Source organism: Neopelma chrysocephalum, unplaced genomic scaffold (assembly GCF_003984885.1).
Source record: "Neopelma chrysocephalum unplaced genomic scaffold, ASM398488v2 Primary Assembly neopelma1_101, whole genome shotgun sequence".
In the NCBI taxonomy this organism is placed as follows: domain Eukaryota; kingdom Metazoa; phylum Chordata; class Aves; order Passeriformes; family Pipridae; genus Neopelma; species Neopelma chrysocephalum.
This window is the reverse complement of record NW_020897764.1, coordinates 2,589,652-2,645,488: the sequence shown is the minus strand read 5'-3', so window position 1 is coordinate 2,645,488 and position 55,837 is coordinate 2,589,652. Positions and strand designations below refer to the sequence as shown.

The 55,837-nt window shown below is 49.6% G+C and overlaps 1 protein-coding gene and 1 long non-coding RNA gene across 4 annotated transcripts; one reads left to right on the top strand and one right to left on the bottom strand.

The window, feature by feature from the left end:
- Window positions 1–24,690: 24,690 nt before the first annotated feature.
- Window positions 24,691–40,544, bottom strand: LOC113973430. Its single transcript, XM_027695514.1, has 5 exons — window positions 40,530–40,544; window positions 39,529–39,801; window positions 34,125–34,256; window positions 29,212–29,425; window positions 24,691–26,762 (listed from the first exon to the last, which is right to left on the bottom strand). Exons 1-5 carry the CDS (start codon window positions 40,542–40,544, stop codon window positions 26,566–26,568), a joined length of 831 nt encoding a protein of 276 aa, XP_027551315.1. The 3' UTR covers window positions 24,691–26,565.
- Window positions 40,545–42,916: 2,372 nt separating this feature from the next.
- LOC113973448 lies at window positions 42,917–46,177 on the top strand. Of its 3 annotated transcripts, XR_003536218.1 has the most exons (4): window positions 42,917–43,181; window positions 44,937–45,029; window positions 45,523–45,602; window positions 45,967–46,177. It is a non-coding gene; the product is annotated as an uncharacterized LOC113973448 (long non-coding RNA). The 3 variants fall into 3 exon arrangements; XR_003536217.1 differs by lacking the exon at window positions 45,967–46,177 and having other exon boundaries at window positions 45,523–45,669; XR_003536219.1 differs by lacking the exons at window positions 45,523–45,602; window positions 45,967–46,177 and adding an exon at window positions 45,106–45,297.
- The last annotated feature ends 9,660 nt before the right edge of the window (window positions 46,178–55,837 follow it).

Genomic DNA, 55,837 nt, shown 5'->3' with positions numbered 1-55,837 from the left:
TACTAAGCCTTAGCTATTCTACTACTAATTTAAATTGCTCTGCAACAAAAGCACAAAAGAGGACAGGTAGAAGAGGAAATGAGCAGCCAGCTCTATCCAATATTAACAGCTCTGCAACTCAGGAGACATGTTCAAGCGAGTTTATCTCCCCTCCAAAAAAACTGGCAGGTCGAGTAAAAGCACTTGGTAGAAGAGTGACCCCAGGGAGGATGAGATACCTCCTGCATAATTATCTCCAGTCAGGATTTGGCTCTGCTGTTGCAGATGTTAATCTTTCACACCCACTGCAGAGTGGCCACAGAACAGCCCTTGTGGTGAAATCCATGAATGGAAGGCAAAGGAATGCAATGTTCCTCTTGTTTTCCATGGTTCAGGATCAAATGCACCGAACACCGGCAGCACCTATCGCATCACAGGGAGCTGTGCCTTATCACAAGGTGTATCCTGTTGGCACCACAACACCCCCAGCCTCACAGCTGAAAGTCCTATCAGGCCATCTCTGCCCTCAGGATCTCGTAACTAAAAGGTGAAGGGGGAAAAAAAAAAAAAAAAAAGAGAAAAAAAGAAAAAGCATGATTTGCTGGGAGAGATCTGAGCTTTGATTCAGCAAAGGCTTTGAGGACGTGTTTCATTTAAATGAGCCCTGAAATTCACTCCCATCAATAAGCCTTAAGAGCATTCTTATGAAAATAAACCATGAATATTTCTCTCCTAAGAAAAAAAAAAAAAAAGACAACAAACTAGAGCCAAGTCCAAAGTTGTGAAAATAATCACCATTAATTTACAGCCTAATCAAGTGTGGGAGATACTCTTGGTTTCTTCAGGATGTTCCTAAGGATGTTATCTGCCGGGATCAATAACCACCTTGTAGTAAAACCCCAATGTGCTGGCAGAGGCAACCACAATATTCCCTGCAATTGTTGCTCAGCTGATATTTATGGGAGCGTGGTCACAAAAGCCAGCTGCAGGACCAGACTCAGACCTGGCCTAACCTGACACACTGTCTTTGGGAGAGGCACAAACTCCTGCTGAACCTGAATTCTCAGGTAATAAAAACACACTTAGGAGAACACTTTTCCCCCTCCAAACTGCTGAATTACGGGGCAATTGGGTGATCCTGGGTTTAGCACAAGTTTGGGATTCACTATCCATGGCATCATTCCAACTTTTATTTCTCTGGGCTCTAGTCCAGCAGCACCTTATGCTGGCAGATCCCCTTTCATGTGACCCTTAGCCTTGGTCTTCATCCTTGGCCTTAAAGAGATAAAGGATGGGCATCTGTAGCTGTAATGAAAAAAAATAGGGTGAACATGTTACCTCACATTTGTGAGGAACACTTAGCACTGGAAAAGATAGTAACCATGGCTCAGCTGGCACTCTGTAGCTCTTTACACTGTGCTAATTGTATCCTTGAACCTGAGACAACAGCTGTGAAATGGAAGGGAGAGTGGCACTGATCCAAGCCTGGATTTCATAGAGCACTGCCTGTTTGGAGTCTTGTAAATCCAGCAAGGATTCAGTGTGAGGTGATTGTCCCCCTCTACTCTGCCCTTGTCAGACCCCACCTGCAGTGCTGTGTCCAGCCCTGGGGCCCCCAGCACAACAAGGATGTGGGGCTGTGGGATCACAGAATATGATGAGTTGGAAGGGACCCACAAGGATCAACAAATCCAGAGGAGGCCATGGAAGGGCTGAAGCACCTCTGCTCTGGAAACAATCTGGGAGAGATGGGGGTGTTCAGCCTGGAGAAGAGAAGGCCCTGGGGAGACCTCAGAGCCCCTTCCAGTGCCTAAAGAGGCTCCAAGAGAGCTGGAGAGGGACTTTGGACAAGGGCCTGGAGGGACAAGACAAGGGGGAATTTCTTCAAACTGAAAGAAGGCAGGTTTAGGTTAGATGTCAGAAAGAAATTCTTCTCTTTGAGGGCACTGGAATGGGTTGCCCAGAGAAGTTGTGGCTGCCCCATCCCTGAAAGTGTTCAAAGACAGGCTGGATGGGGCTTGGAACAAACTGGTTTAGTAGAAGGTGTCCTTGCCCATGGGAGGGGTTTGGAATTGAATGATCTTTACAGTCCCTTCGAACCCAAACCATCCCATGATTCTATGACTCTGAGAGGTGGAGCAGGCAATCACAGCTCTTGGATGGGTCTGCAGGGTGGACATCAGTGCTCGATGCCCTTCTGGAGGGCAGGGCCTGGTGGATGAGTTGGCAAGTGCAATTCTATGACCTGCAGCAAACCTTCACCCAGACAAGGTTCCTCCTTCTCTTCGGGCTGGTGACCCAACATTTTTGCTTCCCAGAGCACTGGCTGTGACTGTTTGTTGGTGGCCAGCCCATTTCCCTGCTCCCTGCCAGATCTGTCTCTTGTTTTCAGGCTTCCTGCAGGCAGAGGAGGGAGGGAGCTTTTCCTCCCCCTCCTTTCCCTTTTCCTACAGTATCAAGCTCTTGCACAGACACACAGGGGATCTCAGGAGGCTCATCCCTCTCTTGCAGAGGAGGGAATGGCCCTGTGCTGTCCCCGTGCCCTCTGGTGCTGTTTTGCTTTATGCCCCTGCTAAATCTGTCCCCAGGGCTCAGGGTGGCTGTGACAGCTCTGGGGCTTGGCACCGGGGTCTGTTTCAAGGTTGCTGTGGTGACTGTCATGGCAGCATTTAAAAATGGCACGGGCTGTTATTTAATGCCAGCTGGGCAGGGATTGAAGGGGAGGTCGGTCAGCGACCCAGTGTGACCCCTCACAGACTGACAGCCCTTTACAGCAGGGTCCTCCTGTGGGGGTGACAGGGAAGGGGGATTCACCTCTGCCTGCACCCACAGGGAGCCCAGTATTTTGGCTGGGGTTTGGAGGAGTTTCCGTGAGAGGGACTGAAAGTTCAGGCCAAGCACCGGCGTAACCGAAACTGGTCTGGAAGAACAAGGTGTTTTATCTCACAGCAGAAAAACCTGCTTTAATTACACATATGTAGTAAGGAGGGGAGTAAGAACTGATGATAAGAGAGATGCAGCAGCCCCAACAGAATTAGCTTAATTTCTCCTTTGCCCTTAATTATCTTAGAGGAGGAAGGGCTTGAGGGATATAAATGCTTGGGGAGGTGAGGGGGAAGGGAAGGCATCACGGCAGGCTTGCAAGGCTCTCCCAGACTCTCCCAGTTCCCTGGCTCCTGCAGCCACAATCCCAGCATTCCCCAGGGATGGTGTTGTAATTGCCAGGGACCATCCTCCATAACATGGGATGGCTACAACCTGCAAGGTCACCCCTGGGGTACCCAAGTGGGATGCACTGTGCTCAGAGGGGGTTTTGCACCTCTGCAAAAGCAAAGGGAGCCAGCCAGCAATGGACATAATTTTGACAGTGCCACAACCAGCAAAGGAGTGACATTGCCCAGTGTCAAACTGAATGACAGTGGGGAGGCCCTGGCACAGGTTGCCCAGAGAAGCTGTGGCTGCCCCATCCCTGGAAGTGTCCAAGGCCAAGTTGGAGGGGGCTTGGAGCAACCCGGTCTATGGAAGGTGTCCCTGCCTGTGGCAGGGGGGTTGAAACTATGTGATTTTTGAGGTCCAACCCAAACCACTTGGTGATGCTACGATGAATCCATGAATAATAAATCATCAGCTTGGTGGGATTTGTAGATCTGCATATGCTGGCAAATCACTCATTATGAGGGTGCATTAATTAGCACCCTCCCAGGCTGTGGCTGTGAGCAGAGGGCAGAGGACACAGCTGCCATGGGATGGGAAGGATGGGTTTTGCGGCTCTTTCCTCCTGAGTCAGCCAGGCCATGCACATGGTGGTTGTGCCACCAGCCCCTTTGTCTTCTCCTGAGACTGCCCTGATGTCCAGGAATGAGGAATCTGGCCCCGTTTTTATCATGCAAGGTCAAGTTTAGTCCTACCTCTCTCTTCTCTTACAAATCTTTCTCTCCCTGTGGCAGGGGCCAAATCCCCATTCATCTTTTCCACAGTCCATTAGAGCTTTCCCAGGAGAGTAAAAACCACTGGGTTTTGCTGTAATTGCACAAGGGTGAGGCCGTTTCTCCAGGCAGCACCAAGACGGGAGGCTCTGGGTGTCACAAAGCTCAGTGTGGCCCTACCTGGGGTTTTTTGATGACTCTTCCAGGCAGGAGAAAGACCACATTATGCAAGTGGCCTCTTAAATACTCTTTCTAAGATCAGTCATCCTCCACTAGGCAGATGCTGAGGCAGTGGGCATGCTCATAATTAAGCAGTGACAGACACTCAGTCTTGTGTCTGCATCATCCAGCCCATTATTAGTTGGTAATAAACTCCTTCCCAGATGGAGGTGCCAGCTTTACCCTCCCAATTAGCCCACACCATGCATCTGAGTGGGCCACAAAATCATAGAATCATGGAATGGTTTGTGTTGAAGGGACCTTAGAGATCATTTAATTCCAACCCCCTGCCATGGGCAGGGACACCTTCCACTATCCCAGGTTGCTCCAAGCTCTGTCCAACCTGGCCTTGGACACTTCCAGGGATGGGGCAGCCACAGCTTCTCTTGGCAACCTGTGCCAGGGCCTCACCATAAAACATTCCATAGGACAAGGGGTAGGGGTTTTAAACTGAAGGAGTTTCAATTTAGATTAGATATACCGAAGAAGTTTTTTAGAATGAGGGTGGTGAGCCACTGGCACAGGCTCTGCAGAGAGGTGGTGGATGCCCCATCCCTGGAAACATTCAAATTCAGGTTGGACTGGGCTCTGAGCAACCTGATCTAGTAGAAGATGTCCGTGCTCATTGCAGAGGGGTTGGACTAGATGACCTTTAAAGGTTCCTTGCAACCCAAACTATCCTATGGTTCTATGATTCTCGGATTCTCTGATTCTGTGACTCCAGACCCGGAGCTCCCCAGCCCCACAGGCTGCTCCCACCCCTGTAGCTGCTCTGCTCAGCGCCCTGTGGGATGGGAATGCTCAGGAGGGGAGCATCCAGTCATCAAGACAAGAAATTCAAGACAGTTTTCTTCAAGACCACCCAGGAAATACATGGCACTGCAATCTGGGCTCCCAGCTCCAGCGTCCAGCCCCAGGCTTACACCATGAAACCAAAAATAAAAAACACCAACCAAAAACATCTGCAAACCACACAGTCTCCTACTAAAAGATTTGAGGAGATTAAATTATGTTAAACTCTTAATCCTTCAGCCCTTTCTAAGGCCCAGCTCCAGTTAAAATCAAATATGCAAAGACCTTAACATTGGGCTATAAGACAAACAAACTACAGTGTTCGTTTATTTTAACCCACAGAACTGCAAGAACAAGTAATTACCCTAAATCTACAGCATTCTTTAGAGGAGAGCTGTATATAAAATAGGTTCCTTATGACTTTCTGGGCGAGCTTTGTAATTTTCCTTTTGGAATTTCTGACACGCTTAAAGGAAAAAGGAATTTTTAAACTATATCTGCGAGAAGATGGTATGACTTTCAATTTCCAGAGTAGAAGTGGGAAAATAAAAACTTCCATGTGAGCTGATAAAGCTTTAACTTTGCATATCTATCCTGATTCTCTCTCTGAGTACACCCATAAAATTCTTACAGCTGGGGAAGGATAGGCCTTTAAATAAAAATGCTGAAAAAATGTCTTAGTGAAGGAAAGAGTACAGCCTCTTTAATCACTGAATTTTGTTTATCAGAACAGATTATGGATTTGAGAGGCGAAAAAATTGAGAAATAATTATGGCTTTAAGATATAACAGGACAGCCATTATGAAAAACATAAAAGTCTGCTGTTTACAAGGGAAGCTGCCTTAAAATTGCTATCCTCAGGTTTTCGGAGATGGGAACTCAGCCCTGTGAAATACGATGTAGCTCATTGTAGGAGCAGAGGCAGCCACTTGCAGCAGAGAGGGAGATGTGAAACATGATGGGGCAGTTTGTTATAGCATTTTTATGGAGACAGACTGTTTTAGGACCTTAGCTGAGGCAAAAGTCCAAGTCAACATCCCGCAGAAGCCTAAATTCTCCTGTGGAGGGAACAAAACCTGCTGGTGCTCAAGGTGATGAGCCATAAAGAGGGAAGGCAGGTTTCTTTCTTTGTTGGCACCAACATAAATCAGGAGCAGCTCTGTTATGTCCAGGATGTTAAGGCTTCCTCCAGAAGCAAAGGATCAGACCCAGCCACAGACCGTGGTGGTGCTCTCGGCTCTATGGGAATGTTTTAAAAGATGTGCTTTATTGTACTGCAGCAGAACATCCGATAAAAGGCCTTGAATGAAAAGAATCATTTTAATAATGGGGAAAAAAGATCCGAGTTTGAGTCAAGAAAGAGACAGGCTGTACTGGGACTGTCAAGGAAAAGTGACTATTCAGACTTACTCTTCACCCACACAACTGAAATAAAGGGGGAGTTGCTCAGGTGATAGTGGGACTAAATCATTGTAAGAAAGTATCAGGCCTGAGATTTCATTCCTCCCAGCCTCAAAACCCACTTTTTCCCACGGGCCAGATTTTGCCTGTATAAGGCTTTCCTTCTTGGCTTTTTGTGGTGATTTATGTTTCCTTGCAGCGCATTATTTAGCCATAAGTTATACCTTTGTGCCATAGCACATCCCCTGGTAAGCAACGAGACAAAGCAGGAACTTGAGAGGTGTAGAAATCTGTTTTGTCTGTAGTGACTGGAATAAGGATTTTTTCTGTATTTCCCAGAATTTACTGGGGGCTAGTAAAAGGCAGATTTCCAAGTCCTCATGCTCAGCTGGAAAGAGAAACAGAAACTCCAGGTCCTGGGAACAAGGACTCCTCTGTACACAGAGGCCACTATCCAGGCACTAGAGTAACCTACTTACTGTTTTCCAGAATGAACCTTAACAAAAAAAATTGAAATATTCTGGTTTTTTATTGGTACGTTGCACCCTGCTTCTTCACACTTGATTGTTGCACTTGTTCATCACCGGGGTCTCCAAACCAGATCCTGATCCTTCAGCACCCAACAGCTGAGTTCACAATACAAGGAGTAGCGTAGAGTTGTAGAATCAGAGAATGGTTAGGGGTGGAAGACACCTTAAAAATCATCTACCATCTTGTTCCAACCCCCCTTCCATGGGCACGGACACCTTCCACTAGCCCAGGTTGCTCAGAGCTCCATCCAACCTGGCCTTGGACAATTCCAGGGATGGGGCAGCCACAGCTTCTCTGGGCAACCCGTTCCAGTGTCTCACCACCCTCACAGGGAAGAATTTCTTCCTAATATCTGATCTAAATCCGCCTTCTCTCAGTTTCAAGCCATTCCCTGTTGTCCTATCACTACGTGCCCTTGATTTGAGTTGGAGGACATCTCTGAGGGTCACCTTGTCCAACCCACTGCTCAAACCAGGGCTGTATCAATGGACAACTCAGAAATTACACTGGGTTGCTCAGGCCCTCAACTATGAAACTGCTCAGACACTGAGAAGGGTGACTGTGATTCCCACACTTTAATTTTTTTTTTTGTTTAAATCATCTGAGGATTAAAAAAAAAATCTTATCTTTTAATTAAGAATCAGTTTAGTTTCAGATTGCAGCGTAATTTAATTTATTCAGTACCGTTCCTAGAGTTAATTGACACCAACCCATACACAATGGCACTCTCTGTCTTGGGGCACTTCCCAGTCTCCACCACACTGTGGTCTCTGCAGTCCAGATAGCACAGATACATGAAAGAGGAGATCAGTCCTGCCTTGAGGTTGCTTCTTGCACCCTGAAGTCACATTGACTTCAAAGGAACGGGATGGGTTGGTGCAAGCTGAGATACTTCACCAAAGGACACCTGTTGAAGTCAGTGGAGAGTGAAGAACATCCACATGTTGGCCTCATGGCCCATCTCGCTCTGGTCCTGTCTCCACCAAGGGACCAAGAGCCAAGGAATCAAGATCAAAGGATCAAGAGCTTGGAGAAGAGTTTGAGAGCAGGGCAAACATTCAGTGCTATTGCCTTGGACACCAGTCTCATTCTGTGGCTCTCAGACTTCCAGAAGTGCTGTTCTCAACATTAAATAGCCCTTCAGGAATTTCTCTGCCACGAATTAGCTGAGCATTGTTTTCAACCCGTGTAAACTTTTTGCATTCCCTCCATGATAAAAATGTGCTGCCATCTGACAGAGGCAGCAGGAGTGGCAGGGCAAGAGATATTAAGGCATTTTATTGAATGTGCATATGTGGGAGCTGAGGTCAGTGCAGGCTGGAGAGTTACATCTGTCAGCACAGGGTAGCAAGCAGGTCATTCCATTTCACTGAAAAACGCTGAACAGAAATTGCTACAGAGATCAGTGAGTACAGAAACCAACACCGAGCAGCTCAGGAAGGCAGGGACCCAGGAGACAGCACAAACACTCAAGAATTTATAAGATGTGACCCCAGATTTATGCTGGCAGTGGGGAATTCCAGCACTGAAGAGGTACAAAGAGGGTCAGGCAGTCAGTTCTCATTTTTCAGCCGGAGCTGGATGATTCACTTCTGTCCTGAGTGAACCAAGTTCCCAAGTAATGTGAAGATAGTGACCTGGTGAGCACTGGAACAGGTTTCCCAGAGAAACTGTTGACACCACATCCCTGGAAGTGCTCAAGGTCAGGCTGGATGGGACTCTGAGCAACGTCGTCTAGAGGAAGGTGTCCCTGCCCTTGCAGGGGGGTTGGAACAAGATGATCTTTAAGTTCCATTCCAATCCAAACCATTCCATGACTCTGTGACAGAGTGGCTGGATACATTCCTACCTGCTTCTAGTCCCTTTTGCAGTGGGTTCAAGTCAGGTTTCAGCTCCAGAGTTGGGATCATGCATGGGGGCAGTGGCTCACACAAAAACACAGATCTCTCATTGCTGTGATGCCCTGGAGTATCTCTCCTGCCCTCCCACCACAATTCCAGGATGCTGGAGATGTCCTGTAGCTCTTGCATTGTGCTGACATGGATATTGCAGATCCCTGGTGGCATCTCAACCGCACCACTGAGCGTAAGCAGCAAATTCAAGCCCCCAAATCTGGGGAGAGGATTTTCACATGAGCTGAAGACAAAGTCAGCAGGATTTGATCTCACATCTTTGGTGACTGCTGGTTGCATTGGATCTTCTGCCTAACTTAGGGCATGTCCTGGCTTACCCAGGTGTGAGGCAAAAGGAGCCTGTTCCAGGTCACTTGGTCAGTTTGACGATGGAGTGAATTCCTTTGTTCACAATAACCTTGTGGAAGCACTGCCTGTGCAGTATCCTGAGCGTGCCCACTCCCCACTGGATGCACACAGGCTGGGGGGATGCTGCACTGCCTCCAGCTGTGCACCCTGAACATCTGTCTCAACATATTTGTCTATCTCACCTTTTTTCTTTTTCTTTTTTTTTTTTTTCAATTTGCATGGCTTCACACATCAAGACAGAGGGATGAGATGATGCTGTGGTGAGTCTAACACACTGGTTTTAACCCAAATAGTTTCTCTGATTCTGTTCCTGGTGTGGCCACATCAATGCCTGGACTGGTACAATTCAAGAGGCAGGATCAGGCCTCTTGAATGGACAAGGCCTTGGTGGGAATGAGGATGACTTTCAGTGCTGGCAGAGTTTCATATAAGCTGTAAGTGCTTTGATGACCTGATTTAAACCATTAACATCGTTAAGTATTTAATTAAGAAAGTGAATAATTAATTATATATGTCCATACAATTGTAGTCATGATAATACTACTGCTAATGAACAATAATTAACAATGGGTTGCATTTGGAGAGGCAGGAACAGCGCTGGCACCACTGAGATTAGGAATATGCTCTGGGAATGGTCACAGGCACTCATCAGTCCTGGCTGTCCCTGAGGAGGGTTGGGGCACCTTCCCAGGGAAACTTTCCTGACACCACATGCAGCCTCTCTTTGCCTTCCCTGCCTTGGCATCATCTTCAAGGACTGTGGACTTGTGAAGGCTCTGTTTTGGGCAGAGCATGTGTTGAGAGCAGGAGGTGGTATCACATCTTAGGAGCAATGGAGACCGGAATATTCCAGGTTTCCTGCGCCTTGTCCTGGGGGCTGACTCCCTTTGCTCCATCCCACCATCCCCAAAACCACATCTCCTGTGCTGGTTAGAAAAACAAGTGCTGGAAAACCACCCTTATCCATTGTTGTGCCACTTGAGTCGGGCACTGCAATAACAGAAAAAGATGCCAGTCTCTTCTCCCAAATTCAGGAGTGGTGAGTCTTGCCAGAGACTTTTAATTTGCTGGTTGTCACCAGTCACTTATAGCTCTGTGTGTGTGCTAATGCAAGCTGCTCCTCTCTGAGCTGAAGCCCATAAATAAGAATTAAATAATGGTAGCTGCAGCAGGGAAGATGATGGCGATGTTATTGTGATAGATATTCATGCTGGACCCTTTGTGGGCTGTGGGATGAAATGTGAGCTTCCTACACAGTCAGGAACAGCCCAGAGAGTGTTTGGAAAATTCAGGGGGAAAAACTGAATTGATTTTTGGCCTTCCTAAGGGAGGAAACTCGCAGGACATATTTTCCTGGCTGTGGGAGTAGCCTGTGCGATGGGTAACATGTTCTCCATACATACGTCCCCGTCTCACTTTGCATCCTCAGGAATGCAAGGTTAGCAGGAAAATGCAGCTGGGGATCTGTAATGAGAGATTCTGCCGACTCTTCAAAGAGCATCTCTGAGCACTTTCACAGGCACGTTCAGCTTTCAAAGACACGCTGCTGACGTGAGGGGCTTCGGCTCCGAAAGCTGCAGGACCACCCTGGGAATGGAGGGGCAGTGCTGGGCACGGGGGAAGAGGCTGTTGGGAGGGGGCAAATATGCAGCTGTAAGGTGCCAGTGGGACAGGGCATTGTGGCTTCTGGGGGATGGTCATTTTGGGGTGTTACACCCGAATAGGTTCTTCCCTGTCCAGGTGTGCTGTGACACCCATCCCTTCCCCATCCATCCATCCATCCATCCATCCATCCATCCATCCATCCATGCAACCCCCAGCACTGCACAGAAACCCCCTCCCCAGGGGATGCTGAAGCTCTCAACGGCTTGTGCTGTCCTTTTTAACCTCTGCAGCCTGCTCTCCTCAATTCCTCCGGGGTTTTCTCCCTCTTCCATTACTCAGTGGCCAAGGCCGCTGCTCCGTGCAGGAAGCAGTAAGAACAGGAGAGGAGGAGGCAGGGCCAGCTGGCAGGATAAAAGTGTTGGCAAGAACTCCTCCTGCCTCCTGCTCCCCACACAGCTCAGCACCCGGACACCCACGGACACAAACCCAGTCCCAAGTGCCACTGTGGGACATGGCTCCCTCTGCAAGGGCCCAGGGACATCAGGAGGGACAGCAAAGCAGCACTGAACTCACCAACCTCCAGATGAGCCAGCAAGGGAAAAACAAAGGGCTGGGGGGCTGGAAGGGACTTGCAGAGACATCCAGGCTCCCTGTTAAATCAGCAAAGGTATTTTGGCCCCTTTCTCCTTTGCCCAGAGGCTGTCCCATAACAGCACTGCCCTGGTAGTCAGAAACCTTCTTGTAACCACTTGGTTTCATTGACTCACTTTCAGGCCATTTGCCCTTAATTTTGCTCTTCCTGATCTTTCATGTTTACCCCTGAGATAAATGTGCAGACAGCAGCTGTATCCCATCCTGGCTCCCATTTTGGTAGACTAAGCAAGCTTGGGGGGCTATTCCCGTGGGGCAGAAGGTTCCTGGATCAAAGGCTTCTCTTTCACTTGCATTGGGCACTTTCCCCTAAGAGCAGATTTGTCTTGACCTCATTTACACAGCACATGAGAAGGAAAAATAATGGAATGTCCTTAGTCCTGGTGATGCCAACCACATACACATAAATACATGGGGTTATTTTTTTTTAAATTAATTGAAAAGAAAGATCCATCACAACATCAAGGCTTGTGGAAAAATCTCATGTATTCTTTTTTTTTTTTGCGTGAGCAATCCCATTTGTGGACTGGTGCTAAAAGAGCTGCTGGAGGATGAGTGCTTTCAGAAGTGAATTGATTAGAGGAAAATCCCACCTCCTTAATAGTTATTCAGACTCATTTCATATTTTACAGCTATTACGTAGTTATAAAGTAGCTGATAGAAATGGCCCTGGATTACAGATGGGAAAACTATTTCTCATGAAAAGATCAAAGTCCCAGTTTCCATATTTGAGCACCTTTACCAATAAATCACATGCCAGGATATGAAATTTCTGCTTTCTGCTTTCAGACCAACAAGACTGAATGATTACTCAAAAGCAGAGAGTTTAATTTTGATTAGATTATCAAGTGTTTTCGAAATCTCATATATATAAAGATACATGTTCAGCTCTGTCACTTAACCAACCTTTCCAAAGAGATAACCCATGGCTTGGGATCAGCCATGGATTGTCACTCTTTGAAGCATTTTTTCACTAAATAGTGGTTTATTTCACTGAGAAGTTATGCTCTTGTGGTGACAATCCATCATTGCTCACAGGACTGGTGTTGTCAGTAAAACCTTATTTACTGCTCCTCTGACCAACTAAAAGCTTTCCAAATGGGCAGGAATACACATGTCTCCAGAGAAAACGAGAGACCTTGGCTTCTGGGAGCAACTCAGCCGATCCTCCAAAAGCCTGAAAACACTTTTTACAGGCTTCTGCTACTGCACAAAATAAATCCAACCCAGAGAACCCTTGATCTGCCAACAGGACCAAAAAAGTGCCAACACAGTTGGACTCAATGATCTTAGAGGTCTTTTCCAAACTTAATGATATTATGATTCTAAGAAAGTCAATGAAAACTAAGCCGGGGTGACCTTATCTGGAAGGAGAAAATAAGGGAATTTTTTCATCTCCAAGACTCCTAAAGGGAGAGCTTTGGGTCTCAGCTCTGGGTCAAGGCTAGATAAGATGCCGCAACTTAACTATTGCATTTCTCATGATTTTGTCTAGAGTCTCAGGCTTCTGTGGGTGGGAAGACAACAAAAGGACCCTGGAAGGCAATGGAAATTTTACCATTGACTTTCATGAAGATCCCATTTTTTCCTTTTATGTCATTACAAAACTCCAGTCATGGGTTTCCATTTTCAGAGAAAAGCCTCTAAATGCGACTTTTAGACATGCAAGCATAGATACAAAGAAGAAGTCACAATTACTAATTTAATATCTCAGACTGAAGACTGGCCCTTGCTGGGGACTGGACCTTGAATTTTGCCTGCTCAAGGTCAGCAAAGCTGCCCAGGGAAGTTAATTTTTAACCTCCCTGTGGAGTGCTCTGGTAGTCAGGAGATGTGAGGTGGTTCAATTATCGTGTAGCTGTATGTCTGGGATAGAAATGCTTGTGTGTGAGATGGGGTCACAACCCTCCCCTATTTTTCTGGTGCCATTTGAGGTGGCCCAGGGTGTCCCACCTGGTGTCTCACCTGGCTTCCAACTGGGCCAGAATGGCTCAGGTCTTCTGCAAGTCCTCTGCCAGACTTGTCAGCTCCCTCTCCTGAATAATCTGGAGGTTCTCAAAAGCATTGTTTATGTTAAGCACTGAATCATATTCCTGTGCCAGCTCAACCTGTTCTTGACGTGCTGCCTGCAGCGAATAGGGACAATCCTCTGTCCTGTGTCTTGCTGTGCCCATCCAGCCTCCCAAGACTGAGCATGAACAACTAATGAACCTCTGCATCTTTCCTCTTTGATCCATAATTCACTGCCTGTGAGCAATGAAGGACACCCCTGGCTTTCCTCGATGGTCAGATGTGAGAGGGGAAATGAAGAGCTCAGCACTGGCCTCGGTGGGGTCCTGTGAGCCAAATGGTGGTGGTCTCCCACGGACAGCGGGCATTTCATCCCAAGTGCTGTCATCCCACACATCAAGAGCTGCATCCTCACCCTCCTGTGCTCTCCAGGGGGAATTCGGGGAGGTCCTCAGTACATGTGCAACCTCAGCTACGAGGGCAACTTGAGGGGGAGGAAGCACATGGCACCAGGGCAGTGCTGGAAAGCAGATGGGGCTGAGCACAGAGAGAAATGAGCTCTGACTTACCCAACACGCGTGTCTGACACAGCTGCTGCTCTCCCCAGGTTTGGAGAACTCTGATCGTGGGGGCAAAGCCCCTTTCAGCACTCAGGCCATGAGGGAGATGTGAAAAGCTGACAAAAGGGAGCTAAACTCTCCATCCTTTTCATGAGGTTCTGCTCAGCCTTTTCATTTTTCTGACAGCTATAAAGCCCTCTCTTCCCTTCTCCATCACATTTTCCCGCTCATAATTATTTCATCAAATCAACCTCTTCTCCTTTCTGTTTTCCCCTGCAAGTTTCAAACTACCCAACCCCACTCTGTGATAAATCTGCCTAAAACCACAGCTGCTTCTGCCTCCCTCATGCCCAGGGTTGCCTGTTTTTACTGAGCGCTTTTTATTGGGTGCTTTCTATTAGACACATATATATGTATATATAAATATATATTTTTATGTGCCTCTTATTTTCCTCCCAGTGCTATTTTCTTTCCAGTGTCTTGGTTTTGCTCCCTCTCTGGCCTCATATGGCCATTTGTCACTCTTTGGATGTTTTTTCTTTTATCAAGATGTTTTCTCCGGGAACGCTTCCCGCCAACGCAGGCTGCCTGGCCCATTAACTTCCCCAGTTCAGCTGACAGCCTGGACTCCAAGTCCCATTGCCTTGTGATACTGAGTGCTTCTGAGATGCAGGAATTAGCTGGTAAAATGACCCAGTCACATGCATAATAAGAAGAAATACAGTTTCAGGGTAAAAAAAAGATAATAAATTTTGCAGCTGTACTTAGATCCTTCTCTCTTTCTCTCTCTCTCTCCTTTCCCTCCCTTTCTCTTGTGTGATAATCTGATAAATGGTTGTGGAAGCTTGACTGTTTCTTAACTAGAGCTTTATTGAAGCATTTTGCTGCTGCAGACAAATTGTGTTAAATTTCTCACAAACACGCCAAAGAGTCCAACCCATTGTCATTCATGAAGATCGATCAGGCTTGTGTCCATATTATTGACACACAGAGAGGCCTTTGAAAATGTTTAAGCACTCAACCGGTGCCATGAATTATCTGTATTTAAATTAGCAAGCTTGCATTTGAGGATTCATTAAGCTTCCCTGCTAATTGGGTCTTGCTAATGATCATTAAACCAACGTCCCCACCATCTTGTTAGCTGACAATTTAAAGGATCGTAAAAGGCAGCCAGCAGGGAGGCTGCATGATTCCAGAGGTTGTTAATGGCTCTGGAGCTCGTTCAGCTCCAGAGTCGGTGGTTTGATGCCAGCTCAACATGTGCCTGTGTCACAAAAACAACTGTCGTGGCAGACACCATGCTAAAGGGCAGAGGACACGTGCAGGGCATGAGGTGATGGCTTCCCAACCCCGTGGAGCAGAGGAATGCTGCTGTGGATGCCTGGATGTCCTTGTGCATGGTTTATACTCAGGCAAACCTGAAGCCTTCCTGGACCGAGAAGATTCAGGCTAAAAGGCCTTGGTTAAGGGGATCTTTGTTAGTTGTCCACCACCCAGCTCACAGCAAAGTTAATTATTTATCTCCTCTGCCTCGCCCCCAGGGTGGGGGACACTGCCATTAATGTGCACAGTGTGTGGGGGTTGCAGGTCCAAGCCCCATGGAGAGCCCAGATGGGAGCAGTTACGTGCAGGTGATGGATGACCCTGTCTGCTCTGGAGGAGCATTTTCCTACAGCAAATGCAGCCCCGGGGGGAATCTGACCTTCCATTGTCCATCCTGTGGCTGCCGTGGGTCACTGACCGCTGCTCAGCCCCTCCTCAGGGTGAAATGCTGCCTCCCTGCTTTGTTAGCAGGAGGACTGAGGGGGAAAGGGGAAAAAAACAGGCTGGGTTTTGAACAGCAGCGATTTTAATTTTGAGCCCTGATGGTTCTGAGTTGGTGCAATCAACATTTGGCTGTGGTTATCTCCTGGATATTCACAGACCTGGGGCACTGCTCACACAGCTACGCCCTGCAAACAGCCTCCTCTGGGTGGCCAGGTCCCCACAGCTGATGCAGTGAGAGCGCCAAGGGGCAGAGAAAGTAAATGAATTAGGTAGTTAAACCTCCACCTCGATGATTTAGTGATAATTACACACTGAAAAGCAAAACGAGCGGCTGTTTGCATAGCAACTGCAACATAACTGCGCCACAATCACAGCTCTGCCACAGTCCAAGGTGGCTGTTTTGAGGGCTCCTGTCCAACCTCTGGGTCTTCTCCAGGGTGCATTCTCAGATGGAGGAGCAGGGGAAGGTGAAAGGAGCAGCTGGATGGACAAACCCACCTCAGGGTGTAGGGCGCACGATGGGGTTTTCGGAAGCACCTGAGGGGTACCAGGAGGCTGCACCAGTGATGCTGGAAGCACCCATGAGCCCACTAAGTCCTGAGCCATGGAAGGTCTCCAAGGAGAGGGTTGGAAAAAGCAGTAGATGAGGGTGTCCCGGGGTAGGTCAGACCCCACACCAACTGTTCCAGCCAGTGGTGAAGGTCCAGGGAGTGTGATGAGGCAAGCACTCCATATTTAGGGCAAAAAGGCTCAGAAACGGTCTGTGGGTAGATGTGGTTTCTCTTTTTCGTTGAGTTTCAGTGTGGCTGGAAAATTAAAGAATTAGGGCAGGAATATAATGGAATCATAGGACAGTTTGGGTTGGAAGGGACCCTTAAAGGCCATCTAGTCCAACCCCCCCGCCACAAGCAGGGACATCTTCAATTAGGTCATGTTGCTCAGAGAAAATATATGTGGAGGTGACTGAAAACCCATCAGAGTTGGGCCAGGGCACACTTCAGATTCGTTATGGAATAGGTATTCAAGCCTGAAAAAACAATGGTACCTGCTCAGCAAGACTCACAAACTAGATTGAAATGGATTTGTAATTATTAATTCCCACAGAACCTCCTACGGATGAGTTTGGCTCCATGGCCCATCTAGAGCCAAATAATCACGTATGGATTATCCCACAAAGTAATGAAACAATCCATGTTCCTCTCTTTCTGCCAAATGAGCTGAGTGTTAACCTGAAAGTGTCCCTCATGTTTCTAAAGTTTTCCTGGGGTCTTAATACAGAACAAAGCCCCAAGGCACTTAAGCACCAGCCTCCCCTTGACCTAAAGAGGGTCCCAATACCCGAATACCTTCCTCTGTCAGTCCTGAGCTGAATCTTTACCACCTTGGAGAATTCATAACCAGTATTAGAGGATTAATCTCTGAGATTTTAGGGGTCAGAGATTTAATAAGGCAAAAGAGAGAAGCCATGCAGGCTCTCAGGTATCTTGTGCCCTCTCAGATCACACAGGGAGCCAGAGATGTCCCTCCAGTGGGTCTGGGGAGGAGCCACATGGGAGCAGAATCTGGTGGAGAGGGGGGACGCAGGACATCCCCAAGCACAGTATATTTGGGGACAGTTGGATGAGGCCCTTAATTGTGGAGGCTCTGGAGCCCTGGTTGTAATTTATCACAACCTCGACACAGATGTTGAAAATAGGGCAGATGAATCATGCCCTAAAAGTGCCTGTTTCTGCTGACTACAAAGGGAGCCTGGGGTGACCAGCTCTGCTGGAAATGTCTGCATTGTGGATATATGAAGTCAGGTGAGAGAAATCCCACATCTCCCACTGCTTCATCTCTCTGTCTTACCTGGAACAGTCACTTCTCAAGATAAAAGGCTGTCCCAGGCTCCAGGGCTACTTAATCCTGTATTGAGCTGCTTAAATAAATGACAGCAGTCAGCTGGGTAGGAATTCCTGCAGACTTGTTTGCAAAGTCAAAGTCAATTTTGAAGCAAGGCTGCTTTACTTTAGTGCAGTGGACAGGAATTCAGCAGAAATTTCAGAGCTGAATTAAAGGTTTTTAGTGCAGCCAACAGGGAAATGAGTGATGCAATCGGCCCACTCTTCCCAGTATTGCTTATTCTCAGATTGAATTCAAACTATTGTATTCCACCCCGACAGTTTGCACTTCCCAAAAGTTTTTGTGCTGACTACACGTATTTCCCTCATGACAATTACTGTGGGGGTAATGGGAGGAATTTGGGTTCTTATCTCTCCACTACCCCAAACAATCCAGTCCTGTGCCTTCCCAGGAGCAAACAACTCATCTGAAGGTCTTCCATCAAACTGAACCCCAGGCAAACTGTTGATAAAATGATATGTTTAAATGTCATCAAATTAAACCCCAGGCAAGCTGTTGATAGAAACAATAGGTTTAAATGTCATCATTAGGTTTCATTGTTATCAACCTGCTGAGAATAGCAGCATCTCTCACACTAAGATTTGCAAACTGAAGGAGACATCAATGAATTGGTTCCCTACATCTTTTATGAGACCGTAAGGCTCAGACTTTATATTGAAATAAATTAAATTTATGGTGGATGGTGGATTGGGTTTTGTTGAGTTTTTTTTGGTGTGAGTTTTTTTTTTTTTTAATTTTTCCTGGAGAAGGGAGGAGTTTGAAAAAGGAAAGAGGAGAACCTGCAAAAAAACCCCAGCAGCCAAGGCTGGTTTGACCACGCAGGCTTGACGGCAGCGCTGGTGGTGATGTATAGACTTGTGCAGTAGGAAATGGACTGGAGCCACGACAGAGCATCTGTCAGATGATAACTTGCAGTCATTTGCAATCTGTGCTGGAGGAAGACCAAAGGCCTGAGCCAATGCTTCCAGTTATCCAGGCCTTTCCTCTGGGTCTTAACTCCATCTTCTTTACATCCCATAGAATAAGACTCTTCTGCTGCTCTACTGCAGCACAGCAGTGACATCCAGGGGCCATTTCATTTGCTGTTGAGATCAGCCTACTGATATCCAAGAGCATATGTACCTAAGCCAAAACCCCACTGAAGTCGCTTGGAAAGATCCCCATCAGTGTCAACAAGCTTTTGATCCATCTGTTTTACTCCATGTTTTTTAACAGTTAGCAAAAAAAGGGCTTTCGTGCCCAATTACCTTGGTTGCTACCTTTTTGGCTGAGTAATCTAAGAAAAAATCTCCCTGAGCCAGCCTTCTGTTCAACACACAAAGTGACTTTGTGTGCAGAGATTCGCCCAGTCCCACCACATCTCCCCAAAACGATGACCTACAGCAATAGCAGTAGGACCAACCAAATTCCTGGATTGTAGCAGTGGTGTAGCCTCAAGTTCTGCACCAAAAGCCAATCCTATTTCCTCCTCTAAACAAGAGGTCAGAAAACTAACGAGCTAAAGGCAATCAGACATGATCTTGGCCACTCGGATGAGCAGTTGGCATGAAAAACCTGCCAACCTTTAGCCATGTTGGATGGTGGGTGGCCAACTGGGTGGGGGAAACCTGACCTCTGCACAACTGGTTCAGATCTCTCACTTGGATTTAATCCAAATTTCTCAGTTTCCATCTCATTACAACTTTTCTTGGTGTTATTTCCAGCATTTACACCTGTGCAGATGTTGGTAAACGGGAGTAAAGTCCCTTCGTTTTCTTCTCTTGGATATGTTTTTCTCTCTAAAGCAGGTTTTCAATGCCTGAAATCTCTCTGGCAGGAATCTTTGCTGTTTCCCTAAGATCTTTTTTTGCACATGTGAACACCAGGACTAGACATAACTTTTCAGAAATGGCCTCACTAATGCTGTTTACAGAGATAATATCACTTCAGCACTCCCACTTAATATTTGCTGGCTGCGCAGCCAAGGATTACTCCAACCTTCTTGGCTAAGACATTGCTGGGAGTTCATACACAAGCAATTGTCTACCAGGACCATTCAATCTGGTTCTGAGTCACTGATTTCCAGGATGCATCCCCCAATGTCCTAGGTGTGACCCACATCCCTTGCTCCAAAAACATCTGCCTCTTCCTGTGGCCGCACTGAAATGAGTTGTTTGGGGGTTCCCACTTCAGCCATCAGCACCTGCCTGCACAACCAGCCTGTGCCCATGGCTATTTGCCACCAATCTTGTTTTCATACTGCCTGCAAATTTTACCAGCTCTCTGAGTTGGTTTTTTTTGCCATTCACAACTAAGGGGCTGCTGCTCTGTGGTTATCGGATCATTCTCCAGATATTTGCTCTTTGCAATTTTCTTCCTCCCACTTTCTCTCAGCTTACATTTCCCCTCCCATGCTTTTAGTCCTTTTTGCTAACACCAGTTGGGTCTGCTTTTATTTTCTGAAGGTGGTTTGTTTGGCTCAAGTCACTGGACACGATGGCAGATGTTTGGGTTCAAGGGGAGGTGTAATGAAAGAGGATCACACTGAGAACATGCCCTCTCTGTGTCTGCTCTGCACAGACCAGATGTGCACTGTGTGGCCCAACACGACAGTCATCCTGCATTGAAACTGAGAATATGAAAATATTCATCAGGGAAGCAGAAGTGCATAAAGCTACCAGAGGTGGCTCTCCAAAAATCTCTTATTCTCAGCAAAAAAGAGGTTTCCCATGGTCCAGTAACTGTTTTGATAACCCTTTCCCTGTTGTACCAGAATACTAATAAATAGGTAGCAAAAGAAATATTTTGCTACAGGCTTAACTAAAGCAAGGCAAGCACTTTCTCCATTGTCCTTTTTTTCCCTTTTTTTTTTTTTGGGCTTTCCCAGGTTGGATAGGGCAGGCTGGAGAGCTGGACCAATGGCTCACAGGAAAGAAATTAAAGAGCAAGTGGAGATTTTGCATTTGTATCCTTAATTCCTGGTTGGAGTGTATTAGGCAGCGAGAGAAAGAATTGGTGGAGGGGGAAGGAATTAAAATATCTCTGTAAATAATGGGTGGTATGTACCCAGCTTAAATGGAAACAGGTAACAAGAAACCTCTCACTGGAGGCACAACCAGAGGCTGGGGGTTAGGACTTTCTTATGCAAAATCTATTTGTATCCCTTAATTCCAGCCATTTAGAGAGCTTCCTCTATAGAGGATAGAATCATGGAATCATAGAATGGTTTGGGTTGGAAAAGACCTTAAGGATCATCTCATTCCAATGCCCTGCCATAGGCAGGGACACCTTCCAGTAGCCCAGGTTGCTCCAAGCCCCATCCAACCTGGCCTTGGACACTTTCAGGGATGGGGCAGCCACAGCTTCTCTGGGAAATGTGTGCCAGGGCCTCATCACTCTTACAGTAGCTAATTTCTTCCTAATGTCTAATATAAACCTGCCTTTCTTCAGCTTAAGGCCATTCCCCCTTGTCCCCTAACTGCATGCCCTTGTGAGCAGTCCCTTGCAAGCCTCCTTTACGCACTGGAAGGGTCTCTAAGGTCTCCCTGGAGCCTTCTCTTCTCCAGGCTGAACAACCCCAACTTTCTCAGCCTGTCTAGGATAGAAGTTCATAGTCTTTTAATGGTTGTAAAACGCTAATGACCGTGCACACGGCACTTTTCCCCATTTTGCAGTTGCAGAGCTGAGGCAGGGCAGGTTCAGCCCCACATCCCACAGACAGCCGATGGCAAGGAGATGGATGATCAGAAGCTGGTGCTGTCACTGCTGTCCCATCCTCCCTCCTTCCCTGCCTGACCCTGCAGCAGTGCGTGGCAGGGGACTCGCTGTCACTGGGATGAGGTGCTACAGATCATCTCTTGGCTGCAGACCGAACCAAACATTTCAGAGGACTATTCTTCTATTTAAAAGCAGATCTTCTTTGGATCTCTTATGCAAAGCACAAAAAGCTTTTCAAAATAGCCAGCATGATTATTCATGACTCCTCATTTGCAGCAGTGCTTGTTTTCCATGGCAGCGCCGATGAGCTCACCTGAATAAAGATTTACGGGGGAGAATTGATTGCTGAAGGTTTTTTTTGCACAAGCAAAGGTGTGGGCTGGCATGGTCCCCTCTGCATTGGGAACTTGGTGGACCCTGCTAGACCGGAGCCCCCATCCCCATCCTGGCGCTGGTCTGGCCCCTGTGGTGCCCTCACACGGCTGTGCTGCGGCTCTGGCACAGGGAACTCATCCCCGCTTGCTTTATTTACAACTCTCACATAGAGGAAGGGTTTGGGGGCACGCTGGGTTTCCCAAGGAAGCTCTTGATGGACGGGCACGCCTGATGGACGGTGACGATTCCGGCCAAAACAACCCAAAGTGATACACCCGAGGCTGCGCGAGGAGGATGTGGCGGTGCTGGGGAGGGAGCCCAGGTCACGGATATCCCAGCCTAGCTCAGGATGATTTCCCAGCAGGCAGCATATTCTCCTTCCCCCCCCCCCCCCCCCTTCCCCCCCCCCCCCCTCCCCCCGACCAGCAGGCTGCAGGGACTGGAATTTCCCGACTCCCGAGACCGTAACACCCGCTGGAGTCCCCCTTTGCTTCCCGCTCCCTGCGCCCCTCCCCGATTTTGTTTGTCTGTGGTTTTTGCACAGGGGAAAAAACCGAAGTAAGCGGGAGGTTTCCGGGAGACCCTGCCCCGCGCCGTCCATCAGGGAGCAGACAATAACATCGGGCCGCTTTGATCACTTCATGGTTACAGCAGAGATTTAGATGGCGAGCTGCAGATTCCAGCAGCAGCTGCGAGCAATGTGGCGGCGCAGCCCAAAAAACACAGGCAGGGTCTGTCAGCGCAGCCCGGTGCCGGCTGGGCTGTCTGCTGCGTGATGTAACCCCCTCCTTTTAATTTGTTTTCCAGAAAATTCATTTCGAGAAGTGCTCCGCGAGCGGCTTGGCAGCGGCGGGAGGAAATGGGCTGGGGAGGACGTCAGCTGTCAGCCCGCAGCCCCCGCTGCCAAGCCCCGGCCAGCGGGACGGCGCGGGGGCTCGCAGGGCTGCTTTCCCTGCCCGGGAAGAGCCTTTGGGTCGGGTCCATGCCGAGTTACTCCCGGTCAGCCGGGGCGGCCAGTTCCAGCGCAGGGACCGCGTTTATTTGTGTGCTCCGCAGTGCCCGGCACGGAGCGGCTGCACCTGTGGATGCGACAGTAAAACCGGTGATAAATAACGACCCAAGAAGGAGACAGTGCAATTTAATAAGTGAATACAATTAACTGGGGAAGGATGCTCAGGCTGGCTGAGGATATCTTTCCCATTCCCTCTCCCTTTCCCTTTCCTCTGTGGGTCTGGGGATGCACATCCAGGCTAAAGACTCACAGAATTTAGAGGGTACAGCGCAGAGAGCTTTGCCTGCTCTGTTTTGTGCAACTTGACTCTTTATGTGTAGGAGATGGAGGGAACGTGGCTGAGAGAGGGAAGCACAAGAGAGACAGAGGGAAGCACAGCTGCAAGTTGGAAGAGGGACTAACTGGCAAGTGATCTCCATGTCTTTGTCCTCCCTCCCTCCCTCCCTTCCTTTCTTCCTTCCTCCCTTCCTCCCTCCCTCCCTTTCCTCCTTCCCTCCCTCTCTCTTCATTCTTGTTTATCAACACAGAAGATCCCACTGACTTGCTCTGAGATTCAAAGCCCTGTTACATCATCTCCTCCTTCTCTTGGAAGTCAAGGGAAGGTGGGTTGGTCTTTCCCATGGACTCAGAGCTGCAAGGAACCCCCAAGACTATCATTCCCATCTGTGGATTCAAGCAGAACCTCACCAGGTCCAGCCTGAACAGATGTTGCTGTAGAAGTAGCAACATCTAGGGCTTGGTCTAGGAGATCTCCACAACCTCCTGGGAATGTGTCCCTGTGCCTGCTCACCCTGCTTCAGCAGGAAGCTTTGCCTGATGTGTTGGCCAAATTTCCCTTGGTGCAATGTAACTTGTCCCTTAGTTGTCCCGGCCCTCAGGGACGTGGGCTGTCCCTTGGTGCCCTCAGCAGCCTTTCAGGAGCAGACCTTGGCCTGTGTGCTGTGCCCCAAACAGGATGGGGAAGTAATTCCTACATTTCCTGGTAGCGAAAGTGTGAAAGAGTCTAATTATTTATGGAAAAGGAGGTTCATGCATCTTTTCCTTCCTTCTGCCACCCAGAAGTCTCACCAGGACCATCAGGGGAGTAAGACCACTGGAAATCAGCTCTCTAACTTCTTCCATGACTGCTGACCCTAAGGCCAAAAGAATGGGCACAGGTAATGACCTTGCTGTCTTCAATGGGATTTACTTAACATATGCCAAAATGCTTTGCTGGAGGAGCTGGGAGGCACCTGCAGTGGGACACTGCAAGATGGGATGGGAGAGCAGCTGATGACTTTCCTGGTCTTTTGGAGCATGAGAACTGCTGAGCATTTTGGCTTGGCACTGCGGGGTGAGCAGAAGGACGCTGCAAACTTCTCACTACCTTCCTGCAGGTCACCTACTCCATAACTCACTGGAGTCATTTCTCCCTGCAGAGAAGGACAAGCTGAAGAATGTGGTTGGCCAGATTGTGTTATTTTTTTTTTTCCTTTTGGAAAAATAACGGCATAGCATTTCCCCTGCCTTGTCCTCTTCCGTTCTGTACTGGTAGCTGCACTGAAGCTGATTGATTAGTTTAATAACAGGCAGTTGATATGCAGCCATAAAATTATGCACTTTTACTCATCAGCCTGATTGAACTCCTCTGCTGACTGTACAGGAGCAGAATGGCAGAGTTAAAATAATGAGGGAAACAGCCAAGGGAAAAGCAAGCGTGGTGGTGTTATTGTTTTAAAGCTGAGGAAGAAAATGAGTCCAGGGAGGAGCTTTTCCAAAATAAATACCAAAATACAGAGGGAAAATGTTAAGATGTAATTAGCACTGGTACAAGTGCCATTAAACGTCTACAGGGGTTGGAGGCGTCAGCAGAGCTGCTTTTACACCCACGTGGTCTATGCTGGGGTTTCAGGAGGTTGGGGCTGACTCTGCTGAACACCCCCAGTCCCCACCTCCTCAGAAAGGGCCCTTTGCAGGGTGAATCGACTCAATGGGGAAAAGATGAGAATTCAGTTTGTTGTTCTGTTTGTTTTTGGTTTGTTTGTTTTTCTGATTCTGGCCAAGGAGGGAAGGATATAAGGATGGAGCCGGAGAAAAACGTGACTGGGAAGGGTTTGTCCCCTCTGCCCCCATGCTAATGGCATCAGTGGAGCAGAGGTGGTGTGATGGGGGTGTGGGAAGTACCAGAGCACTTCCAGCCTGGCCTGGAGAGAACAGGGCTCCTCTCAGTGATGTCCCTGTGGCCCTGAGCTCTGCTCTCTGTGTTTCTGGGCACCAGGGAGCTGAAGTCAGACTCTGACCTGCGGGGTGTCAATCACGCTCTGCAAAGCCACCAGAGGGAATTGAAGGTTCCCACTCAGCCGTGAATCAAAATGCAGGAGCAGGCAGTGGGGCCCGCTGGTGAAGAGCCACACAGCCCCCATCCATGCATGGAGAATGGCATTTAAGACTTTATATCCCAATAAAATATTTCCCAGCGCTCCAGGCAGGGCTTGCGGGGTTGACAGGCTCCCTGTTTGTCCTGCACACATTCATTTTATTTATAAGACCAATTTGTCTGTGAATAGGTCAGCCTTGTGCCTGTGAAATGTTTTAATTGAACCTTGTCACGTGCTGTGTCCTCAGCACAGCCATCACACAGCCTTGACCCCGCGTCCAGCCTCCACCCAGAATACAAAACTGTTCAGATTTTCCCCTTGGGGCACATCTCCCTGAAGGAGGGGATGGGAACAGGGGAGGGAACAAGTTGCACTTGGCATTTATTTTCTCCCAGAGAAATGCTTGGCAGAGGGTTGCACAACGCTCCTCGCCCTTCTCCCTGGTTGCACCCCATCCAGGTTGTTCCTGGCAGCAAGGCTCCTCCTTATTTGCACCAAAGGGCTTTGGGTCAGGCCATGTGTGGGTTGCAGGATGCTGTTGGAGCTGACACACAGCTGGACTGACATATCCAAGGGTGCTGCTTCTCCAGCTACTCCCCTGTTTATTATGGGTTTATTAAGTTTATTATGGGTGCCCTTGCCTGTGGTTCTTGGGGGGGCTTTCCTCCTGGGCTCCTCTTCTGCCACATTCTGTTTCCCATCTCCCTCTGGACAGGAGCTGTTGGGTTATGTTATCTTGTCCAGATTATCTCTCCAGGAGCCACAGGTCAGGAAGCTTCCCCACAGCTCCTGGCACCCAGGTGTTGACTGGGTCACCCTGTTGGGCTGAGACAAGTGTCCCCTGAGGCCAGAGGGGGATGTACATTTTAGAGTAGGAGCAGGATCCTTGATGTCACCTCCAACAGGCCTCAATGCCTATGTGTGGGGCCCTGGATACTGCCAAGGTCCCCCCTGACCATCATGGGAAGGAGCTCACATAGAGCCCTTTGGATTCTGCAGACTGGACAGGACTCAGTTTCTGTCTTTGTGCAGGATGGACTCAGCCTGTGTCACTCCTGATGGACATTTCTCCTCCTTATCCTTCAAAACCTCTAGTGATGGAGATCCATCATCTTCCCTTTGCTCACTCTGATGTTTCATCGCCCTCACAGAGAGGTGGGGGTACAGCTACTTCTGGTATCACTTTAGGCACCCTGTTTTCTGTGATTCCATGAGATTCCTGTGAAACCACAGCTTAAGGGACCTCCCAGAAAGAGCACAGTTAAGATTTCAAGAGCTGGAGACGTGGTGAACTTCATGTCCCTCAGGGCAATGTCCATAATCGTCCGTCTGCTCCTGGCAGGAGTTCAGCAACAGCAAGTCTCTCCTGGGTGGTTTTGCAGGATACTATGGAGCTAATCCAGAGTCTTTTGATGTACAGCACAGGGAAGGATCAGGCATTGTGAAAAACATCCTCACACAAGTGAGGTGCTCAGGAGTGAGGTGCTGGGTTGACAAGTTTGGAGCTCCAAGTCCTGAACTCTATTTTCTCTCTCCACTGTTGAGGGTCTGTTCCCTCCCTGGCAGGCTGTCCTCTTCCTTGGACTCAGCAAAGGAACATGTGGAGTCTGCACTTGAATCCAGAGCACTGCAGGTGCTAAAGCAATACCTTGCTTCACTGCTAAGGAGCAGATCTGCATGTGGCTCCTTGTCCTCTGGGTTGGAGTGTGTCCTCCGGCCTGGAGTGGAAAAGATAAACACACTGTGGTGTAGCAAAAACTTTGCTTTTATTAGTCTTCATCTAAAGTAAAAACAGGCCCTGCAAATCACAAACAAATTGTCTTTCTGCAAGAGCAAATCTTGGTAAAAGCTGTCTGGGTTTCTTTATGCAACGGAGTTGGAAAACTAAATTTAACTGCTCCTTGAGGCTTCCCACCCCTTTCTTTTGTTTTCTGGCAAAAGCCCCATTACCAGGATGGAAAGCTTCAGTATTGAAATTTGCCATTAAAGTTTTAAAAAAACAACCACCAACAACATTTCCAAATACTTTGGAGAAGAAAGCAAAAGTAAAACCTACGAAAGCTCTTTTCCCCTCCCCTTACTTTGAGCAGGTGCAAAGAAGAGCCCTTTCCAAGGTAAAGCTTGGCACAGGAAGAAACCCTAAGAGGAGGGAAAGGAAGGTGACGTGGATAGAGGCTGCAAGAACAAACAATATTCTGACTCAAAGGATGTTGCAAACACATTGTATATACTCGGAAATATTTTAAAACCATTTTTAAACCAAAGCAGAAGCTGAGGAGGAGTTGGCCCATGTCAGGAGGAGAAAGACATGGAGCTTGAATTAGGAATCCAGGGAGAGTGAATGATCCTCAGCCCTGAGAGGGAGCCTGAGGGCAGCATGAAGAGGGCAGGAGCAGAGGCAGCGAGGATGGGGAAGCCACCAAATTGAGCAGGCTGGTGTAGGATGTGGCAAATCACTAATACAAGAGGGGTGATGATATAGTCCTTTCTTGAAGTTGTCCAAGCACAGCAGCCTGAAAGGTGTCAGGGCCAGAATCTGCCTGAAATAGCAGATTCAAATGGTTAATAAAGGGAATATTTATGCAGTGGTTCTTGCCAGCTGAGAGGGGAAGCCTAACAACGAGTGCCTAGTTATTCCTGATTCCTGCTCTTGGCAGAAGATTTGGCTTGGTGACCTCCTGAGGTCCCTTCCAACCTCATTTATTCCTGGTCCTATGAGCACAAGTCAATGAGCTCACCAGGATCCTCATACATATTACATTAAGGGTGATGAAGAGAATGAGGCAAGTGAAGAACAGAGTCCATGCTAAATATCTTTTTCCAGACTTGAATATCACAGAACCACTTAGGTCAGAAAGGACCATCGAGTCCAGCCATTAACCCATCACTGCCAAGTCTACCATTAAACTGTCCCCAAGTGCCACATATTCAATATCTCCAGGGATGGTGACTCCACCACTTCCCTGGGCAGCCTGTTCCAGGGCTTGAAAAGCCTTTCTGTGAAGCAATAGTTCCTAATATCCAATCTAAACCTCCTCTGGCACTGCTTGAGCCCATTTCCTCTGGTGATATTGGTTGTTACCTGGGAGAAGAGACTGACCCCCACCTGGCTACAACCACCTTTCAGGGAGTTGTAGAAAGTCATAAGGTCTCCTCTGAGCTTCCTTTTCTCCAGGCTGAGCCTCCTCAGCTCCCTCAGCTGCTCCTCATCTGACCTGTGCTCCAGACCCTTTCCCAGCTCCATTTCCTTTCTCCGGACATGCTTCAGCTCAGCACACAGATAACCCTGAGGATGCTACAGCAGGATCTGGGTCCTTTACAGAACTGGCTTTTTACAGACTTTTCCAGCAGAATCTGGCTTTATTCTGGGGATGTCCCAGATCACCTCCATGGATTCTCCTTCCTTCCTCTCCCTGGAGAGTTACAATTGCTTGAGAAATGGGGACTTTAAACCCAGCTGAGACAGAGGCAGGTGCACAAGAGATCTGAGCCCTGCTGCGTCCCTCTTTGTCATTTTATTTTTCTCCACTGCCCACCCCTCCTCAGCCCTTTCCCAGAGCTGTCTCTGTCCCTCCTTGCTGCAACACAAACTCTGACTGCCACCAAACTGGAGCTGGCAGACACTTCCCTCCGTGCTGCAAGGTCAGCCCTCCCTGCTGCTGTCCCACTCCTCCATCCGTGGCTCATGGCCAGGACCATGGAGCCAGAGCCCTCACAGCCCTGAGTTTGCATCTGGGAGAGAGAGAGAAGAGAGAAGAGGACTGGGGAGGAGGAAAGTAAAGAGAGGAAAAAGGGGAAGGGAGGGGAGGGGAAAGGAGAGGGAAAAGGAAAGGAGAGGAGAGGGAAAAGGAGAGGGAAAAGGAAAGGAGAGGGAAAAGGAAAGGAGAGGGAAAAGGAGAGGGAAAAGGAAGGAGAGGGAAAAGGGAAGGGAAGGGAAGGGAAGGGAAGGGAAAGGAAAGGAAAGGAAAGGAAAGGAAAGGAAAGGAAAGGAAAGGAAAGGAAAGGAAAGGAGAAAGGAGAAAGGAGAAAGGAGAAAGGAGAAAGGAGAAAGGAATGAGAAAAGGAGAAATGAGAAAAGGAGAAAAAAGATTTGCCAGTGATTTAAAAAGCATATTTTATAGAAAGTAGAAGGAATGTGGTGTGAAGCAAAATGCGGGTCTTAAATACCCTGGTCGTGCTTTCCCCTCTGCGGGGCCGCTCCGTGGCCGCCGCTGCTTTTGTTTTCTTCCGTCCGAGTGACCTCCCGGTCACTCCAAATGTCACAGAGCCCGCGGAGCCGTGGCTCCCCGCAGCCCCTTCCGGAGGGGGAACACGCCGTCACCGGACGAGAAACTTGGCTGCAAACACCCGAGAGCGATTCGGTGTCAGAAACAACCGAGCCCTGGGAACGGGAGGGAGAGGGGGTTGCTCTCGGAGATCATTTATTCATCAGCAGACCCAATGCTAAGGCTCCACGGACTTCAAAAACAGCCTCAGTAGGCCAAGATGCCCCAAGTTCCCATCAAATGCCACCTTTGGGAATAGAGGGTTTCTTTTTGTTGCTTCACAGCCGGACTTTGCTTCCAATGCGCTGACAAAACCCGGAGCCACACGAGCAGCGTGTGGTCTCTCCCTCGTGGCACTGCTTTATTTCGTGGTTGACATTTAGCTGTCACCGAGACGGGCACGTTAAAGCCATGGTAAGACAAATATTTGCTCAGCATGAAAAGCTGCCGATAGGCAAATTGCCTGACATTACCTCCGGCGCGTCTCACACGGCACGAGTGGGGATGCACGGGCAGGAGCCGGGAAAATCCCAACCTCTGACCATTCACTATTAAAGACACCAGTTCCCCCTCTGGGAGCCCATCTTCTGGCTTAAAGCTCCATTTGTCACGTGAGCAGCATTGATTTGAAAGTATCAGGTGCTCTGTTCATCTGCTTAAATCTGTTGAATTCCTGATGGAGCAGTTGATGGGGACCAGGAACCACCTGTCCCATTTTCCAGCAGAAATCCAAAATGGACCAAATGAGTTACAGTGCCTCCAAGGTGCCTCTTTCCCCTCACGGCCTGCCAGGGTGTCTGCTGGCTGCAGACATTGGTGTGGGGGAATATATACTGCTGCCCCTTAAGTGTATCCTGATAATTTGTCGGCACTGATGTTAAAAAAGCTGCCTCCTTTGGAACACAAATTCACTTAGACCTGCTCTCCACTCTCTGCTATTTTTCTCCCACAGATCAGGCAGCCCTGCATCGTTTATCCTCTCCCTCGGAAGCAATCCCCAGCTGTCATGAAGTCCACTCCCAATTTTAGCTTTTGTTCATTAGCCCTCTCCCCGTGCTAAATATTTGTTATGACATTTATTATCACATTATTTTGGTGACTCACCATCCCCAGCTTCCCACCATTGTTTCTTATGGGAACTTCTCAGTACCTGTTTCATTAACACCCTGCGTGGAAGCAACTCTACCCTCACATCCCTTCCCATATTGACTCAGCCCTTCACCTCCACGACAAAACCAGTCCCTCCTGACCCTCCTTTGGGGCGAGTTCATGGCCTGCTCTTTGTCCACTGTGGTCACTTTATCTTTTTGCACCGTCACTGCTCTCCCCACGACCAGATGGGACTGTCCTTTCTTTGAATGTCACTGGGTAGTAAACACTGGTCCCAAGGCAACCATCAATTTTTGGTCCAGCGCTGAATTAATCCACAGCCGCCATCCTGAGGTCCCCAGCTGAGTGATTGCATTTTTGATGCATGATGGTGCATGTTCAGCAATGACCAGCTGTGTTTTCAGAAACACTAATGCTGTTCTGCTATTGAAGCACAGGCTTCTCAGGCTGAGATCTCTGTTAACCAAAATCTTTTAATTTCTGCAAATTAACGTCCAGAGCTCTTCTCCACTTCAACCCAGCAGCTCATAACAGATCCCTGACACTGCCCACTCTTGGGTAATGTCAGCTCAAAGATGCAAAGGCATGGAAGGCTCTCTGGCTCTGAGGTATAATAAATCTTAAATGAAATGTGGATTTTTTTATTAATAGGTGTCCTCTGCTCCCTGTCTTCCCTTCCATCTTCCTCCACACTGCAGCCCATTATTGCAGCACTCCACTCACCTGAATCCCTCATTTCTCACCCCAGACTCCCCACAGTGCTCTCTGAACTACTGAAAATCTCTCCTTCTCTGTCGCGTTGCTTCGACCTGCTCCTGTTACACAAAGTCCAGTTTTGTTTTGCATTTGCCTGCTTTACTCCTGCCTGTTTCATGAGCAGTTTAACACCTTTTTGCTTGCATTCTCTAGTCTCCAAAAAAACCCCACAACTGTCTTACCCAGGAGCTGTCAGTGCTCTGTTGTCTGCTCATCTTTGCCTTCTTCCACAAACCCAAGGCTTTCAGCTGCTCTATCACAGGGGAGGCTCATGCCAGTATTTTTTTGCTTTCTTTCTCAATCCCTCAGAATAATCTCCCAGCTGCTCCCCCCTCCAAATTATTTCTTCTTCAGACTCAGGGGTTCTCTGCAGTCTGTGCTGACCTGTGTAACTCCATGTGATGCTCCATCTGCTGTTGACTTCTTTGTGTTTACTTTCTAAGGGGAAAACTGAAAACATGACTTCAAGCTCTGGCCAGTGTCACTGTCATTCCTCAAAAATAAGGCCTGCCGTGGACTGAGCTCTGATTTGGATCTGCTCAAGGCTGTGGCTCAGCCCCAGGGATGCTTACTGAGGGGAGGACTTGTGAAATGTGTCCTGTGCAGTGCTGCATCTCATGTGAGGCCCAGCTCAGCCCACAGAGAAGCAAAGATGTGAGCAAACAGACAGCACTAATCTGCTGTGCACAGCCACCAGCTGTGGGGCTGAGCTCCAAGGGGCCCCCAGAGTGTCTGATCTGACTTCCAGCTCCACCAGGGGGTGCAGAGCAATTCCCAGCATGGGAATCTTGGTTGTTGCCCTCCCTAAGCACAGCACAGCAGTGGCAGCTCTCCAGAACAGACCATAACCCACCGGTTTGAGCTTGGACCAGTTCACGTGAACCCTCTTTAATGGGAGTCAGACCCTGATACCTCAGCATAACCAAGATTCTACATGCAGACAGCAACTGGACTGAAGGTGTGTCAGGGTTTATATGCACATAATTCTCTCTCTGATCCTGTCTCCATGTAGGCATCCAGCTGCTGGACCTCCAGTTCAAGTATATTTATAAATAAATACGTCCATGCATGGCCAGTGAGGTGTATTAAAACCAGCTTATTTCAGAAATAGCATCATTTTTCCTGGCGAAGGAGAGCAGCTTCTCTCATTTTCTGTGCCACTTGTATTTTTGGGCTTAGCAAGGCAAAATGCCAAGGAGAAGACAGCATGTTTACCTAAGAGCAGCTAAAAGAGCTGTGTGGCAATCAAGGTATTGAGTGGGTTGGGCTGAAAATAGATCGGCTTGGAAAGACTTTGATCAAAGATGCTCATCAGGGGACTGGATGGCCTTGAGCACCAGTAACAAGCTCTTAGGGAATATATCCCCCTGCACAAACAGTGAGCAAGGTGCACACTCCCCCCTCCCGTCTCTCATGAACCGTATCATGAAATGGGATTAATTATCAGGAATGTGATTATTTTTTTCCCCCTGGGAAAACCCTTTTGAAAGGGTGTTTGTGGCCTCGTTGGGATATTACTGAGTGCTTCACCTCAACCCTTCTCAGGCAGTTATTATTGCTTAACCCCTTGAAGCTCTCCCGAGCTCCCACTAAAACAGGCTCCGCACCTTTTCCAAGCTGTTTTGCCTCTTCCTTTCTCGTTGAGCAGACATGCTCTGCCCGGTGCCAAGCCTAACCTACCCATGCAATTACCAAACTATTTGCCTGCAGCTCCACATATCTCACTTTATACAACACCTTGTGCCAGCTCTCCTTTCTGGGCATGTCTACATAGCTGTTCTGGCCCAGGGTCCAGGTCTGGCGTGTCTTTTGGCATCCTGACAGGCATGACAGATTACAGAAGAAAGTGTTTGGGCTCTTCTGGCAGCTCCAGGAAAGCTCTCACCCTGTGATAGGAGAGCAAGAACACAGCCCAGGCTCTGGCTTTGAAGGTGTGGGGGTACGACAGGTCTGGTCACAGGCCCCGGGCTCAAGTCCAGAGAGAACAAACAGCATCATCAGGTCTCTGTAGCACTGTGTTAGGAAGTGTTTCCAGTCCTTAATTGTCTTATTTTGTAGTAAATGTGTTAAGATGCTGCACTATGGGACTCTTTTTCTTTGCAGTTTTACAGCTGCAAGCATCAGGGAGAACTTGCCACCACATAGGGCTGGGAGAAATCTGTCATGTGTGAGACCCCCTGCCTGTCAGGGGTTGGGGAAAAGGAGCAGGACAGCTCTGCTCAGCCAGGCAGGAGGCATTAGGGAAGTCACAATGCCCTGGGGACCCTCTCCAACTTTTGCCCTTAGCGGGGAAAACCTCCGTGTGATGCTTTTCGGAACTAATAGTAAAATTATTGCTCCCTTCAATTCCAGCAGAGATGGAAAGGGGGGGTCTGTACAGCCCTTCAGTGCACTTATATCCAGTACACCTTTAGGTGCAATACTTGCAGCTTTCTTGCATGTAGCCTCTCCAATGGCCTTCTCCTCTTTGACAGGCACCTGGGCTCCCCTCAGGCTGCTCTAGCTGATGTCAAGGGAAGGTGCCATAGCCCCAAATTTTTTCTTTGCAGTTTTCCAGCTGCAAACATCAGGGAGAACTGGTCACCACGTAGGGCTGGGAGAAATTTGCCCACCAGACACAGCACTGTAAAACCAAGGGCTCTCCCCAAACTGCCATCGATGGGGCTTGTTACAGACTTGGCACCTACTGTTATCGTGAAAACCATGTCAGGAATTTTGCATTTCCAGGGCTGCCAGGCCCCTAGTTCCGTACCTCATCAGTGGTAAGAATTAAAAGCACCATCTAAGGATGGTTTGAGGGGGGTTCTGCAGCTCCCCACTGGCTGCAGAGCACCCTGGGGTCCGTCACTGTTCTGGATGACACAGCTCACACCCATTCCCAGCCCCACTGGTGTTTAAGGCTTTATCAGATTCCACAGGAAGTTGGTTGAATGTGGTCCAAGTGGTTACCTGAGGTTTTCCAGCCTCCTCTCTCACATCTGGCACAATCCAGCTGATGATCTCAGTGTTACTGGCTCCAGGTTTCCTCCTCCATGTCCCAAACCCCTGATCCTCCAATGGCTGGGGTAGTGTTTTAGCACCCTGTAAAGGTATTAGAAACCGAATTATTATTTGAACACAATGATACTGGCCATACAATTCTCACTGCAGATCTTGGAAAATGCCTTGCTATCCACATCAGTCATTTCCTGGATCAACTAACAGCATAAAACTCATTAAATCCCACACGCACTGCTGTATGCCTACTGCTCTGAGAAACTCAGGGAGAAGAAAAACAGGGGAAAAAACCCCCAATTGTGGGCACATTTAGGTTTAGAAAGAGGAAATCAGAGTGAAGAATTAAAAATGGCAGACTTTTGCTGGGCCAGTATTCTCCTCCTGGGCTTGTGAAGCCATGCTGGATCTAGAGGAAAGCTCCCAAACACACCAGTGGAATTGAGGACCAGGATCTTGGCAACAGACTTCTCCTCATCAGAGGAACTGGAGGATGGCAGCAAGTCAGTGACATTTCCTAAGTGAGCCCAGAGGGGCTGGATCCTCTGCCTTGGGAAGCAGCAGCCTGCAGTTCCATGGAAAACAAGATAGCAATGAAATATGTGACCTTCCAACATCACTCTGAAGGTCCTTCCTGTCTGATGAAGGAGACAGTAGTGGGACTTTTCTGTCCAGTGGTGACTACAGGCAGGGCTGTGTTTTCTTCCTTCCACCCTTTAGTCAGAAGTGAAGGTGAAAGGAAATTTCAAGTGCTGAAATTTTGAAAGCCTTGAAAAAGGAGTTTTCATGTATGGACACCAAGCATAGCTTTTAGCTTGTGCCTGAATATTTTAGGGGCTGTCTTTTGGGATGCTCCTTATGTTGCTGAATCACAGCCCAGGCACTGGGGTTTGGGAATTACTGGTTTAGGGGAGATTGGTTTCAGACACTGACGGAGAAGGTTGGGAGGCACAGCACTACTCCTGCATGAACTTGGGTAGTTACTGTGGATCAGCTGACACTCTTCAATTTGCTAAGTCAGGTAATCTGACCTTAAATCTAAGCCCATAGTTGCAACCATGGAAAGAGTACTTCCAGGAACAGGCTATTTATTCTGTAGCTGTGCATGGAATTACAGCCAGCTAATAACTCTGGGACACGGTTTATTTCCCTGTGGTTGCTGTGACTTCTGGGTGCTCTAAAGCAACTTTTTTCTTCTCTTTTTTATTTTAAGGGGTTTTTTTATTTTTTTTTTTTTAATTCTGACATTGGAGTTCCCCTACTTGCTGATTCCAAGGGTGTCAGTTTTAAAATGGAGAAAACTAATGAAACTGGAAATATATTAGTGCTGCCTGCGTGGTAAAGGTACCTGCCAACATCCCAGCCTTGCTCTGTTCAGAGCATCCAACTTTTATCTTCTGTCTCTGCAGAAGAGGGGATGGTGGGACTGACTGTTCATCATTATGGGCCAAAGTACTGAATACAGCACATCAGCTACAGAAAACAGACCCTGCTGAGGCACAGCTGACTGGCTGTGGAGGTGCTTTGTTTCAGCACGTGATGGGAACACTGAAGCAGTCCATGCCTGGGGGCTCAGGGGCTTGATTCTGCTCACAGCCAAGATCCCCAAAGACACTCACTATCTGTTACCCCTAACAATGTAGTGCCACTGAAAATCCCAGGTGCCCAATAATCCCTGTATAAGCAAGCACAGACATCAGCCCACCAAACAGCTCCTTACTTCTTTGCATTCAGCGTGCATTCAGCAGCAGGCTAAAAATACAATACCATGACTAGATAGCGCTCTCTTGAAGACCACTTGCATTTCAGATCGTCTCAGCCTTATGCCACATTCAGAACTTGCCTGAAAACCTGGGAAAATTATTTGCAGGGCTACTGCTGCTCAGAGAACAGCTCCGGTCAAGAGCTCTTTATTCCATGGGTTTTCCAGTCAGGGCATATACAGTTGACACAGGGATCATGTTATTTTTCAGGAGAGAATTTCAGGGAGGAAAACTGGTGGATGCTGAAAGCAGCTTTGTGTCCTGCCACTAGGACCCAGGCAGGATGTCTGGATCCCTACGCAAAAATACCAGGATCTTATTGCACCTTTCTGACCACAGGGACAGTCAGGAGGTGACTCTGTCAGGTTTTTGGAGCCTGCAGAAGTGGCTGATGCTCAGAGGTGCTGCCACGTGCTGTCTGATGCCTCACCAGGTCACAGCTGCAGTGCCTGGGTTAGTCTCCCTGTGCTCCCTTTACAGCCAGGGATGGCCCTTTTGGGGCACAGCCCATCTCACCCCAAATGAGTCAGCTGGAATAGGTAAAAAAATTCCTACAAACCCATCTTCTAGGCTGCTCCTTCCTCCAAGGATATTAAACCTTCTCCAGTCATGTGTGAGACCCCCTGCCTCGGTCAGGGGTTGGGGAAAAAGAGCAGGACAGCTCTGCTCAGCCACGCAGGAGGATATTAAACCTTCTCCAGGTCGACAGCAGGAAGAAACGTCCACCACCTCCTCACCTGATTTATACCTCTTCAGGTAAATTAAAATTATGCCTTTTATTCCTGCTGACCTTCTAGCTGCCTCCACAGTGCCCACGTTGATGTAAAAGCATGGAAAATTGAGGTTTGCTATAGACTGTTCCAGGTATGAATACCCAAAGTATTCATCAGCACCTTGGGAGGGTGCTGGCTTTTTAACATCCATCCCAGCAGTCTCTGGCATTTTTGGCAGGAAAACAAGCAGATGTGACCAGACTCTTTCTCTGTCTGCTTCCTGTTCACTGCTTGTGAACCAGGTGATCATTTCCAGCCTCGTTTGATGGTACCTTTGCATTCCCAAAGTGCTGAAGCCTGTAAGGTTTGTGCAAACAGGCAGCCAGGTAGGGAGAGAAGGGAGAGAGAGAGAGAGAGGAAGGGATATTTACTGGTTTTGGGACACAAGAACCCATCCAAGGGTTCAACCTGAAGTCTTACATCCAGGGAAGACCAGGTCACTTATGGGGTCATTCACTCCTATAAACACCATTCTTATGGCTTCCCAAACAGCAAGGGGGTCTGTTACCTGCCCCAGTATCTGCACTCACTGTATCATCTCAAAGTGGTTTAAACTGGGGATAAAACCCACTGAAGAACCTCTCTGGATTAAACTGAGTCCTCACCATCATCCTTGTCCTGTGTGGACAAGACAACAGAGACATAGGAAGCCACTGGCAGTGATTTGAAGTCCGATAATTCCAACTGATGGAAAATGTGTGTGCACATGTGTAGGTGGTGATGGGACCACGAGCCATTCACAACCAGACCCTGTCCCCAGCACATCAGGCTTCACATTCTGCATTTGTTTTTGTGTAGAGCAGCTTGTCTGTCCAGGCAAGAGCACGGATAGATGCCAAACCAGGCTGCAGGTACCCAGGGGACGGGAAGGAGCAGCCGTGGGAAGCAGCAAGGGTCCAGCCCTGACCATCTGCTGCTGTTGGATTAATCTCTAACCTGTGCTCTTAGCGGGCCAAGGGAAACTTGTTAGGCTGAATTTGTATCTCCAGCTTCAGGTTACAGCCTGGCATGTTAAAATAAACCATCGCTGACTTTGTGTTGTCTTAAAAACCTGGGCTGTGGATTAGAGATGGAGGAGAAATTGTGGAAGGAGCTGTGTGTGACCACCAGTGTGGGGAGGAGGAGATAAATCTGTGCTGCCAACAGCTTGATGGTGGCCCAGTGCAACTCCTTGAGAAAAAGGAAAGGATGGAGAGCCCCAGGGTGAAGGGGTGGCTGAAAGAAGGCTTGGACCCACGAGCAAAGTCTTTCTCCTTCTGCTCTGGGATCAAGCGTTGTATGCTCTGAAGAAGCAAATTTGAAACATTTTTTCTCCCCTCTTGATACTGTTGTTTCTCATTACCATTGTTTGCCTTGTTTTCTCTTGCAAACCATCCTCTGCCAGAGTAGCAATCTTGAAAACTTGGAAGTATTGTGGAGGAAGGAGGAGAATTATTTTCTTAAAATTTCCTTTTTCAAAATGTGAAAATAATAATAATAATTTAAAAAAATCAGATGTTTTCACTGCCAGGGAAAGGTATGGACAGAAACAGAGGAGAAATGTCTGGAGAAAAGCTGTCTCCTAGCTTTGTTGAATACTGGAGAAGGAGGAGACAGATGAAAAGCACTAATGAAAAGAAAGTTTGAGGAGTGGACTCGAAGGCTGACTTATTGCTTATCTGATTCCTCTGCAAACCGGGCCAGCTGTCTCGCAGGATGGTTTCAGGTGGCGTCTGCTGAGCCTCCTGACTCATCTGCGTGTGGGTTTTGGATGTGCTGGAGCTGAACTGAACTTGCCAGGCACTTACAGTTCCCTTTTACACACGGAGGAGAGCTGGGCTGGTTGGACCGAGCGTTACAGAGCCTCTTTCTAGGAAAGGAGCTTTGCGTAACAGAAGGGAAAATAGGTCGTTGTCAAGGTTTAGGGCATTTGCAGAAGAAAGTAAACAAGTGGTTCGGCGTGGCCAAGATGGGGGAGCAGCTCTGCACCGAGCAGGATCTGCCCCTGCTCAAAGGCAAGGCTGTGCTTGCAGGAGGGCTTGGCTGGGAGGAAAGTCAGCCTCGTGTTTACGACAGCGGGACTCGGATTCTCCACGTGATCCCTGACAAACCATTTAATCCCAGCGCTCTGGGAGGGAGGAATCGCCTCCCCATGACACCCAAGGCTTTGGGTGCCAAGCTCTGTGGGGCACAGCTTGCACCTGGGCATGAGGCACCCCGAGCAAACGTGGCCTTGGGATCGCTGTGGAGCTGCTTAGGAGTGGGAGGCTAATGGGAATGGGGAGCTGGTGCTGGAGCAGCCACACCAGACCCAGAGCAGAGTCCGTCCCAGGAGGACTCAGATGCGGAAAGAAACAAAAAAACAAGGCAAAAAAAAATAATAACGACCACCAACCGCCTGCAAAAGCACCGCAAAGTCCTTAAAAACGCCCTCAGGCATTCGCCGAGCAAAAATCCCAGGGGAGATGTTGGAACAAATCCAGCTGCCTCCCTGGGTGACACTGAACCACAGCACGTCACCTTCCCGGGGGCACAGGGCTGGGGCAGGCGGGGGCACCCACCCACCCACCCACGGGCTCTGCCCTCGCAGCACGGGCTGTGGTTTCGCCCTCCCTGCCCGGGAGGGTACGGGCTGTGCCGGAGCAGCGCTGTGGCACCCGGGGGGCTGCGCGGGGGCTCTCGCAGAACATCTGCCAGCTGCCCGGCCCCCGCCGCCAGCCCGCCAGTACATCTTGTTTGTGTTTTTCCGCGGAGCACACTCCCAGCGGGTTATGTCAGAGGTGAGGAATGCAGGGCCACCCTGTGTCATGAGATCAGACTTACATTTTTAGGCCGAGCGCTTACCGTATTTGCTGGGAAGCGGCGCGCAGGCGGCACGCGGGGCCCCGGAGGGGTGGGAGATACCCCTTCGCCTCCATCCCTCTTTTCCAGCCCTCGCTCCAGCGAGAGCCGGGTGGAGCGGATGGGGCCCGTCTGCTGGAACAAGCTCTCCCTCTGTTCCTCGCAAGCAGCAAGAAAGGAAACGCAGTGAATTAAGGCGAATGAAAAGGCAGCAGTGAAAGGCGGCCGGGCTCGATGCCAGCGCTCACGGAGGGAGAACTGGTGTGGAGCTGCTCCCTGCGGCCGGTGAAGGCATCGGCACCCGGGATTGCCCCGCGGGGGAGACTCGTCCGAGCATCAGCACTCTCCAGGCTCCCAGGGGCTGAAAGCGAGAGGGGAGACACGAGCCCGTCCAGGGAGAGCCGGGCTGGGAGCTCTCGATGTGAAAGCGGTTTGAAGGGTCTGACCCAAAACACCACCCAGAGCAGTGACCTTCCCCCAGTTTCGTCGCTGGGAGCCAACCCTTACGTCCAACCTTTCTAAAATTTCTGGACTGCTTTGCCCGAGTCCCTCTGCTCGAGGAAAGATGGTGCAAAGCAGCTCTGCTGGTGTCGTACAGGGTTGCTGCGCTGCCCTTTCCCTGGTTTTCCCACTTAAAACTTGGAGGCTCCTTTGCAGCTACGCATCCCATCTAGGGTAGGAGGAGGGGAGCCGCTTTGATCCCGGTGCCACTGCAGAGAAAACCCACTGCAGCAGGGTCAGACCCTGGCGCAGGGAAAGGCTCCCCCTTTCTGCTCTGGTGTGGATTTTGCTTCTTTTTTATTTTTTTTCTTTTTTCTTTTTTCTTTTTTATTTTCCTGAATTACCTACAATAGTAGGTATCTTGAGACTTGAGATTGAAAAGGCCAAAAGTCAAGAGAAAATGCTTCCACAGATCATGTGCAAACTGAACACCACTGTTTGTTGGCTTTTTTTGTTTGTTTGGTTTTGGTTTTTGGTTTTTTTTTTGTTCTGTTTTGCCTTACCGAGGGTTTTGACATGGTGGTGTTTTGTTCTGTGTCAGAAGGAAAACAAACCCTGAAATACCAAAGTCTTTCACACAATGGACTTTCCTTTCTCCAAACATCCCTGTGAGCTGGGCCTCTTGCAGCTCTCAACTCTTCCCAGAGCAGGAGAACAAATACTGGGAAATCTGGAGGGTTGAACTGCACAGAGCTGGCTGCACAAGCCCTGTATTATTCAATGTCTCCAGTGCTGGCTGCTCCTCCCCCAGAGGAGGCAGGTGAACCTCCAGCAAATGCTGCTGGTTCCTGTGCTACTGGTAGTTTTCTGCTGTGCACCTCAGTCTCCTTTTTGTGTCCCCGTGAGATGTGACAGGGGACAATTTCAGCTCCTCATCTCTTATTCTCCAACTTCTGCTCTTCTTGTTTGTTATGTCACCTCCGTGTGCAGTTCCAGACTTCTTTGGGCACTCTACCATAGTCCCAAAAATCTGTTTGGGAAATTCTTCCTTTCATGGCAAATGCTGATTTTGGGTCCTCTCTAGACTTGTGGTGCTATGGGGGCACCAGAGAGTGTCCTGTGGAGATGAGAGAGGTGACCAGCAGGGACAGAAGGGACTAGCAGAGAGCTCCTCAGACCCAGCACCCTCCCCTAGTCAAGGGGATGGAGGGTCCCACAAAAAGCAAAGGTGATGTGTTGACAGGAAGGGGCTGGTTGCTGCCTTATAAAAATAAGGAGGGAGAAGTGATGGTGTGGGATCCTTGGGAAAATGAGACTTTAATGGTTGAGGATGATATTCTCTTTCTTCCCTCTCTCTTCATCTGCCTTGCCTTTCATAAAACTGTGCTTTGATAAGATTTTCTGTTTTATCATTTAGTGTGGAGATTTAGTTTAATTTTCCCTAGATTTGGAAAGGAAGGAAAAGGGGGCTTCAGGCAGCATTTAGCAACAGCCCTGGACACCAAATCAGGGCTAGACAAGACCCAGAGAAGGGGTTGCCTCCACCTTGGCTGATCCAGAAGGCTTCTGCACTATGAATGACATGAAATAAGGATCTTGGCTTTCATTAGATCTGTCATCTCCCCGGAATGCTTTAAGGATCAGAATTCATCATTAGCAATAATTATATATATTTAGACTTGATATAAGTTCAGTTCAACTGCAGTGAACTCGCTTCTGTTACGCTCCTTCAGTCTGGGGGGAATACACTGACATTGCTTAGCAACCTTTAATCATTTTGGTGGAGCACAATAGTCTGAGAAGGCTGAAGTTTATGTGTGTTACCCTGCCCCAGGTAGTTACTTGATCTCCCAAATAATAAGTTTCTAACCTTGTAATTCATTTCTAATCACCATTATCTTCTGAACTGGAATTGAGCATCCTGAAATCATAGAATATCTCAAGTTGGAAGGGACCCATAGGGATCACAGAATGGTTTGGGTTGGAAGGGAACTTAAAGATCATCCAGTTCCAACCCCTCTGCTGTAAGCAGGGACACCTTCCACTAGACCAGGTTGCTCCAAGCCCCATCCAACATGTCCTTGAACACTTCCAGGGATGGGGCATCCACAGCTTCCCTGGGCAACCTGTGCCGGTGTTTCACCACCCTCCCAGTGAAAAATAATAATAAAGATCATCAAGTCCATCTCCCTGCTTTTCTCAGGACTGCTACAAATGTGTACTGCTTGACCTGAACATTGGGTTATCTCTCCCTCTGCAGCATGGCAGTGCCCCAGGATATCTCAGGCAGATCCCAGAATATAAGGCAGCAATATCTCCATCTGACCCAGGCAGGCAGCTGCTGGTTTGACTCGGAGCAGCACAGCAGTGGGATGTGCTGTGCCTGCCAAAGCAGATACTGTAGGTTCTTTATTTCCTAATTGTCACTTTTTCTATGACTGCCTCAAACAGAACCAAGGAGCACGGAAAGAACAGTGCTTCCCCTGTCAGGGATGGAGTGGAAAAGACGGAAAAAAAGGCAGAAGGAAGAATGCGGTGAAAGGCACCACAACATCCAGGGGCCTGACTCTGATTTGCTTGAAGCAGTGTAAACAAGCAGGCTACAAAACCTAAGAGCTCTGACTGCCACTGGCACCAGGAAAACAAGGAAAACTTGTTTTAGACCAATTATACTGGAGAATATATGTGAGATTTTCAAGACACTGAAAAACATCGTCATCAAACAGAGCAGTAATTTGAGTTTTAGGGCCAGATCTAAATGCCAGGGCTACAAGAACCAGAAATTTAACCTGATATAAAGTGGCTGTTTTGTTGTTTCTAAAGATTTTGCATTGTTTGAAAGATTTTCTACCGTAAGATCTCTCAGCTGCTCTGCTCAGCTCCCTGCTGGGGCACCCTGCAGCTCATCCAGGCTCATCTCCCCCAAGCTCTCCACCCATCTTTCTGCTCCCTGTACTCCAAATCTCTAGATAACTCTGTCATTCCATGCAAACTGGCTGGGGTTTGCCCCTTTCTGCTGGATATTCACCCGACCTTTCCTGACCTACTGCCATATTTCCTCACTCCTTGTATCCACCAGCCATGATAAAGTTCTCTTCTCATATTCAGGGCAGGACTGCTGCTCCCTTCCTATGAAACTCCCTGGAAGAGCATCCCACACACTTGGACTCCTGAGCAACTCAACTCACCCACACAAAAAAAAAGAGGTAGAGCTGGTAAGTCTGAGTGAGGGGCCCAGGTCAGCCCACGTGGAGAAATAGGACAGTGGAGAAATAGGACAGAACTTGCAGGGAGATCTTGTTCCTTGATGTTCTCTAAGTTCCCATTGGGAGCAGGCAGAGCTATCTGGCTTGCATGGGTTCAGCTGTCTGTCCCTCTTGGCCACCTCTCCACTGGTCTCTGGTGAGATTAGAAACAAGAGGCTGCTGCTCCACCTCTACCCGTGTCCTCCAGGGTAGACCTGGAGACTTGGGGGAATATATAGCCATGATCTGTCTGAAGGCCAAGGGCACTGGGAATCATGCTGGCATCAGTGGGATGCCCTGTCTCTACCACAGAGAGGTCTCTGGAGCCTGATGTTGGGCTAGATGTATTGTTCCAGAGGATAGCCAGGGATTCACCGCTTTATTCAGGGCCATCTGGTATCTCACAGTCCCACGACCAAGAGGATTGTCATGCCCCATGAGTCATCCTTCCTGGTTCCCACGGAGTAGGGAGAGAGCCACAGAAGCCCTTGGTGGTTTTGGTTCTCCTCAGCTATGGTTCATTGCTCCAGCCCATCTTGCCCTTATATCCTTCAGGGAAGAACAGAAGTGATTCCAGTACAGAAGCAACAATCAATATGATGGTTTGTGTTCATTTACACTAACCAAGCACCCCCTTCAGCTGCCCTACATTTCCCAGGAGGGTAGATACCTGGGAGATGAGAAGGCACACCTGGGAAATGATCAATGGTGCTACCACTTCAGAAAGGGGTGTAGGAAGTTTCAGGCTGCAATAATACAGTGATTTCATCCACTTCAGCAGGCCCTTTGCCAGGTGTATCCTGTCCAGCCTGGGCTGAACTGACTGGGGATGAGGAGAGGCAGTGGCAGCCAACTCCAAATGGCCAAGACCAGCCTCGTGTCAGTGCTCAGTAGCTGATTCATGTTTTGGTCTTCGGCCCCACCCAGTCTAGAGCGAGTTCAGCACAACCCTTTGAGCTTCACTTTCCTGCTCTTAACACTCTCCCTCCTTCAGGGATCTTCCCACATTCATGGCCCAACCTCTCCACCACCAGTTCTCTCTCTTCTCCTGGACTGGACACCATGCAGGACAGGAGCCAGGAGCTTGCTGGCTTTGATTCACCATCCTCTAGAAAAAAAGCTGGCCATGCTTCCTCTTGCACCATCTGCTGTTCCTGACAGCCAGCTCCAGCACAAAGGCTGCACCACCCTGTCTCGAGGGGAAAGGCCACTTCTAGGGGGTCACTGTTCCTACATGGCACTGCTGGAGGTGGCATCTGGGAAGTGGAGCTGTGGAAATGGTGCTGTGTTATGCCCTGGCAATGCAGTGACATCCTGCCTCATTGTTTTTAGCGAGGCTTTTGCTAAGGTAGTGACCCAGGAACATCAGCATATCCTCAAAGCAGTGCCTTCCACAAACCTCTCCACCACGCACGAGCGCTCACGTGTCCTGGTGTGCCTGGGAATGTGGCTGTGCTGGCTGGTGGGATGGACAGGCTGCCAGTCACCATGGATACTGCAGTGTGTGCTCTGGATTTGTCAAAAACACCATGGCCATGGGATCATGGGAACACATTTATATCCCACCAGCTTTGTCCCACCAGGCAATGCTCAAGTTTGGTGTGTGTTAACAATCAAAACCTGATGGCTTCCCACGGGTCCCAGGCTCCTGAATGATGTAAGCATTTGTTGTCTCTGTCCTTAAATAACTACAGAGAGGAGCCAAATGGGTTTTCTCTCCAACAGATGGGCTGCTGACAGGTGCTGCTGGAGGCTGAGAGATGGAAAATCAAGGATGCCCTGACATGGTCTGTCACTAGCTTGAAGAGAAAAAAGCAGGTGAGATTTGGTTTCCTTATTCTGGCACATTATTTAGATGCTCTAGAAGTATAATAACACAATATTATTGTGCTAGGAAAATCTTATTACCTTGTCTTAAAGGCAGGAGAGTGGGATGTGTCTTAAAGATGGAAGACTGGGGTATGTCCTTTGGGACAAGGACGATGTGCTTCCATAACACAGGTCCCAGAAGAAGCAGGATTGTGTCAGAATGGTAAAATAACAGAAAACAAAAGCTTTTCTTTCTCCCTAAATAAATAATTTCTGTGCTTCCTTTGTGGTTCTCTTTTAAAGACTTGCTGGATTCAAGGAGGATGTGGTCACACTCCTTGGAAACTCCAGATGCTACAATATAGAAACACAAATCTGCATTAAACTCACATTTTTTATGAGTTAAATGTCATATGTTTTTTACAGGCTGCTGTGGTTTTCATATCCCTTGGAGAGCATTTGCCCAGTACCTCTGATATCTCCTCCTTGATTTCTTTGACAGGATCCAGTCTTTTGTTATTTACCGATGTCACTGCAGCCTGGGAGAGAAATCAACACAGTCATGAATTATGGACCATGCTGGTAGGACATTTCATTCTGGTTGATTTAGTGGGAAAAAATCTCAGATAACTAAAGATGAGTTCAAGCTCTGACACTTTTCTTCTTGCTTCTGAGTTGCCCTGAGTGGTGAGGAGTGTCTGGGTTGAGTCCTTTCACATGGGTCATTGGAAAGGTGAGACCCTTCAGCAAACATGGGTCTGTGTGTAGGGCTCAGCTTTGAAGAAGTCTGATATTACAGCAGTGCAGCTCTATCTCCACTCAGGAAACTCACCAGATTTTGAAAAAAACAACCCTCAGAATCACTGGGATGAAAGAATCACATGTTGTTGTGTGGGTGTTTTTAAGCTTCAGCCATGGGATCCTCCAGCTCTTCCTTCACCTGCAGGTCTTTTCCATCCCACCTAACACCTTCTGCTGCTGAGCACCTGAGGGATAAGGAAAGCAGCATCCTGGCCTGTGGGGGTGTGTTTCTGAGATGGGAGAGGCATGAGGGCACAGACTGGCAGGACATAACACATGCAGAGGTTACCAGCAGTATCCTCACTCATTTTGTGTGAAGAAAAGGAACTCCAACATTACATAAAAGAAAAAAAAAAGGAGGGTGGGTGGGAGGAGGACAGAATCTTGCTTTCTCCTTGAACAACCAAACTCTTGAACTCTTGACTCCAGGGAAAAGCAAACTGAAGTCACTGAATTTTGAAGTCACTCTGGAAGATGATGTGCAGTGCTGTGGTCCCTCAGTGAGGGGAGGGTGTCCCTAAGCACACAGTCACCCCAGGGCACAGCTAGGGCAATTCCCTGGGCTTTTCCATGTGAAGGCTCATTTTATTATAAATAACCACCATTTTAATAATAAATTACTGCCTTCTGGAAGTCCCATGGTAATGCCATTGTCATCTGTGGGCACTGGAGACTGGGGAGGAGAAGAGGATGGGATGTGTTGGTTATTTGATGGACTCTTTCACAAGGGCTACATTTAGGCCTACCCATGTGCATGAAGCACCACAATTTGGGAAGTCTGGCTGATCTTTGTGAAGGCCCTATTCATACACCCAAACTTCAGCACCACACATGCTCCTTTAGCCAAGACATAGGTGAATGCAGTCTTGCCTCCCCAACAGATCTTACTGTTGGCCAGTATATGGACATTGGGTCTGGAGGATGCCTGAGCTTGGAATTTGGAGGTTTAGCTCATGATTTTTAACTCCTTGACATCACGGGGCAAACACTTGCTTTGCAGAGTTTCTTTGCTAAATCAAGTTGGATCCATCTAGGGAGCAGTGGGTTTGCATCACCTCAGGAGAGCCCCTGTGGGAAGCAAGACAGTGAAGGTGGGCACTCATCCAGCTGTTGTAAAGGAACTGATTTTTGGTTGACAGGATAAAGGGCTTTCTTCTTGATGGGTGGGGCAAGGAAGGCACCAGAAGCTAAAAACACAGAAGGAACAAAATGAAAATTTAAGGAAAAAATGCAGCATCTGGCAAAATATTTTCTCTTTATATCCTTCCATGGGGTAATGGTTATTCATCACCTGAATTGCCCTGGTGGTTGTGACTCCTCTCAGGATGTAAATCACAGAGTCACAGAATGGTTTGGGCTGGAAGGGACCATAAAGAACATCCAGTTCCAACTCCCTCATATATGAGAAGCACAGCTGTGCTGCACATGTGATGGCCTGGAAAGACAACTCAGTCCCTGGGGAAATGCCCAGTGACTTATAGGAAAGCCACTCGTGGCGGAGAGGAGCGCTTTGGATCCCAGCTTCATGTTTTACAGGCAGTCATAAAAAAATCAAACAATCATTTAGCACACCATCAGGAGATGGAGTAAGGTTTTTTTAAACCAGAATTGTAACATGTCATGACCGGTACTAATCTCTGCTTTCACGGTCAGGGGTCCCCTCTGATGCAGGGGGGGGACTCTCCTATCCTGTGTTCATGCAGTGTGACCTGGAAATCCCTGTGGTCTTGGAATTCCCCTGGCTCCAGGCCCATGCATGGGGGTGAAAGCACTGATTGCTGTTCAACATCCTGTCCCACCAGAGAGTGGATGGAAAAATATTGATTTCCTTTCAGAGGAGGCAGATTCACAGATGCACTTATTGTGGGCTTGTCCCTCCTCGGAGGCAAAGGGGATGCAAAGACAAACCCCCTCCTATCCCATTTTCAAGTCTCCAGTCATGGAACAGGAAGATAACACTGAAAAAAGGCTGCATAACATGCAAGATCTTGTCTTCTCCGCCAAACCACAGCGCAGACCCCTGTCTGCTGTGCTGGCCAGCAAATATTAAATGAGGTCCTGTCTCCACCAAGCTGGACCACCTTGATCCTGGCAGCCCCTAGGGGCCATCCCTTGCTTCTACAAAATGCTCCAGGGATGTTTCCAAGCCAAGGTGCCCTTTCAGAATGAGCTTCAAGGCTGGGAAGAAGCTACTCGGGATCACATGTAGAGGAAGAAGAAAACATAACTAAGGAGGCACGAGGTGTTCAGCCTGGTGACAGCAGTAATTGTCTCAGATTGGTCTGGCTCATGAATGTTCACTGGTGCTGTTGGAAGTGGGACATATGAGTGTCACCAGCACCAAGGTGCCAGCATGGTCTGCATATGGGAGATGAGGCTGCTCTGTTGAGAGAGGTTATTAATCTTTCCCATGACCTCGCCCTGAGTGCCAGAGCAGCAAAACATTTGTTCTGCAGCGCTCAGAGGGGAAGTCCAAAGAAATGGCTTCTCCCAAGACAAGACACACACACCCACTCAAAGGACAGACTTCTCTCCAGAGTCTCACAGCCACCTGGGAATTTGGGAACCTTGAGGTTGAAAGCCCCCCCCATGGCACACACCTGGAGGAGCACTTCGCTGGCTGAAGCAATTTGTCTTAACTAAAGCATTTCAATTAAAAGTCAACACTGAATCACTGCAAAGTGCTGGTGACAGGAGTCATTAAACTGGAATACAAGTTTTAAATAATTATTAATATGCTCTGCAAGACATCCATAAAAGGCCCTTAATCAATATGCATTTCAATTCCGTGCATTAGGGTTTTAGGAATTTAAATTCACAGCAGTGGAAGGGTTGGGAAGTCGTCATGAATTTCCATCAGAGCTCTTGCACAACCAAACCTGGGAGATCATCATCAGGATCCAAGCTGTTGGGAGGGGGTGACCAAATGCATCAGACTATTTTGGTGGCCTGTGCCAGAATGAATTGGTGGCTCTTCTCCCTGGAAAATGGGTATTGGGGCACATCATTGACATGGGGGCAAGTTTTTGAGTCCCTGTCAGTGACAGCAACAGGGATTTTGCTTGGCCATCTCAGTCAGTGTCAAATATTCACAGGCACTACTGGCAGTTTGGGCATTACCTGACCATCCCCTGGGGAGAGAGCAGAGAGGATGAGGATGGGCTGAGTTGGACACATGAACTCTCAGGGCTGCAGGTGCTCATGGTTCGGGAGCCCAGATCTTCACATGCAGCATTCACGTGCCCTCACAGCACACAAAATAGATTTGATAACTCCCTGCATAGGTACAGGGTTAGTTTTGTGGCTGGTGCACAGCAAAGCAAGGTGATGCTCCTGCCTCCTGCTGCTGGCAGCGAGGAGACCCATCATCTCACAGCAGGAGCATGGAGAGGCACGAGCATTCCCAAGGTGAGAAGGGACGAGGGGACCCATTCCAGAAAGCGCTGTGGGAATGTGGGGGACTGGATGGTTTGAAGCTAATCGTGTGCTTCAGCATTTGGCTGGATCAGGGCCAGAGGTGCAGAAGAGAAATTTCCAGTAAGGAGAAACCTCTAGGAAGAACCAAACCCTAGAGGAAGCTCAGGGTGAGGTTTGTGCTTCCTATTTCAGTCTAAAAAAAGCCCTGTCCCAGGAGGGGGTGAGTTTCAGTAACATCCAGATAGCCCAATACTTTGTATCCAGAATAGGGGTGATGACAGTAAAGCAAGTGGAAGCTCCACGAGCAGATGGACCCTCAGAACACCCTTCCATGGACCCTCAGAACACCCTTCCCTGCAGGTGGCATCCAGGGGCAGAGCAGCATCACACTTGGAATGGTTCAAAGAAGGAGGGATACGCCAAAAGGAGCAGAGATGGTTGTTGCAGCTAACTTTACCCCCAGAGATGAAAACAGGAACTGGGAATGTATCCCATGGTTATGGGTATGCTCTATGCCATGGATCTGGGTGAGGTCCAGGTATTTGTCCCCTCATTTTTCCCTGGGGCAAACCAGGAGCTGGGGGCTGTGCACTAGGAGCAGGCTGGATGCAGCCACACTGTTTCGAAGGCTAAAAAAATGCAGTCCTGTAGAGGAAAGCCAGGTTAAGCTATTTATTAGCCTGCCTCAGGCCCTGCTTAGTTTACTGCCAGCCTAAAAATTCCCCGGTGCTGGGAAATCAGCTCGGACCGTGTGTGCACATTGCTGCAGATCAGCTTGTGTTTTGGGGGGGTGCATCTGCCTGATTTTGTGACGCTGAAGGTTGAAACGAGCTAGGGAAAAGCAGGCACTTTGGAGAGGGAGAGAAAAAAAAAAGGCAAAGAAAACCAGAAAGAAAGTAGAAACGCGCGGGAGGGAAGGAAAAGGGGAGATTTTGTCTCGGGGAGGCGTCGGAGCCTCCGAGGACCGTCCCCGCCGTCGCCCCGCATTGCGAAAGAACCTTTAGCTTGGGCTCGGGTGCCCCTCGGTTTTGCAAGGCATCCCGGCACGGAAAGCCTGTCCCAGGCCGCTCCTCCCAAAGCGCAGCGGGGATGCTGTGGAGCCGGGAGGCCCCGCGCCGGGGCCGGGATGCAGCGGGGCCGCGGGGCGAGGAGCGGGCGGCGCGGGGCCGCTGCCATCTAGTGGCACTGGGACGCGGTCCCCTGCCAGCCCCGGCAGAGAAAACCCCACCAAAACACAACCCAGACCCCTCCGACACCCCTTCCTCCCCACCATCACTCTTCACGCGGGGGCATTGGGCTCGGGTTTGGGGGTTTTTCCGAGGGGTTGCTGCCAGCGGGGGCTTGAACATCTGCCAGGAAAATGCACCGAGACGTAAATGCGGTGGAGAGTGAATGTATTGGTGAACTGAGGAGCCGTGTACTCCTGCCCGTGGATCTTTCCCGCTCCCCTTCTTGCACCTTTCCCCCTCCTTACACCTCCGCGGAGGGTTTTTAACTCCTTTCCCTCCCTTAACAGAAATCCCTCGTGGCAGGAACAGGGCTCTCCAGTCCTCTCCATGCCTTCTCATCCCCTGCAGACTCCCTCTTCCCTCCCATTTTGTGGCCTCCCTGCTCCCTCTCCTGCCACTGGCGCCCATGGGGACCCAGAGAGAAGGAGCGGGAAGGACAAACAGCCACGTTTCTTCTCTCCCTTCTCGTATCTGTTTAATGCACCCCACACCCCCCCCCCAGATCTTTCAGGGGTGCTGATACCTCTGTTTCTGCACCCAGAAGTTTGCAAGCTGAAGACAGGGGGATGCCTGAACCCCCTCTTCCTTTGTGTCTTCCTGCAAATTCCCTTATACAATCTCTTACAAATTCCCTTATAAATCTCCCCTGTTGTGCTGGGAGCTCCCCTTCACCGTGGAGGTGACATGTCCCATTTCATCCCCACAGCCTCATATCCAGGGAAGGAGAATGGAGACAGCTTTTCAAAGGCCACCCCAGAAGAGGATGGAGTAACGTGATCCCTACAATCCTGTCTTGCCCCCTGGAGTGCTTTTGACGGGGGCTGCAGAGCAGAGAACCAAGAAACAGCTCCCCGAGATGCTTATCAAGTGCAAAGAAGCACAGAGCTGGAATCAGATTTAAAAGGAGGGGAAAAGCTGAGCTCTGGGCAGTTCTGAGATGTTAACCCATAGTGATGGTGTGCCAGAGAGCACTGGTGGTTCACCAGCACATGGGAGTGTCAAAAAGGTGCCAGTACAGGGCTCTCCTTGCAAACCTGCACCAGGCACGGGGGCTCTCTGCAGCATCAGATCAACAGGAATCCTCTGTGCTGGAGTGGGTTGGAGCAGTTTGGCAGCACCCTGGGGCCCAAGGGGATGAGGGAGATGGTACAGGCACATTATGGGTCTGTGCCCCAGTCCAAAGACCCTCCATCAGCAGAAGATGTACAAAGTCCTTCCACACAGACTCATATTGATGTACAGCTTTTTTTTTTAGCTCTGATACTAGTCTCTTGATGATTCCCAGAAGTATTTAGCCCTTCCCACTGAAAATGGCTTGGAGATGGGGTCCAGCCAACCCCAGGTGTGACCCAGTTCTGGGGGCCCAGTTTGCTCCCAATCTCTCATTTACCACTACGTTTTGGTGCAAAATCCTGCCTAATTTTCCTCCCATCCCACACAACCTCACAAGGATCCAGCAGTGTGCGCTGGGTCTGAGGATTCCAAATCACGCTCTCAGTCTCCAGCAGCACCATTGCAAAGGGGCAGTCAGGATTTCCTTGTGCACTCCCTACCCACCCACCTCTAACCTTGTTCCAGAAATGTGTCCACCCTACTTTTTCTTCCATTTTTTCTTCTTTTGTTGCTTTGTTCCTTTATCTAAAAAAGAAACAACACAACTTCGAAAGTTTGAGTTGTCTGTGCAGTCAGATCCTTGTGCAAGCCCAGACCAGATGCTTTTTAAAGTCCTTTGGGAGAGGAGCTGCACCCACAGTTAGTTGGGAATGGGCAGGGAGAAGGTTGTTCTGGCCCTTGTGTTGAGGGTGTCCCATATCAGCTGGTGATAGCACTGGGAACTGGTCCCAGGCATGTTTTGTTTTCAAGGAGAGACAATGCTGGGGCCAGCAGCGTGTGCAAGTCAGAATTTTATGCAGGGAAAAAGGCTCAAGGCACCAGTCTGGCCCCTCTCCACCCTCCTGATGGAGGCCTGCAGGGTGCTGCCCTGGGGACCAATTGTGCTCTGCCACTGAGGAAATCTTCTAGGAGTGGGGGAAAAAAAAGAGATTTTGGAAAAGAGCTGCTAGCTGATACAGCTCCAGGTACAGCACAGTAGAATGGAGCTGCTCCTGGTCACTGGGGTTTCCCATCTCTGAGGATTCTGCCTGTGTTTCCTCTACCATCTCAGCTGCTTGGGATTCCTCATTCCTCCACATGAGCCAGTTTCTTCTGAGGCCGATTCCACAATCTTCACATCTTAGCTCCACAACAAGCTAGGAGGGGGCTGCAGAGTCCTTACACTTTTATCAGCACTGGATTAATTAACAAAAAAATAATCAGGAATAGAAAAAAGCCTGGCATTAACCTCGTGCTAGAGCAATTTCCAAGCAGGTACTGCCAGCGAAATAAAAACAGCAATTTGCAGCTAAACAAAAATAACAGTTAAGCATTTGAAACACAAATGCACCATTCAGCAGCAGCAGATAAATATTCAGGCGCGTTCATTAGGAGGTTGAGGCTGTCTCTCAAATAAACAGACAGGTACAAAATAGCAGCTGGAATACTCCAATTACACCAACATCACATCAGTGGCGACGCTCCGGGCTCCAGGAGGTGGGAGGGGGGGAAGGGGAGATAGGGAGCAAGAGGGAAGCAGTGGGGAATGTATTTTTTAAAAATCGGTCTTAAATTTTGTTTTGTGTAACCGGTGTTTGGATTCTCCCCCCTTGGAGGGCTTTAACTCCCAGGGATGGGAAGTTCCCCTGTGGCACCGTGCTCCTCACAGCTCCTCTGCCTGACATGGGATTGGCCTGGCTCCCGGGGAAGACCCACCACACGGGGGGAAGAGCAGGACTTGGCCTCCTGCCTGCTGCCCTAAAGCCTCCCTGAGGGTCGGGCAGCGGGCGCTGCCCACCCGGCACAGCCCCCGGGCAGCGAGGGAAGACCGTGGATCAGCCGAAAGCAAAACACGGCCGAACCCAAAAGCTACAAAGCCTTTGGAGCTCAAACGCTGCAGCTGATTGAAAAAATAACATCACCCCCCTCAGCCCCCCCGTGAATCCCCTCGGCCCCCAGCGCGTCCCTGCCCCAGAGCCACGGACACGTGATGGGGACCTGGCTCTGGAACAAGGGGACACCGTGCCCAGGTGGCCTGGGGGAGGTTGGTGGCACATGGGAGGGGGGCTCAGGGGCAAAAGGGGGTCCCCCCCCCCCCCCAGGGACAGCTACACTTCTGGGGGTGCTATGTGTCACCCTGAAGGAGGGGGGGACAGGTACCGCCCTGCCCCACACACGACTCAGGGGTGTGCAGGGCTCCCCATCACACGTAAACCCATCTGCGGGCTGGGGAGGGTGCTCAGAGGCAGTGGGGTGCCCCCATCTCGGGTACAGCTACACTTTGGAGGTGCCATGCGTCCCCTGAGGGGGGGTGGGGGATGGAGCAGGTATCACCCTGCCCCACCCACATCGCAGGGAAGCACAATGTGAGCCCTGGTTTGGGGCCAACGGGGTGTTCAGGGACACTGGGGTGCCCCTCACCTCGGGGACAGGTACACTTGTGGGGGTGCCATATGTCACCTGGGGGGGAGGGATGACAGGTACGGCCCTGCCCCACGCGCACCACGGGGTAGCACAACTGGAGCCCAGGTGTGGACCGGGGGTGGGGGGGCTGCTCTGGGACAGTGGAGTGCCACCACCCAGGTACAGCTACACTTGTGGGGGTGACATGTGTCACCTGAAAGGGGGGGGGGAACAGGTACCACTCTTCCCCACACACATATGGGGGCAGAGGGGTGCTCAGGGACAGTGGGGCACACCGCCCCCAGGGACAGGTACACTTTTGGGGGTGCCATGTGTCACCTGAAGGAGGGGGGAACAGATACCACCCTGCCCCACGCACCCTGCAGTGGGGCAACACTGGAGCCCAGGTGTGGACCAGGGGTGGCTACTAAGTGAGGTGCCCCCCCCCGCCTTGGGTACAGCTGTGGGGGTGCCCTGTCACCTAAAGGAGGGGGGAACAGATACCACCCTGCCCCACACACATACAGGAGCAAAACACGAGCCCTGGTATGACTGGAGAGGTGCTCAGGGGCAGTGAGGAGTGTGTTTGTGTGTGTGTCTCCCCGGGTACAGTGACACTTGTGGGGGTGCCACGTGTCACCTGAGTGGGAGGGAAACAGGTACCACCCTGCCCAACACACACCACAAGGGTTGCAGTGCTCCCCACCGCACACAGACACTTGTGTGGGCCGAGGGGATGCTCAGGGGCAGCGGGCTGCCCCTGCCCAGGTACAGCCACACTTTTGGGGTGCCGTGGGGGTGTGGTGTGTGTGAGTGGAGCAGCTCCTGCCATTCCCCGCTCTCACCACGAGGGTTGCAGCGCTCCCCACGACACGCACAAGCCCCTGTGCGGCCCGGGGGGATGCTCAGGGGCAGCGGGCTGCCCCTGCCCAGGTACAGCCACACTTTTGGGGTGCCGTGTGTCCCCTGGGAGGGGAATGGAGCAGGTATCACCCTGCCCCATTCACACCACAGAGAGACACAATGCAAGCCCTGATGTGGGCTGTGTGGGGGGGTGGGTGCTCAGGGACAGTGGGGTGCACCCCCTCCCCTCGGTAGAGCTACATTTGTGGGGGTGCCATGTGTCACCTGGGATGGGAGGGAAACAGGTACCACCCTGCCCCACACACACCTCAAGGGTTGCAGTGCTCCCCACTACACGTAAACCCTTGCGAGGGCTGGGGGGAGTGCTCAGGGACAATGTGGTGCCCCTGCCCAGGTACAGCCACACTTTTTGGGGGTTGCCTGGGGGGTGTGGGGTGGATGGAGCAGCTCCTGCCGTTCCCCACTCGCACCGCGAGGGTTGCAGCGCTCCCCACCACACACAGATCCTTGTGTCGGTCAGGGTGAATCTCACAATGGGACAATGGGGTGCTTCCCTCCCCGGTACAGCCACACTTTTTGGGGAGTGCCGTGTGTGTGTGGAGGTGGACGTTATCATCCTGCCCCACAAACCCTTGTGTGGGCCAGGGGGGCTGCTCGGGGGTACACACATACACCCCCCCAGGTACAGCCACACTTTTGGGGGGTCCCGTGTGTTCCCAGAGGGACGGGGGGTGCGGATGGAGCAGCTCCCGCCGTTCCGCGCTCCCGCCGTTCCGCGCTCCCGCCGTTCCGCGCTCCCGCCGTTCCGCGCTCCCGCCGTTCCGCGCTCCCGCCGTTCCGCGCTCCCGCCGTTCCGCGCTCCCGCCGTTCCGCGCTCCCGCCGTTCCGCGCTCCCGCCGTTCCGCGCTCCCGCCGTTCCGCGCTCCCGCCGTTCCGCGCTCCCGCCGTTCCGCGCTCCCGCCGTTCCGCGCTCCCGCCGTTCCGCGCTCCCGCCGTTCCGCGCTCCCGCCG

What these genes read in the sequence shown, in the direction of transcription:
- LOC113973430 (XM_027695514.1), bottom strand. An exon ending in GCCGCTTCCCAGCAAATACG is followed by an intron (nt 34,257 to 39,528) that starts GTAAGCGCTCGG and finishes ATACCTTTACAG; the next exon opens with GGTGCTAAAACACTACCCCA. An exon ending in AGGAGGCTGGAAAACCTCAG is followed by an intron (nt 29,426 to 34,124) that starts GTAACCACTTGG and finishes TCCCGTTCCCAG; the next exon opens with GGCTCGGTTGTTTCTGACAC.